The 71085-nt window shown below is 38.0% G+C and overlaps 7 protein-coding genes across 13 annotated transcripts in view; 3 read left to right on the forward strand and 4 right to left on the reverse strand.

The window, feature by feature from the left end:
• LOC131974362 (protein unc-13 homolog B-like) overlaps window positions 1–11380 on the reverse strand; it is a 297247-nt gene extending 285867 nt beyond the window's left edge. Inside the window, exon 1 of the mRNA XM_059336642.1 lies at window positions 11040–11380. Within this exon, the coding sequence (XP_059192625.1) occupies window positions 11040–11061 (22 nt within the window). The 5' untranslated portion in view covers window positions 11062–11380. The remainder of the gene's footprint in view (window positions 1–11039) is intronic.
• Window positions 11381–18737: 7357 nt separating this feature from the next.
• Window positions 18738–23515, reverse strand: LOC131975332 (UDP-glucuronosyltransferase 2B17-like). Its single transcript, XM_059337971.1, has 2 exons — window positions 23437–23515; window positions 18738–22834 (listed from the first exon to the last, which is right to left on the reverse strand). Exon 2 carries the CDS (start codon window positions 22819–22821, stop codon window positions 21250–21252), a length of 1572 nt encoding a protein of 523 aa, XP_059193954.1. The 5' UTR covers window positions 22822–22834; window positions 23437–23515; the 3' UTR covers window positions 18738–21249.
• A 1334-nt stretch (window positions 23516–24849) lies between these two features.
• Window positions 24850–26843, forward strand: LOC131974708 (nuclear factor 7, brain-like). The gene has a single exon (XM_059337136.1). It carries the CDS (start codon window positions 24859–24861, stop codon window positions 26293–26295), a length of 1437 nt encoding a protein of 478 aa, XP_059193119.1. The 5' UTR covers window positions 24850–24858; the 3' UTR covers window positions 26296–26843.
• A 6190-nt stretch (window positions 26844–33033) lies between these two features.
• On the forward strand, window positions 33034–55529 carry LOC131974713 (nuclear factor 7, brain-like). Of its 5 annotated transcripts, XM_059337143.1 has the most exons (7): window positions 33034–33158; window positions 33235–33391; window positions 35091–35159; window positions 41993–42149; window positions 43750–43818; window positions 50293–50615; window positions 51034–55529. In XM_059337143.1, the coding sequence occupies exon 7, from the start codon at window positions 53315–53317 to the stop codon at window positions 54737–54739; it is 1425 nt and encodes a 474-aa protein (XP_059193126.1). In that variant the 5' UTR covers window positions 33034–33158; window positions 33235–33391; window positions 35091–35159; window positions 41993–42149; window positions 43750–43818; window positions 50293–50615; window positions 51034–53314; the 3' UTR covers window positions 54740–55529. The 5 variants fall into 5 exon arrangements, with proteins under 5 accessions (XP_059193126.1, XP_059193125.1, XP_059193127.1 ...); XM_059337142.1 differs by having other exon boundaries at window positions 50293–55529; XM_059337144.1 differs by lacking the exons at window positions 33034–33158; window positions 33235–33391; window positions 35091–35159 and adding an exon at window positions 41795–41916 and having other exon boundaries at window positions 50293–55529.
• On the forward strand, window positions 37723–39362 carry LOC131974716 (zinc-binding protein A33-like). The gene has a single exon (XM_059337148.1). The coding sequence runs from the start codon at window positions 37723–37725 to the stop codon at window positions 39142–39144; it is 1422 nt and encodes a 473-aa protein (XP_059193131.1). The 3' UTR covers window positions 39145–39362.
• LOC131974704 (UDP-glucuronosyltransferase 2A1-like) lies at window positions 46474–51310 on the reverse strand. 3 transcript variants are annotated; one of them, XM_059337129.1, is made up of 2 exons: window positions 51178–51310; window positions 46474–48090 (listed from the first exon to the last, which is right to left on the reverse strand). In XM_059337129.1, exon 2 carries the CDS (start codon window positions 48075–48077, stop codon window positions 46500–46502), a length of 1578 nt encoding a protein of 525 aa, XP_059193112.1. In that variant the 5' UTR covers window positions 48078–48090; window positions 51178–51310; the 3' UTR covers window positions 46474–46499. The 3 variants fall into 3 exon arrangements, with proteins under 3 accessions (XP_059193112.1, XP_059193113.1, XP_059193115.1); XM_059337130.1 differs by lacking the exon at window positions 51178–51310 and adding an exon at window positions 48296–48434; XM_059337132.1 differs by lacking the exon at window positions 51178–51310 and adding an exon at window positions 48270–48387.
• Window positions 55530–65297: 9768 nt separating the features above from the next.
• On the reverse strand, window positions 65298–67729 carry LOC131974705 (UDP-glucuronosyltransferase 2A1-like). The gene is made up of 2 exons (XM_059337133.1): window positions 67655–67729; window positions 65298–67047 (listed from the first exon to the last, which is right to left on the reverse strand). Exon 2 carries the CDS (start codon window positions 67032–67034, stop codon window positions 65457–65459), a length of 1578 nt encoding a protein of 525 aa, XP_059193116.1. The 5' UTR covers window positions 67035–67047; window positions 67655–67729; the 3' UTR covers window positions 65298–65456.
• Window positions 67730–71085: the final 3356 nt, after the last annotated feature.

The following is a 71085-nucleotide window of genomic DNA, read 5'->3' on the forward strand; positions in this document are numbered from 1 at the left end:
ATTAATTGATTTAATAAATATGTTCAAAATTGAACTCTTATGAGCTATTTTTGTTCTTATCATTATATTTGTCCAAACAAATGTGTCTAGTTGTACCAACTATTAAAATTGAAGACAATAAATTGTAGAAAACAATGGTGGTCTAATAGATTTCTCCATGACTGTACATGCAACCGCTCATATTAAGTTCAATCTTCATTTCAGGACAAAAACGGGAGTAAATTCTGTTTTGTAATGTGAGATAAACTCCTGCTGTGGGTTCATAAAGGTAATGCATTTTGTAGGCCAGCACAGGTAAAGGCTGTAGGTGAGGACAGACGAGGTCAGTGAACACACCACCGCTCTGTGCTGGAATGACAACGAACACAAGTAAAGTTATAGAGCTATTTTTGTTGTTATCATTATATTTCTCCAAACAATTGTATGTTTTGTAGTACCAGGCATTAAACCTCTCAAGTCCAGGATATTTTGGTTCAAATTTGTCAACTTCTTATGCATTCATTTCTGTCTCTGTTCAGCATCTTTCAGTCTGTCCTTACATCACATGCATGGCTCCTTTTTCTCCACACAAACTTGGCTATCAGTCAGATTTTTCATTTTATTTTAATTAACAAAGTATAAAGCTGCCAGGACCCGAAAATACAAACAAAAAACACAGGTGTCTATGGGAATGTACCTATTTTTGTTTTTGTTTTACCATTTATACAAAAAAACCTGAAAAAATAATAAAACTACAAAACAGTCTATTTGCATGTAAATTAAAAATAGTAATAGTTTTTAATTGTAGAAAGAAAATTCACAATTTAAAAATGGTCTAGAAACATAAATGGCACACTGTGAAAGCTCCTATGATTGAACTTTAACTGGCTTTCTCAGCTTGTCTACATATCATATATAAATAAAGTTATTACCGTAAATAAAACATGTGTATTTTCAATAAATAGATGGACTCCAGAGGGTTAAAATGAACAAGAAATTGAAGAAAACAAGGATGGTCTAATATTTTTTTCCATGACTGTATATGTATGGAAACATGCTGTTCTCCTGCTCTCTTTATTCCCTGTTTTTTATATATATATATATAAATAATAATAAAAAATATATATATAATAAATATATATTTAATAATATATATATAAAATATATATATATATATATATATATATTTAATAATAAAATATATATATATATATATAAATAAAATAAAAAAATAAAAAATATATATTTTTTCCCAATCCTCTGTCTTATCTTGAAAATGTCAATAAAAACAAGTGACATAATAAAATAAAATAAATAAATAAATAATTGAATTGTGTCCCATTTCTCTTTAACGATCATGATTTGAACCCAGGAGAGGATTTCTGGTCAGGAAAGTGGCCAGCAGCTACAGATTAGGAGTAAGGAGCGGCAGTCTGATACCAGGAAGTAGCATTATCATGAAAAGGAGTGCAACGAGGAGGAGGAAGTGAAGTCTCTGTCCCACGTGAGTCCCGGCCCGACACACAGACACACAAGCGTAAACACACACAGCAGCAGATGGCCCGGGGATTACTCCCCCTCTATCCCCTCCTCCTCTCTCTCTCTCTCTCTCTCTCTCTCTCTGCTGAAGCTTTACTTGTGTTCGTTGTCATTCCAGCACAGAGCGGCGGTGTGTTCACTGACCTCGTCTGTCCTCACCTACAGCCTTTACCTGCGCTGGCCTACAAAATGCATTACCTTTATGAACCCACAGCAGGAGTTTATCTCGCATTACAAAACAGAATTTACTCCCGTTTTTGTCCTGAAATGAAGATTGAACTTAATATGAGTGGTTGCATGTACAGTCATGGAGAAATCTATTAGATCACCATTGTTTTCTACAATTAATTGTTCATTTTAATGCCTGGTACAACTAAAGGTACATTTGTTTGGACAAATATAAAGATTATAATAATAATAGCACATAAGAGTTTAATTTAAGAGCTGATTTCTAGACATTTAACATGGTTTTCTTGACAATGACTTTGATTACTTTTGATGACTGTAGATGTAAAAATGACTAAAAAGACACAAAATGACAAAAAAAAAATAGATGCAATAATGACTAAAAAGACACAAACTACAATTAATTGTTCATTTTAATGCCTGGTACAACTAAAGGTACATTTGTTTGGACAAATATAATGATAAAAACAAAAATATAGCACATAAGAATTTAATTAAACAGCTGATATCTAGACATTTTTGATAAAAACCAAAATCATTATCAATAAAATCATGGAAAATGTCTAGATATCAGCTCTTAAATTAAACTATTATCAGCTATTTTTGTTGTTATCATTATATTTGTTCAAACAAATGCACCTTTAGTTGTACCAGGCATTAAAATTAACAAGAACCTGAAGAAAACAAGGGTGGTTTAATACTTATTTTTGGTAATTTTGTGTCTTTTTAGTCATTTTTACATCTATTTTTGGTAATTTTGTGTCTTTTTTAGTCATTTTTGCATCTTTTTTCGGTCATTTAGTGTCTTTTTAGTCATTTTTGCATCTATTTTTATTAATTTTGTGTCTTTTCAGTAATTTTTTCATCTATTTTTGGTCATTTTGTGTCTTTTTAGTCATTTTACAACTATTTTTATTAATTTTGTGTCTTTTTTAGTCAAAACAAATGTACTGATATCTAGACATTTTACATGGTTTTCTTGTTAATAACCAAAATCGTTATCAATAAAACCATAGAAAATGTCTAGATATCATCTCTTAAATTAAACTCTTATCAACTATTTTTGTTGTTATCATTATATTTGTCCAAACAAATGTACCTTTACTTGTACCTGACATTAAAATGAACAAAACAATTGAAGAAAACAAGTGTGGTCTAAAAAGAATTCCAAGACTGTATTTTCCGCCGATTATTGCAGCATAATTTCTTCTAATGCTATGTCTTCGCGACAGCCTGACTCAACACGCTGCAAATTATTCAATAGCATTACTGTATGCATTTATTCCACTGCTAATTGCCGTCTAGAAATAGCCGAGTGTGGGACTGACTGAGCTGTCAGGAGACTGTGTCCTCCCATCCTCGTTCCTTTCACTCTGCTCAGAAGGACTGCCAGACACCATGAGGGCCCTCCACTCAACAAGGAAGGAGGAAGGAGGAAAATGGCCACGGAAAAAAAAAAAAAAAAAAGTATAGTGGCTCTCAAGAAACTAGGATGCCACTCTTCTGGTTTGACTGCATTTCCACTGAATGAGATGGTGAGTGTTGGTTCCTTTAATCAGGGACAGTAGTGGATCTGCCATGCCAGGTTAATAACAGAAACTCTCTGGTGAAAGAGATTCAGGAGGATGACGAGGATACAAATCTAAAATTTAAATAAACTTCATATCATATATATATATATATATATATATATATATATATACTGTCGCAAAGACATAGCATGAGAAGAAATTATGCTGCAATAATTGGAAGAAAATACAGTTTTAGACCACACTTGTTTTCTTCAATTTTTTGGTTCATTTTAATGCCTGGTACAACTAAAATATCATTTGTTTGGACAAATATAATGATAACAACAAAAATAGCTGATAAGAGTTTAATTTAAGAGCTGATATCTAGAAGTTTTTGATAAAAAACCTAAATCGTTATCAAGAAAATGATGTAAAATGTCTAGAGATCAGCTCTTAAATTAAACTCTTATGAACTGTTTTTGTTGTTATCATTACATTTGTCCAAATATATATATATATATATATATATATATATATATACACACACACACACTGCAAAGTATTTGTTTCTTACCAAGATTTTTAAACATTTCGATAATTTATGTTGTTTTAAGAGTTAATTTCTTATTTTATGTGTTCATTATGCTTATTTCTAGATTTAATAATCTTAATTCAAATTTATTATTCATAGAAATTATCTGTCCATGCAGAAAGATAATTTCCCTGGGATTTTGTGTTTTTATTACCCCCTTTTTTGCAGGGTATATATATATATAATGTGCAAAATATATCTTTAAATAAATAAGAAATTAACTCTTAAAACAGGATAAATTATCTAACACTTCTAAATCTTTAGTTTTTTTTTTTTTTATCTTGTTAAGAAACAAATAATCGTCAGGTCACTCTGCTTGGGCCAGTTCATAGCTGCTTGCAGCTTTAATTTATCTTGTTTTAAGAGTTAATTTCTTATTTATTTAAAGATATATTTTGGCCATTTTTGGGCTTTATGGATAGAGACAGGGTGAAGGGGGGAGACATGCGGGAAAGGGCTCTGAGTCGGATTCGAACCCGGGTATGCCACCGGGAACGCCCCGTTACTTTCTTATTTTAAGCGTTCAACATGCTTATTTCTAGATGCAACAATGTTGATTTAAGAAATCTTGTCAAGTGAAATTATCTGTCCATGCAGCAAGATCATTTCCCTCAGATTTAGTGTTTTTATCTTATTTTTAGACACACCTTTTTTGCAGTGTAATTGTCATTTCTGCAGGCGCCCAAAATGACTTTAGCTCACGTCAGATGGACGAAGCTCTCCAGCTGTTGTAGTAATTATTATTACGGGAGCAAAGGAGGAAACCAGGAGGCGTGATTATAGAATAAATAAACATCACTGTCAAACAGGAGACTGCTGTTCATTTCCTATTTCCCAACAATGTGATTTTTTTCAAGCTACACTATAAAAAATAAAATAAATAATATAATAATGTAAAAAAAATACAGTAAAACACTCTCAAATTGCATTAGAAATAGAAATAGAATATACAAAACAATCTGAGTGGGTTCATTCTGCATTAAGAGTACTTTTACTTTTGATACTTTAAGTAGATTTTGATGCGGATACTTTTACTTCAGTAAGTTTTGAACAACTTTTACTTGTAGTGGAGTAATTTCACAGTGTGGTATCAGTACTTTTACTTAAGTAAGAGAGCTGAATAGTATTTTAAAAGCAAGTGAAGGGTTAAGGGTATAGATCATGAAAGTTCAGGAACACTTCACACGGTTATAATGACTTCTCAGTTTGCCATTTAAGTTTGAACAGTCAAAGTTTGAGTTCACACAGTCAGGAAACGTAGCTATGAATCCAGCAATTACACCTCAAACTTTAACTGAAGTAGAAGAGAAACTTAGCAAATATTCTCAGTAATTGGTTGTGTGAAGTGTGACGACTAACACTGTTCTCCTCCACATTGCGAGATATTTAGGATTGAGGGTTTTAGCTCGAGTACACCTCAACATGCGGACAGAAAAAGAGCCGAGAATCAAATCAGCAACAATTACTGAGCTGCCACCTCGACACACTGAGCTACAGCTGCCCGGCCCTCTCTTGTTCCCAGTGTGACGATAAAATGCAGGAAACTCAGAATCATTCATCATTTCTGAAAAGGGAACAAGGCAGTCTGAGGCTGGTAACAGTGTTTTTTAGGACTTAAAGGTGTAATATGTTACTTTTTCTGTCTAAAAACAAAGAGTTGTACATTATCCCGAATGCTTCAAACCAAAGAAATCATTCATTTTGATTAATCACCGTTTCATTTGCTCGCCTGTTGGGGGTCATATCTTCTTTGTGCATGCGTCAGACATTTTTTATCCAGTTTAAAGCCACATTTTATATGGTGGCCGTTTTTACCTTATACTTTAAACCTGTCATTAAAAGTTTGGATCTACAGTTACCAGAGAAAGAAGCTGAGCAAATCATAGCAGCAACTTACAGCTCACAGCAGATCAGAGACGGCCTGTGTGCACCAAACATCATTAGAAAAACACTGATTTTAAATGTAAAACTGCTTTATTCAGGGTTTTTACCAGTTTTAATCCCCAAATCTGCTTGTTATGGAGAGAAAGAGACCTCTGCGGATAATTCTGCTCCCGATAAAAACCTGAACAATGAACACTGAAGGAATCCTAACTGGCAGAAACTGACTATAATAGCGTGAAGACAACAACTTCCATGATCCCACACTACCCTATAACATCACCAAACTCTGTCTTTTGCTATTGTTTAGATTGAAAGACCACTAGCTGCAGGAAAAAAACAAATGTGATGGCAAAGACAAAAAAAAAAAAAAAAAAAAAAAAAATGTATGTTTGCACATGAATGCAAAGTTCATTTTTAACTTGACTTGATGACGCATATGGCAAAGAGAACCTCACAAATTCTATCAGATCATGAGGCAACTTTCTGGTTTGCAGGTTGTTTTAAGCAGTTTGAGGCACATGGTGGATCTACAGTTATCAGAGAAACAAGCTGAGCAAAAAGTGGGAGAGGCTGGCTCTAATCTATTTTATACAGTATGCTCTAATCACAGAAATGCTGGTGAATACAACAACTTCCGACGATATCTCATGATGTCACAAAACCCCATATTTAGCTACTATTTTGATTGAGAGACCTCTACCTGCAGAACAACCACATGAATGGCAAGTATGTATCCAACTTCAGATGTTTACTCAACTTCCCAAATCAAAAACTGACCTGTTTGCAGGTTGTTTTAGGCGGTTTGAACCATATGGTGCACGTGCAGAAGACCCGAAAAACTGCTGCAAAGCTCGACTAGAAGTCAAAAACTTCACAGGAGATCTTTAAGCTACAACTGAAAGATCAAAACTACTGATTGGTCTGGAAAAAACATAAATCCTGGGGTAAAATCAGGTAAAATAGGGGAGGGTTTGAACATAGATGGACTGGTAAATTGGACTGCCTATCCATAGTTTTATAAGTTCAGTAAACACAGATAATACTGAAATCTTCCCTCCTGTTATGTTGCGGGTCAATTTGACCCATTTCAAAGTTTAAAAATCTGGGGGAAAAAATTGTTAAAAGTATTTTTTCATGAAAAGAAAAAAAATGTAATGTAAAATAAAATTTGAAAAAAATGATGTGATGTAAAACCATTGTAATTTATATGTAGGTCCTTCCAATGTACATTAAAAAAAAGTTTTAACATACATTTTTTATGAAAAAAATCTGATCTGAGAGAGGTAAAGAACACCACTACACAAAATATTGATTGAAATTGTCAGTTATGGAGTTATTAATGAGATATATACAATGTTTATTGGTATTTTTATGAATTTATGATACTTTTGGATAATTAAACATTACTGTTCCTGAAAAAACAGGAGCGTTAACAAGGAATATGGTGGAATCGTGACCAAAATGGGGATGTAAACTTATAAAAAAATCAGGGTTTTCCGTATTATTATAAGTGTTTTTTATATACATAAACTACGTTGATAGATCAAAACTACTGATTGGTCTGGAAAAACATCTTTCCTGGGGTAAAATCAGGTAAAATAAGTTTCTTTACAAATGAGCCATCAGGAGCCAGCAGTCATTCCATAAAGTATATTGTTCTCAAGACAAATGAGACAAATCATATTGTTAGAGATGCAGCTAGACTGAAGAACAGTCTGCTGTAAAACACAGATTCACTGATACAGGTGAGCCACACTATCCATCAATCTCTGTGCGAGCTATGAAACAAAATGATGGGTTTTTTTTTTATAATTCCACTTGGCTGAGCCCACTGTGGCCCAGCTGTGGCCCTCCCCCACTCTCCCTCTCCGTCCCTCCAGCCCTCCGACCTCACCCCCATCTCATCACTCTGTAACAGACGAGTTTGGTGGCGTTGGTGGTGGCGTTGGTGGCCCTGTAGGCTCAGGCAGCACTCACACCCGAGATGAGAAACGGTCAGAATTGATCGGTGAGAAACAATACGCCCGAGGCTGAGAGTCAGAGATAGCCGCACAACAGTTTGATGGTGTAAGAATCAATCAGCGCGTCTGTGAAAGAAGAGCAATTTGTAAACTGGAAAGGAGCCAGAATGTTAAACAAACTGGTGGCAGTGTTGTGTGTTAACCTTTCATTAACTGAACTTTATCTGACTGAATACACATGCTTCATTTTCAGGAACAACTTGTTTCTCTAATCCTTTTAGTTTCACACCTGCTCAGAAGAACACGACCATCAGCTGCAGATCAAGTGACCTCAGCAGGCAGCAACGTCTCATTCTCATTAAACTTCTCCTCTACGATAAAAGCAAATGCATGGGTTCCACTAATATGTTTTTGTTCAGGCTGTCATCATTAACGTAGGATTCAGTGGCGGTTCTACAAAGGGGCCTGTAGAACCTGATAATGTAATAAATTCCTGATAATGTAATAAAGTGCATTTCCCAATAATGTGATACACTTTTTACCAATAATGTAATAAAGTGAAGTGTCTTTTTTTTGGGGTAATTTTGTGTCTTTTTTTGGTAATTTTGTGTCTTCTTCTAATAATGTGTCTTTTTTAGTAATTTTGTCTTTTTTGGGTCATTGTGTCTTTTTATAGTAGTTTTGTGTCCTTTTTTTGGTAATTTTGTGTCTTTTTCTAATAATTTTGTGTCTTTTTTTGTAATTTTGTGTCTTTTTTTGGTAATTTTGTGTCTTTTTAAGTAATTTTGTTTTTTCTGTCATTTTGTGTCTTTTTTTTTTAGTAATTTTGTGTCTTTTTGGTCATTTTGATACTGCCTCCAGCGGCCCCCAGGTAATTTGAATTTGAGAACCCTGCTCTAGAGACTCTTTTTCAAAAAAGGGACTAGCGACAAATCTAGCAACTTTTTCTGGTGTTACTGGAGACTTTTGGAGACCCGTTACTCTTCTTAACGAGTACTAGGCGCCGTCCCAAAGCACTCACAGGCGGCCCAGTCCTCCTGCAGCAGTCTCTCCCAGCTGCAGTCAGCTCCAGTCTGCAAATGAACCCAAGGCAGGTACTTTCTGAGCCGCTACTAACTAGTCGACGCTGATTGGATACAGTTGAGGCGGCGACTTCGCACATGCGTGATTCATTTGCAGACTAGACACTGAGGAGTTAACATCCCCTGCTCTGACTGCAGCTGGGAGAGACTGCAGCTGGGAGAGACTGCTGCGGGAGGACGGGGAGTGCTTTAGGATGGCACTACTCGGTAAGAAGAGTAGGAATGAGTCTCCAAAAGTCTCCAATAACACCTGAAAAAGTTGCTTGATTTGTCGCTGGTCCCTTTTTTGAAGCTGGGAGAGACTGCTGCGGGAGGACTAGGCCGCCTGTGAGTGCTTTGGGACGGTGCCTGCTACTCGTTAAGAAGCGTAGGAACGAGTCTCCAAATGAAGGCTCAGAAAACAAGGCTCAGAAAGTACCTACCCGAGGCAGATACTTTCTGAGCCGCTAACCGGTGAAGTTGGGCGGATCCTCTCTCCCAAGCCACACCCATAGTGACTCACTGGAGGGAAAAGTACCTCATAGTTTCTTTGACCCATCTATCAACCCCGACCTCCACCTCCACCTCAACAAACTTTGATTGAAAAGGTAGCTTTGATCTGTCAAAAACAAGTGCAATCCAAAAGAAAATGTGTTTTCTACAGCAGTGTGTTGTGGTCATCTCGTTTGCATTGAAAAAAAAAGAATATACATCAAGGACTTTTCCAACCTTTTTCCAACTTTGATAATTAAAATGTCATTAATAAATGCCTCTGTGGAGCTTTAGAGATTACTGTGAAGCCACAAAATAAAAGTTTTCAATAGGATCCAGCACACATAAAGTCACTAAATGTCATGTATGTAATGTCATGGAACATTCCCAGACGTTTGATTCTGTCGCTTCAGATAAAAGGTCTTCAGCTGGCTGCTTGTAGAAACACTTATCATTTATATGTTAGGAAGAACTCAATAGTTATGATCAATATTCACGATCAATATCACTCTGGCCTTTTCTGTAACATTCAAACGGCTGTCCGATCACTACACAGCCTCTCATGTTTCACCCTGTATCTGTTTCACTGCTAAATGACTCTCTGATGTGATATGGATCCCATTTATTTACCACTTTTCAATGATGTTTTTCTATATGATGCTGCTGATGTAAAAGTCACAAAGACTGACTGACATGATGTGCATTGTTCAAGGAAATATTCTTACACATATACAAAGTGTATGATTCAACTTTTCCCCATGATTTAGTGTTTAAAAAAGTAAATTACAGAGAAAACTCCCACACTTGGACAATTCTAACAACTAAAATAGCTCATAAGGGTTTAATTCAAGAGCTGATATTAGACATTTTCCATGGTTTTCTTGATAATGACCAACATAAATTATCTTTACTAACAAGTAAATGCATTGTTCTAACCCTTTTAACTGCAATCAAATACTCCCTCCACATAGTGTCACTGCCCTATATATGAAAAAAAAAACACACAGATAAAGTATTTTTTTAGTCTTTGGCCCTACAATTTTGATCACAATCTCCTCTGTGCATGTTCTGACACAGTTTATAAAGTAGTTATTTGTTTTATTTCCCATCAGCCACTTGTTAAAATGTAAAAAATAAATAAAAAAGAGGATTTCCATCCTGGAAACTGAATGTAGCACAGCGTGCAGGTCAATAGGCTACAGTGTTAGTGCTAAAAAGGGGTTTAAATCACACATGTTGCTGAGTATCATAAGAAAAAACAGCTGAAAATCATCAAGTTTGTTCAAATGTATGCATCTCTACTAATGCCTTATATACAGGTGCATTTGAAATAAATTAGAATATCATAGAAAAGTTTATTTATGTCAGTAGTTTAATTCAAAAAGAAATGAAACATTCCATGTCTTAATTTATTTAATTTCTTCTAATTATAATGATTAAAGACATAAAATTAGGTGTCTCAAAAAAAAAAGTATGTCCATCTATATTACTCTATACTTGGTTGGGACTGTTTGACTTATACTGGATGCACCTGTATTTATTGTCGTCATCTAGGCTACATGTTAGTGGTGGAATGAGGCGGATATGTTTATCAATAGAGTGTCATTTTACATCACAGGTAAGATTTTATTTAAGTTTTATCCCTATATTTTTTTTAAAAGGGTGTCGAAAAACGCGATTTTGCAGTGAAATCTGTACAAAATCTGCACAGGATTAACTTCCCTTTTCCCATCAAATTATTAAACGCAACCAGCAGGAAAACAGATTCTTTAAATTTCACAAATCTTCTTTTTCAGTCTTATTTTTAAAAGGATGTAGGTGAGTGAGACCTTACCTCTGACACACAGCAGGGACATCGCAGCGGGATTTCGCGCAACAGTTCCTCCAAAGCCGATGAGCCTTGTTCAGTGAGTTTGCAGCCCAGTTGCCTGTTGCACGGCACTCCTTCACACTCATTCAGACCGCTGCTCCTAAATGCCGCTTTCTTTCCGCTTCATCGCACCGTGTCCCCAAAAACTGAACACATGTGATGACAAAGGTGGACAATCCACGGGGTCCTGAGGGTTTAAAGGGATGCCTGTCACTGGCAAACACCGACTAACTACCGGCTGAAATCCGGTAGAGCGGGGCGGCTCTTATGCTGCGTTCAAGGGCTGCAGTGAATGTAGGAATCTGGAAAACTCCGCAAAAGAAATACAAACCCGCGATGGTGTGGTAATAACCCCATTTCCGCCATTAAAAGAAATAGATAATAATCTGTAAGGCATGAGTAACTTCCTCTAAATGCTGATTCATATACATGAAACAGTATTAGAAAAAATAGATACTATTTCAAAAATAATGAGCTCTTAAAATAAGTTTTCAAACTTTCTTAAAAGTGATTTTGAAAATGCAAGTCATTATTTTGAGAGTAATTATTTTGTGATACTAAGTTATTATTTTGAGAAAATAAATTATTTTGAAAGTCCAAGCCTCTATTTTGAGTCCAAGTAATTATTTTAAGATACAAAGTCATTATTGTGAGGTACTAAGTCATTTTATTTAGTCCAAGTTTTTTAGAAAAAAAAAGAAGTCATTATTTTTGAGAGTATAATTCGTAATTCAGAAAGTCAAAGCCTTTATTTTGGAGTCTGAGTCATTATTTTAAGAAAGTTATTTTTGAGAAACTAGATAGTTTTGATAGTACAAGTCATTTTGAGAGTTTAAATTTGTAAGAATTACTTAAAGGGATTTTTTTCTCCATCATATTGGAAAAAAATGGGTGGTAATGTACATTTTATATTGCATGTTATGTAGAATGCATCTACAAACTAGTACCAATTTATTACTGCAGAACTATAAGTCTTTGTCTGTCCAAAATTGGAGCCTGCAACAAGACCAGAACATGAGTTGTGGCTCAATATTTGTAACCCAAATATATGCTTTCCATACCTGAATGTAGCACCATTATGTGTGAGGCCCAGCATGGCTGCAAAAAAAAAAGCAAATTAATTTAACCCCATGGACATTTCTTTTTATTACACAGAAACAAGAAAAAGTGTTAATATGGAGCTCAATCAAGTGCACTTCACTAACCACAACACTCATCCCGGGCCGGTAATATGTGGCATATTATTGTACAATATTAGAAATCATCCTGAGTTAGTTGTCAGAAGGTTGATACTTTATTCCCACCTGCTGTTATTGAGTAACACCTGCAGTAATGTGTATTAATACCAGACAATTTAGCCTTTAAAAAGCCATGACAATCAAATGCTACATTTTCTTAAAGTGGACCTACAGGTGCGTGTCAATAAATTAGAATATGATGGAAAAGTCCATTTCCAGTTGTTCAAGTCAAACAGCCTCAACCAAGTATTGAGTCATATTGATGGACATACTTTTCAGAGGCCAACATTCTTACTTTTTAAAATTGCTCTTTTGTAATATTCAAAAAAGTTTTAGACACTGGATTTTTAGGTCTTCATTAAATGTAGGCCATAATCATAAAATAAATTAAATAAATTAAGACATGACATGTTTCATTCTGTGTGTAATGGATCTATAGAATGTGTTATTTCCACTTTTTTAGATTCAATTACTGACAAATAAACTTTTCTATGATATTCTATTTTATTGAGATGCACCTGTATGTTTACATGTTGTCAGTGAGTCCAAGTAAGGTTTGAAAAGTACCCTACACAGATGCAGACATTTTTTTAAGGCATATAAAACTTGTAGATTCATATTTTGCATTTGATATTTGTCAGATACCATCAACATGCAAAAAAATTAGACCATTGTTTTCTTCAATTTCCAGTAGTTCAAGTCAAACAGCCTCAACCAAGTATTGAGTCATATTGATGGACATACTGTTCAGAGGCCAACATTCTTACTACTTTTAAAAATTGCTCTTTTGTAATATTCAAAAAAATTTGAGACACTGGATTTTTAGGTCTTCATTAAATGTAGGCCATAATCATAAAATTTCCACTTTTTTTAAAATTCAATTATTGACAAACTTTTTTTTTTTTTTGGTTTTCTTAATAACCAAAGTCTTTACCAAGAAAACCATGGAAAATGTCTAGATATCAGCATTTAAATTAAACTCTTATGAGCTATTTTTATTATTTGTCCAAACAAACGTAGCTTTAATTGTACCAGCCATTAAAAATGAAGAAATGGAAGAAAACAATGGTCTAATTTTTTCCATGACTGTATGTTGATGGTATCTGACAAATATCAAATGAAAAATATGAATCTACAAGTTTAATAGATATGCCTTTAAAAAAAAAAAACAATTTTCTGCATCTGTGTAGGGAACTTTTCAAACCTTATTTGGACTCGCTGACAACATGTAAACATACAGGTGCATCTCAATGAAATAGAATATCATAGAAAAGTTTGTCAATAATTGAATTTTTAAAAAAAGTGGAAATAACACAGTCTATAGATCCATTACACACAGAATGAAATATGTCATGTCTTAATTTATTTTATGATTATGGCCTACATTTAATGAAGACCTAAAAATCCAGTGTCTCAAATTTTTTTGAATATTACAAAAGAGCAATTTTTAAAAGTAATAAGAATGTTGGCCTCTGAACAGTATGTCCATCAATATGACTCAATACTTGGTTGAGGCTGTTTGACTTGAACTACTGGAAATTGACTTTTCCATCATATTCTGATTTATTGAGATGCACCTGTAGGTCCACTTTAAGAAAATGTAGCATTTGATTGTCATGGCTTTTTAAAAGCTAAATTGTCTGGTATCAAAATACACATTACGGCAGGTGTTACTCCGGCATTAAATGAACAAGGAAGCAAGGAGAAAACAAGGGTGGTCTAAATATTTTTCATGACTGTATTAACTAAATGTTTAACAAAGCAGATACAGCTGGGCCTGCTGTCTTACCACTCGGATTCCCAACGGGTTATTTAGTATGATGTCAAACTTGGTTTTTACGAGTGTCTGTGAAGGCAGCACTGATTCCATTGAGCAGCACGCATCAGGTGGTTGATCAAGTGTGCGCCGACTTCAGGTTAATGACGTCCCTGCAAGATGAAGAGGTCGGAGGCGGACAGAGTAATAACACAGTACAACTTGGGTCTCTAGTCAGGTGATGTGATGGCTGCTGGCTGCTCACAGGACAGTTTTACAGTAGCTAAAGAACAGTTTTTGACCACCTTTGCAAAGTTAAAGGAAATCCTGCAAAGTTTCCAGCCATGATGAGTCGCCAAGAGTCTGCTGCAAATAATAGCACCACCTGCGAATTAGAGGAAATATATGAAACAATTAGCTATGTTACCTTCTACTGCATGCACAAAACTGATCAGCAGCATGACTCAAGGTAAGAGAACCTCCTTGTGGGATTTAGTTTTAGAGTTGGTAAGGTCTTGGAGGGCTGTGGGTAGCACAAAACTCTGAGGATGGTCAATTTGTTACAAATAAAGTAGATTTCCATGACAAATTAGTACAAAATTACATGTATTTTTCTAAAGACAGTCCTAGGACAAGTTTTGACAAGTCAACGAGGCCCAGCAGTTTTCAAAGGCAACTGGAAAAGAAGAGGTCAGGAGTCATAACTGGCTTCAGTTAAAGTGTCGTAAGCAGGACAAAAAGGCTTAATATATATTATACATACTATTAGAAGGAATTAACTCAGTTGGAGCCAAGTCTTCCTTTTCTTCGACAGTTGTGGCCCCACTCAGTCTAAAGTGAGAATCACAACACCATGAAAGTTAACCAACTACAATATTAACTACAATACATTTTGTTGGAATGGAAACCTAACCTGATGAACCCCCTGTGCTGGGTGCAGCTTCAGTTTTGGCAGGAAGACAACAGCCCACATTTTTACTGGGCTGTTACCTGGGAACCTGGAGCTTAGACTTGGAAGGATAGCTAGGAACCTTGGGCACAGGCCGGTAGAGAGGATGCTGGGGTGGGGGCACAGGCCGGTAGAGAGGATGCTGGGGCGGGGGCACAGGCCGGTAGAGAGGATACTGGGGCGGGGGCACAGGCCGATAGTGGGGCTGCTGGGGCGGGGGCACAGGCCGATAGTGGGGCTGCTGGGGCGGGGGCACAGGCCGGTAGAGAGGCTGCTGGGGCGGGGGCACAGGTTGGTAAAGAGGCTGCTGGGGCGGGGGCACAGGCCGGTAGAGAGGATGCTGGGGCGGGGGCACAGGCCGGTAGAGAGGATGCTGGGGCGGGGGCACAGGCCGGTAGAGAGGATGCTGGGGCGGGGGCACAGGCCGATAGTGGGGCTGCTGGGGCGGGGGCACAGGCCGGTAGAGAGGCTGCTGGGGCGGGGGCACAGGCCGGTAGAGAGGCTGCTGGGGCGGGGGCACAGGCCGGTAGAGAGGATGCTGGGGCGGGGGCACAGGCTGGTAGTGAGGCTGCTGGGGCAGGGGCACAGGCCGGTAGAGAGGCTGCTGAGGCGGGGGCACAGGTTGGTAAAGAGGCTGCTGGGGCGGGGGCACAGGTTGGTAAAGAGGATGCTGGGGCGGGGGCACAGGCCGATAGTGGGGCTGCTGGGGCGGGGGCACAGGCTGGTAGTGAGGCTGCTGGGGCAGGGGCACAGGCCGGTAGAGAGGCTGCTGGGGCGGGGGCACAGGTTGGTAAAGAGGCTGCTGGGGCGGGGGTACCTGCCGGTAGTGAGGCTGCTGGGGCGGGGGCACAGGCCGGTAGAGGGGCACCTGCGGCGGATGCACCCACTGGAAGTGGGGCACCTGGGGCTTGTAGCGCATGTCCCAAATGCCAGGAGGAGAACCATATTTGGAAACTGTTGATAAAGTGCCACACAAGAAGGTCAACTTATAAATCCCTTCTTTTGAGAAACCACAAGGTCAGTGAATGCAACATGTTGCAAGAGTGTAGCTCTTGAAGTCATTCAACTCAATTAAACTTTTTAACTTGCATCTTGTGTAATTGTAACTTTCAGTCTTACGTTTAGTGTTTGCTCGAAGCTCTCCAATAAACAGCAGCCACAGCAGCACCACACTAAAGAAGAGAGTCCTGTTTCAACAAGAATCTCAGTCATTTTTAACAGTCGTAATGTATTTGTTGAGCAAAGAGAGAACTGCTTCAAATTTACCGTAGAACAAGTCCCATGGCTTCAGCCAGACTTCAGATCAAATGCAAACTAAAATTCCTCTAACTGACCCAACAGAACAAAAACTCTTCCTTCAAAAGTGCTGCAGTGGTTGCAAACCTGCATTTTAATTATTATGACTTGCCAACAGCCAATCACAGCTCTCTGTTCCTGAGAGGTTAATTGGAAACAGGTGGCAGTAACTGGGCTGGGTTCATCATACTGGAAGCATGCAGGCCCTCTAATCACATTAGCAAGATACGGAAAATTATATCTATGAAATGTAATGTGAAATAGACCTGACATTGATTGTAACATGCTCAAATTGATTGACTGACTGTTTGATAACTATAACTGCACTTAAACACAACCCCACTTCTGATAGCATTCATGAGCATTTAAAAAAAAGTTTCAACAAGAAGTGTCTTTTTGATAGTTTGTGTTGTTCTGATAATTGTATTAAAACAAAAACATTTAATCTAATATGAAAGGCGGGGAAACATAAGGAAGGAAACATGAACCTGTTACCTCAACCTAAATATATTTATTCTGCCTTTTAAGTATTTAACATGTAAATAAAATGTGCATTAAATGTTGTTTAAAACATAATTTAACTAATTTATCAAACAAGCGTACGACAGAAAGTGAGCGTAAAGTGGGTGCACGATCATTTCTACAAGGCTCGGCATTTATCAATTTGGACGTGAGCGGAAGATACGATCACATCTCACATCTGCTCTCAGCTCGTGTTTGCAAATTTAAGTCAGCTTGAAGTCCACACGTCTGAGTCTGAGAATTGATCTTAGACTATTGTATCGATGCCTGGAGCTGATAAAACTCGGACGTGTTTTTTTTAAATTGTGACAAACCAAAGAATGTAAAGGCTATATTATTTATCGCTAAAAACCTGATTATAAAATAAATACACCCTGGGACTGTGAAATTCTTTAAACAGAATACCAGCCGAGGAAATTAAATGATGTTGTCTTCTGCTATTTACTGATATCCTGCTGGACACCGGAGCGTCAGTGTCTCCTTTACCACCGGAGATAGAAACATTTCCAATCAGCGCTGCCACATGCTCCTCTGTCTGGGACAAAATTATTACTAAATGTAAAGAAGTGAATCATATCTCTCCATCATAATAATAATAATATTTGCATATTATATATGCTAGTAGGCTTTATATCACAATGTATAAATTAAATATGCTATTCCAACCTCACCAGGAGTTTAATGGTCCACTGCTACTCTGCTGACAGCACCACTGATTTCTTTCCTTTTCACTTTTTATGCTGCCAAACAAAACCAGTTTGTTGTGTTGCAGCTGTTGGACGTCAGCGTTTCACTTTCTGACTCTGAGAAATTCCTCTTCTTTTGGAATTAAAACTTACTTTAAAACATTGTTTACTTCCTTCAACCAAAAAGCTGTGAAAACGTTTAAGTCTGTGGTCCAAATGTAAAATATTCACCGAACTCGTTAGAGTTTATAACTATAAGTACTTTTATTTCATAAAACTTTGTTGCTGCGTATTTCTGTAAAATGTGAATTTCGCTCCTGTTGTTATTTGTAACGGTGCACTTTGCTAATAAAGCTGATTTTAGGGGGGGAAATCCTCTTTTTGGCCGTATTGCGCCCTTCGATGTCGTAACTCTCCAGGCGAGCCTTCTGAATCTGTTATATATTATATATATTAGGGCGTGACATTTATATGACGCTCGTTTCGAGCCTCCACATTTATCAACAGCCGATCATTTTTACGCTGTGATTGGCAAGATATGATCGTTTGATAAATCACATGTGAACCCGGTCGTAAGACGAAATATACGATCAGATCTGCGCTCCTTCCTACGGTCCTTTGATAAATGAGGGCCATTGTGCTTTCATTAACTTGCATCTCCTTTTGTTTTTTAAAAGTGGGTCCCCAGAAAAAAGAATGCTGTAAAAGAACTCTCCAAATCTGTATGATAATCCAAAGTAAACTAAGATATGTTTAAATTGATGTCACTGCCTTTTCCTTTGGACTGCTGCAGCAACAAGACAGCCTTGATTTTCATGTCAGGTGGCTCCATCTAGTGGTAGAAAAAAGTGTTTCATCTCCAGATATAACACACTGGTCGATCAACAGGTGACACAGGCAGAATCTGAGTCATAATACATAAAATAATCTCATATATTATTATAATAACTTCTAAAAAAAATATTATTTTAAAATGTTTTTATTTTCCTCAAATCTAAAACTTTTCTTTGACTTTTATTCTCATCCTGCTACAAGTGTTCTTGACCACCATAAAAATAAGAAAACATTGGTGAATTCCCAACAAATTGAGGCTAAAAAATAAATAAGAGGAAACATCTTTTTATGTTCTGTTTTTTATCTTCTGTTTATTGCTTCCTGCAGGCGGCCCAATGTGCTGTTCATATATACAATAATGGAAAATATAATTAGAACACCCTTGTTTTCTTCATTTTCTTGTTCATTTTAATGTCTGGTACAACTAAAGGTACATTTGTTTGGATAAATATAATGATAACAACAAAAACAGCTCATAAGAGTTTAATTCAATAGATGAAATCTAGCCATTTTACATGGTTTTCTTGATGAGAACCAAAATCATTATCATATAATTTCTTAAAATTAAGAAGATAATGAAGAAAACAACAGTGGTGTAATATTATTTTCCATGACTGTATCTTTCATCACAGACACAAGTTATCATACGATGACCTATAAAACTTTTTAAAAAATGTATTCAAGTTCTAATTGATCCTCGTCCAATCATACCCTAGCAACCGTTACTAAGAGAAGAAGTTCCGTCAACCTTTGAGCTCTGAGCATAAGGTGAAACGGTCTTACACCAGGTACCTTAAAAGTTTAGCAGGAGGAGTCCTTTTTTCCCCTTTTCCAAAACTCAAACAACAAGGTGAGCATTGCCTGCTGTGGATTAAACATTTTGGGAAACCCCTGTCCAACTTAATATCTTGAAGATCAAAAGACACACATATCTCTGGTCCAAGGTAAGCTGCTAGCTAGCAAACATGAGCTAGCATAACTGTATCCCATATCGGACACCGTTCGGCTAAGATTCTATCAAAATTTCACATTAACTACTAATATAAATGATCATGTTATGCTTCCAATTAATTAAATGGTGTGAAACTAAAGTCTAACTTCTTATCTTTCGAACCTTATATTGTTTTAACCATGTACGTTAGCCGCGGGTTTACCAGAGTCAGCTAAAGGATGCTAACACCAGTGAATTAGCCGTGCTCTAACTGTATCCCAAATCGGACACTTGGATATGCATGTGTGAGGAGTGTGCGCACTTTAGTGCATGTGTGTGTGTGTGTGTATCTGTAACTGTAATCACATCAAAGATCAAAGGCAATCAGATCAAAGCAATCAACAGAATTAACTGACACCTGTTAATGAAAGAGTGACAGTAGCCAGAGGTGGACTGGAATTTCTGGCCTCAAACAGAAAGCAATTTTGGCAAAACCATAATACCTATCATTGATCCGACTTTACTTTGAGCATCCTGAGTTCTTCCTGAACGTCTACATATGTTTTTTTTGAAGAAAAATGAAAAAATAGCCTTGTTAGAGCGATCTAAAAAAAATAAATTTATGAAATTTCTCTTCTTCAGAAATCTTCCTGCGTTTTTTAATATGGGAGCCAATGAGGCAGTTGGTGCGTGTTGGTGGCGCATCTCTGCGTCGTACGCCCAAACTATAACTCTGACAGCTTTACCAGAGGATTGTGAGTGAGAAGACAAATTTTCCTACGTTTCTATGTATAAATTATCTCTGTAGAGTGGAATTTGCGGCCTGGAGCGCAGTTTTCAAATGTATTTTTGGACAATTTATTCTCTCCCTCTACACTCTGGCGATGATGTCACACACTGTGACACGAACATTCCATGCAATACACACCCATTATAATCTCAGAATTTCTCCAAAAATGATCATGGTCATTGAACAGGGATTGATAAAAAACTATATGACCTATCGAAACGTGGATTAATACACCAATACACAAGACTTGTGTCTACTGTTTAAAGTTTAAATGGAGTCTCTAGGTGAAATTATGCCGGAGAAGTAGACGTTTAAAAATCTCCAATTATTGTTCTTTTTCGCTCATTTTTTGTTGGCCGTCCCATTCATTTCAATGCAAAATTTTGGGCAGTTTTTCACGACTTACGTCGCGAAAAGTTCATATTCTGTAGAGAAAAGTAATAGCACACCGATCCCGATCAAACCGCACGTTTTGATATATAATTTGTCCTGCAACTCTTCAAGTTGTAGGACTAGTAGCGGGACGAAATTGTGTCCGGAAGAGGAAGAAGAAGAAATCCACAGTATAACAGTAGTGCTCGGTGTGATTGCCCCAAGGCCCTAATTACCGTGAAAACATCGGAAGGTGATTGCATTGCAGATGTGTCCGATTTGGGATACAGTCTCTATAACTAACGATTGTGTAGCTATGTTAGATTAGATAACCCAAACCAGTTATGGCTCCTGTCAACGAGTAATCTTACCACTACTAGTGCATAACTAGTCCAACAAACTAATGCTAATGACAGCGTGTGTAAAATAAGCATGCTAAGCTAGCTCGCAATGTTGTTGGAGCTTAGTATAATACAGGACTGTACAATGCTAATAGCTAGCGTCACTGAATCCCACACTGGCCGGCTTTTGGCTAACATTTTATAAAAATTTTACTAACAGTACTGCTTGGGTTTTGTTAAACTATGATTCAAGAAATGCAATAGAAGGATATTACTCAGACTAAATGCTATCTTTATTTTAGTTCTCAGAGGCTGACATTTATTTTGTTCTGCTGTGCTGTCATCATCACAACTCAGTCATACGAAGTACAGATTATGATTCAATTTCAAAATGTTGTTTCATTCTTTCTAGTCAAAATACATCACAGAAGTACAGGCAGGGCATCATAAGTATCTGTTTTAGTGCAGTTTCTCTTTCTTCCCTCCAAACACTTTACAACACAAACATTTCACTGTTAAAACACAAACCAGTGACATCATCGTGACCGACACCAGCAACAGAGCGATCACATCAATGGAGTGGTACTGAATCCAGGACATCTTGTAGGAGTCGGTCTTTAAGTGGGCAGCTCCCCCGTGTCTCATGACAAACTCGATCCAGAAGGTGGCTCGGTCCAGAGGCTTCATGGGCTGGTCTCTGTGCAGCCTGGAGAGCTGCTGCACCTTCTCCCTGTAGGACGTCTCATAAAGCACCGCCTTCAGCGCCTCCAGGAAGTTGTCTTTGTTCAGTGTGTCAATGTCCAGCACTCTAGCAACGCCCCTCACTGTCATTCTGAACAGATTATCGTCCTGGTCGAACATCAGAGGAAGGCCGACGATGGGAACTCCGTGGTAGATGGCCTCTTGAAGTCCGTTGGTGCCTCCGTGGGCCACAAACACTCTGGTATTTGGGTGTCCTAAGAGGTCATTTTGGGGCAGCCAGTCCAGCAGCAAGGTGTTGTTGCCCAGGTTGGATGGTCTCTTCCCAGTATGCCTCCAGATGACCTTCTGAGGTAACTGGGCAAAAGCAGCAGCCACGTGTTCTGCTACCTCCTCAGGAAGACTCCCCACCAAGGTCCCCAAGCTCATAATTACGACTCCATGCTCCGCAGAGCTCTGCACAAAGTCCTCCAGATGTTGAGGAAGCGGCTTGGAGGGCTTGCACTGAAACCCACCCATGTAGACGACGTTGGGCATGGTGGGACGAGGGAAGTCAAAGGTGAAGTCGGTTCTCATCAACCAAATATCTGCCGCCTGAACCAGCTCTTCGTAGTGGACGTCAGGACCAAAGTGACGCTGGACAAATGGTGTGTAGAGAGCCTCTTGTAGTGTAACACGGTTATTAAGCGTCATTAAGGCAAAAAAAACATTTTTCACCCTTTGCCAAAAAGTCATCTTGTCAGTCAGTGCACTGCCTGATATGGGAACATATGAGGGAGGGGAGGGGGCAATTGTGTGATGTCCATCTGACAAGATCGTCCATCGTACATTGAAGACCAGCGGGAGCCCCAACCGATGAGCCAGGAGAACCCCTCCGCCGAAGCAGGGATCGGTCAGAACCACATCATACTTTGCCTCTTGGAAGAACTGCATCAGTTTTGCATCCTCAAACATCTCTGTCATTTCATCGATCAAAGCTTTGTGAGCGTTATACATCATCTCCATAAACTCCGCTTTGACAAACGCAAAAGTGTGGAAGTCTCGACCGATCTGCAGCATTTTTGAGGTGAAATCTTTCATGCTGCTCTCGTCAAATCCAGTGGAATCGCCGAGGGTGATCGACTGGTAGTGATGGGACTCTGCTTTGATGTACCAGCTGGTTTTGGGTCGGATCACTGTGACGTTGTGACCTCTGGAGTGGAGCTCCTGGATGAGGACCTTCATGTTGACCCAGTGGCTTCCATCCACTGGGAAAACAAGCACTTTCCCTCCATCAGCACTGGGAAGAGTGCAGAGCAGTGCAGCCAGTGTCACCAGTCTGAACTGGGTCATCTCTGAGGTGAAGCTGGAATCATAAAAACAAAGAAAAGGTACAATAATAACAAGGAGACTTTAACTGAACTACTGTGATCCGGAAGGTTTTAATATTTACTGTAGATTGTTCACTGTTTCTCATTATTATTTTTCTGTCTGTCCGTCTGCTAATCCTGCTACACATAAATCATCCATAGTGTTAGTGTGATGTAAGTTTCGTCTCTATAAATGACCCAGAATGACCAGCCGCTCCCAAGAAACCACGATGATGATGATGATGATGATGATCATGCTGGTTGTTTCAGGTTTCACACATTTGAACTAAACAGTCAGATTTCAGGCATTTTAAGGAATAAATTCAGTTTATACCAGTTCACAACTGTGAAACTATATTTTATAGATTAAAACATGTTACTCCCTGCTACCTGGTATGAAATAATCCACTCTTAGGCTACATGTAGCTCAACAAGTCTTGTTTCTCTGCTGCAGAGATAAAAAATCAGCGTGAGCTTCTGTGCATGTTGTGAAACCTGCAGTCTGAAGGGCAGAAGCTTTAACGCTCATCAACAAGCTTAATTTACACTTTGTGTTAATAAAGTTGATTGACAATGTCTCAATTCATGTTGTACTTACAGTGGAAAGGTGTCGTACAGCAGATTAACAGTCTCAGAGTCGACAGCAGATCTGCTCTTTAACTGCTGTGTGACTGACGAGCCTTACACTGATTGTTGTGCAACATGTGGGTCAGAGGCAAAGGTCAACACAGGTTTTTTAATCTGAACTGACTGAAGCTGCATTTCTGTGTTGTAGATCCTCATCGTGTGCTTGTGACTGCAAGATTTATGGGGCATTTTAATTATTCACCAACTATTGTGCAGAGCATGATGGCATGTTTTTGGGACATATAACATAATAAGTGATGTATGCATTTGGCCACTTTATCTTGTGATGAAAAGAACAATATAAGTTCATAACAACTTTGATTCTTAGTGCAAGTTACAGGAGTGCTTTAGAGCTGGTCCAACTGATGAAATAAACACACACTGACATGTTGGTAGACATTGCTCCCTGTCACATGTTCCTGCTGGCTGGAAAACAAAAATGTTGTTCAACTTCTTTAGTTTCAGTCGGACTATCAAAATGTTCACGCCTCACCGGAGGATTTAAACATTGTTGATCAGAGCTGAGATGACATTTTAAGGAGTGAAATCTCTGCTGTAACACACGTTTGGAGTTTATCAACTGAAGAAGTGAAGAGACACGTTGGTGAGTCCTGCTGACTGAAATATAACTTTTTTTTACATTTCATATTATTTTTTATTTCTTTTGACTTCATGTAATGATAATCATTTATCCAATGTATGACGGGATGGACTCAAGTCCTTTTTTTCTACTTGAACAGAAGATAAAGGGTAAAAAAAATACGAAAGATGAATGAGTAAACAAATGAAAATGTGTGAAGAATAACTTAGCAAACTGCACAGTATGAGAAAGGTCAAATGAGTTGGATTAAAACCTGTACCTGAAGTTTAACTGAGTGACAAACATTGAATTATCTGGATGAAATAAACTGCTGATATTTTGGCAGAAAATGTTTCCTGTTGAGTGAAAATATAATGTTGTTCATCTCTTTATAGTGTCAGTCAGCCTGTTGAAATGGGATACTACAATCTTCTGCTTCTTTGTGGCATTTTGAGGATGTTTCTATTCCTCTAAAGTGAAGCTGAACTTGAAGAGTCACATTTTCTTTTTGACACATTTGGTTTGTTCTGGCTGGAAACCAGCTGCATGTACAAGGAAACTGTTTTCTTCTTTTAATCAAGAGGAAAATATTTGAGTGACATTCTGGCAACAAAATCACACAACAACATTTCTTGATGTTAAGTCATTCTGTGGGAGGAGTAACAGAAAGTAGAATTTGACACTTTTGATCAGAGCTGAGACGTCACTTTATGGAGTGAGATCTCTGCTGAAACACGTTTGGAGTTTATCAACTGAAGAAGTGAAGAGACACGTTGGTGAGTCCTGTTGACTGAAATATAACTTCACTTTAAAATGTCTGAGAAAATTACTGTTGTTGAAAGTTTCCTGAGCTGCCATGTGTGTTCAGAGACTTTCAGAGATCCTGTGTCTCTGAGCTGCAACCACAGCTTCTGTTCAAGCTGCCTGCTGAAATTCTGGGAACAAACTGAAAACAAAAATTGTCCCATTTGTAAAAGAAAATCATCAAATATTCCTCCTCTGAACTTTGCTCTGAAGGAACTGGCTGACTCCTTTGCTGGGAGACAGAAATCTGGATCATCTGAGACAAAAAAAGAAGAGAAGAAGCTGGAGGTGGTGTGTAGTAAACATCCAGAAGAGCCTAGATTGTTCTGTAAGGATGAAGACAGAGCTGTGTGTCCTGTCTGTGAGTTTTCTCTCCACCAGAGTCACAAAGTGGTTCCTATAGGACAAGCAGTCAGTGACTTGAAGTACCTGTTGAAATCTGACTTACAGTCTCTGCAGGACAAGAGGGACAAATACAAACAAGTGGAGAAAACATACAATGAAGTGATTGAACACTTCAAGAAGCAGCTGCTGTCCACAGAGAGACAGATCAGAGCAGAGTTCAACAAGCTCCACCAGTTCCTGAGAGAGGAAGAGGAGTCCAGACTGGCAGCTCTGAGGGAGGAAGAGGAGCAGAAGGGGAAGACTATCAGCAGAGAGATGAAGAGGATTCAGGAGCAGATCTCCTCTCTGTCAGACAGTATCTCTGCTGTTGAAGAAGAGCTGCAGAAACACAACGTGCCATTCCTCAGCAGTTATAAAGCCACTCAGACCAGAGCCAGAGTCCAGTGCTCACTGTCAGATCCACAGCTGCTCTCAGGAGCGCTGATAGATGTGGCCAAACACCTGGGCAACCTGTCCTTCAGAGTCTGGGAGAAGATGAAGGAGAAGGTCCACTTCAGTCCTGTCATTCTGGACCCAAACACTGCAAACCCCTGGCTCTATCTGTCTGATGATCTGACCAGTGTGAGAAATGAAGACACAAAGCAGCAGCTTCCTGACAATCCAGAGAGAAACACTAACTATGTCAATGTTCTGGGCTCTGAGGGCTTCAGCTCAGGGAAACACAGCTGGGAGGTGGAGGTGGGAGATCATCCTCGCTGGTTTGTAGGTTTAGTTAAAGAGTCAGCTGACAGGAAGGGGAAGAGCTCTGCTACACCAGAATATGGAATCTGGTGTTTAAGGCATGGTGATGGAAAATACACTAATGTTGTTGGTCAGACTGTCAAAGTGAAGAAGAGACTCCAGAGGATCAGAGTCCAGCTGAACTATGACAAGCGGAAGGTCTCCTTCTACGACCCTGAAGACATGACTCACATCTACACTCACATCTGCACTCACAGACACACTTTCACTGAGAAACTCTTCCCATATTTCAGTATTGGAGAGGCTGGTGATGCTAAAACTGCTGATATCAAAATCTGTCCAACAGATTTTTCTCTGTAATGTTCAGGAATGTTAATGTTTGTTCAGACTTTATTCTGATTTCATCATCTATCTAGATCTCAGTGGGATCATTTAAAGAAAGAAGTTGTAAATATAAGGGTGTTTCTGCAACTACGGTCACTTTTGACTCTCCCAAATTAAAAAAATCAACCTCGATGAATTTCAATTTTATCAGAGTCTGTAATACATTAGCCTGGCTAACACCAGACCAAATCTCATTGGAGATTAGGTCTGGACACGTTCAATGCTTTTCTCCGTAGAGGAGGTGTGGTTTACGATCCTCCGGAGCCGTTTATTGGGCGCTTAGAATGTCTATCAAAGCGTCTGTAGGTAGCTCTTAGCCAATCAGATCAGTTATACCAGATGACGTAGTAGAGCAACACAAATGGATGTTTGTTGTGTGTGTGTCTGTGAGAGAGTGTTGCTGCTGCTTTGCTTCTCCAGTTCTCGCTTTCTGCAAGATTATTTATTTTCACGTTTTATTCCCCCTCATGTCATTCTGCCACACACATCCACTGATTTTATGGGCAACAAACAAGCTGCTGCGGGCCTCTGGGGGCTCCGCTGTCCCCCGATTCGGAGCGAGATCACCGGCGGTGACCGACGGCCCGCCGGCTCGGCACAACGAGCCGCAGAGACCGCCCGTGCGGCGCTAATTGCCCCGCTACCGGTGATCTCGCTACCAGCCGGGGGACAGCGGAGCCGCCGAGAGACCTTTCGCCTTTCAACTTTTACTCTAAACTATTTAAAACACCATCTACAGCTAAAGAGAGTTTCGCGTCTGCAGCAGCCATGTTGGATCCGGAAAGCTTCCAAGTGCCGAGTAGTACGCGTCATCGTCTTGCCGTCCCTCCCCGCTCTGTGATTGGATCCCTAAAACAGGGCTACGATCTCTCTCTAGTTTCCAGACTGCCTGGAGGTTCGAAATTAAATTTGAGCGCGCAAGGCAGTCTGGGTATACCCAGGCTAGTAATACATATTAACAGGTACACAAAATTGTATATAATCGTTAAGATTTTGATCTGGAAAATGTTTATTTTTTTATGGTTTTCATCACTTTTTCTTACAAAATGTCCTTACCGCAACATTAAAATAACGTTCATTTTATACATTTTCCTTTTTGAATTTCTACAAAATTTTAAAACATTTACATTTATTTTCATCAAGTTTTGTGCATCATTGTAAAAACTGATATAAAAAAATTATTAATAATTATAATAATTAGGGGATTGCTGCGGTAATGACATCTTGCGTCACAATGTGAATGGCAAATGTTAATAATGTAACATTAAGAATAAGCTACTGTAGAGACAAAACAAGATATTATCATGTCAAAGATAGTAGAGGTATTGCAGTTAAGACAGTCAAGCTGATTTTCATGTGTCTATTTTTGACACATGAAAATCAGTTTAACTGTCTTAACTGCAATAGCTAAAGTTGATGTGCCACAAACATTACAGTAATACTAATACACTAACACAACCCCATAACACTAACAGCATCTCACCACAACATTACATTTGTGTATCAAATTCAACTATTTGTCATTTCTGCCTGAGGAGTAAACTTATTGTAACTTTTAGGCTTTTGGTACAGTTACATGTAACTAATTAAACGAGAACAGAGTTCCTTCCACACTGAGTCAGTAAGCATCATGTGCCTTGACTGGTTTTGGTTCTGGCACCAGTCCAACCACACTCTCATGTGTGTACCAGATCACATCATCTTTCTTTGGCCAATAAATCCTTGATCTTATTGTAGATGAATCTGGTCTCATCTAGGATTGCAAAAATATATATAAAATATTTAAAAAAATTCTATGTTTATGTTTAGTTTACAATAGATTTAATATTTGCAATATGATTGGGTAACACTTAATACACTTAACACTATAATAACTAAATAACTATCTGTTATAAATTGTTAATATATCATTAGAAAACTGTTAATTAATGAGTTATTAATGACTTATTAAGTATTTGTTAACATTTGTTAAGGATTTATAACTATGCCTTATAAATAGTTAAAAGATCATTAATAAACTGTTAATGAGTTATAAATCCTTAAATACCTACCAAGTCATTAATAACTCATAATTAACAGTTTACTAATGATCTATTAACTAGTTATAACGAATAGTTATTATAAAGTGTTATCTATAATGGGATTTGTCTCTACCGCGACTAGGGATGGGTACCTTTCACATTTGAATCGATACGGTACCGATACCCGGTACCTGGGAATCGGTACCCAGTACCTGGGAATCGGTACCGGTACTCAACGGTACCAATTTTCGGTACTTTTGCGTAACATATTTATTTCTCAAAATATAAACTTTAAAAAATATATCAAAACAATATAAAATCCAGGATGAGCAGTGCTTTATTGTTGAGCGAACGTGCATTTTGTAACATGAAGGTTGCAGTGTTATCAAAGAATGCAGAGGAGGCTCTCAGGTGGCAAAGCACGGAGGAGGAAAAAAAAAGTTGCAAGTGCTCGTGTGATTTGTTGTGATGACGTCATAGCTGTGGGCGCAGCACCGGTCAGACAGTATTGTGGGCGTGGCATGGTTGGAATAAACAAAGTTGAGTCAGGCTGCTCTGTGCACATATCGAGGATGACGCAGGAGTCCGACAGATTTAATTTCAGCGAGGCAGTTTGGAGTAAAGTGGCAGGTAATATTCCTGAGTTGAAGAGCGGAGTATTAGCGGAGGACCAGAGATGCAGCAGCTAGCTTCTCGCTGCTAATGAAAAGTCTACGGATGATTGGAGAGAGCAAACGGAGTAAGGAAGGTCCAATCTGGAGGCAGACGAAGGCCAAGCCCGGGTAGAGACATTGGAGAGATAGTAGCTGGCGGCTAGAAGACCTAGAGCCGGGCTGTTGGTCTCTGTTCCGCGGTGGAAGAGGGCAGCAGCTAGTGGCCGCGGTGAGCAGACAGGACCAGACGAGGAGGTAAATAAATTAAAAAAAATAGTGCGATCGTCAGCACGCTTGTTAATCAAAGACGTTAAATGAAAACAGGTTGAAATCAATGATCAGTTTAAAGTTAACGCCATTTAGGTACCGAAACATGGTACCGTTTGATTTTACATGAATCGGTACTCGGTAGTACCGACGGAATTCGGTCGGTACCTATAAAAGTACCGAATTCGGTACCCATCCCTAACCGCGACAAAAGGTCTTTACCCCAACACGTAAAGCTGTTGCGGTAAAGACATGTTGCGGTAATGACATTTTTGCTAATATTGCAGAAAAATGGCAGCTAGCAAGGTCTGCTACGTTAACGTTGACTCTTAGCGTCAAATATACATGAATTCAACAGTAAAATCAATTTATTTTTAAAATGTAGTTCAAATTACACGATTACTAAGCTGAATGGTAAGGACACACAATAAATACTTCAGAGGAAAAGATGATCTTTACCTTGTTTTTCTTGATATTGAGGGTCACCTAGTGTGGGGGGCACAACTGGTCATGCATGAGCTCACATGCTAACTTCTGTTTCCATAGCAATTGGACTTTTTTTTGCTTTGAAAAAACTTTTACTATTTCATTTGTTCAGTGTTGCGGTAAGGACTCAGAAGTGTGGGACAGGCACATTTAGATGAAAAAAATCATAAATTATCAGTAAGCAAAAAAAAAAAAAATTAATATGGTGTAGAGTAATGTTTATATGAAACTATTTAATTTGAAAAAATGTCATATTTTAATTGAATTGGCTCATTTTATGTATCTCAACATTGAGACCACAGTTGTGGGACATGAACAAAAGTAGTGTTTGGACCCATAAAATGCTTCATAAATTGTTTTAAATCACATTTTTCAGTTTTTATTTTTCAATGTCAAGATGTGCAATAACACTGTGTATATATTTATCAGGCACCATAGGACAAATTTTAACATAAATCCAAAATTTCACTGCTGGGACTTAAAAATGTCCATGGTTGCAGAAACACTCATAAACTCAATACTCGAGCTGCATTACAGGTGATAAACGTTCATACAGGTTTAAATCAGTTCTAATTTTTGGATTTTAAGAAACAGGTTTAGTGTTTTAGTGACAAACGTTATAAATATTAATTATCCTGATTATCAGCATTTAATTTAAAATCAAATATTTTAGTCTTTCATCAGTTTGTTTTTTATTTGTAGGGTTTTTTTGATTAATTTTTCAGTTCATTGAGTTATTTCAGTTTTGTATCTGTTGTTTTATTAAATAATGCAATGTTTTATTTTCATTCCATCTAAAATTCTTACACTGCTTCTTCATACTGTAGATGATACTTTGTAGACAAAAGTTATAAATATTAATTAAATTTGTAAATATTAATTATCCTGATTACCAACATTTACTTTTAAATCAAATATTTTAGTCTTTCATCAGTTTTAGTATTTTATGTTTTTTTTTTTTTTTATTAACTTTCAGTTTATTCAGTTTTGGATCTGTTGTTTTATTAAATGTTGCAATGTTTTATTTTCATTCAGTCTTTAATTCTTACACTGCTTCTTCATACTGTAGATGATATTTTTGTAGTGTACACATGGTGAATAACATGAATGATAAATGTCACGTTGTGATGAACAAAAAGGAAATACCAGCAGAACAATTTAGTTTGTTTCCTCAATCAAATATATTAAAAATAATCAAATGTGCATCAGCAGCAGCAGTTTAATTTACAGGTTTTTGTTTATGTAGTTTCTTTTTATACACGAGTCAAATAGTCATGTCACTGTACAAAAATATACAAATAACTAGAAATATGCATCAACTTCAACATTTGAAATTATTCAGTGATATTTTCTTTTGTAGAATTCAGAAACATCCTCATACCACGGTGATGAAGGTAAATGTGAGAAAACATGAGAAATAAAGCATGGCATGTTTAAAAAGAGTTGTGCAACTTGTTTATTTTGAATGGAGTTTAAAAGATTTAAAAGATGGTTAAACTGTTCCCTCCTACAACTTCACCACATTATAAACTCTAAAACAGCAGTTCAAAGGTTAAAAACTAATAATTTACAACAGTCTCCTGAACATAAATATATATTTTTAACTTTTAGACGTCAGAAAAATGAACAGACGAGCAGAATCGTTGCAGCTGTTGATAAGTTTTGTGACTTGAAGTTGTAACAGTGTGTTGATACTAAAGTCTGTTCTAAACAGCCTCATTGAAGAGAGGGAGTACTGAGGGTTGTTACACAGAGATGTAGTGAGGCTGTCTACAATCATTTGCTCTGAAGGAGAACTAAGATTTCCACTAAAGATTAGTTAGAGTCAGTCAGCAGGACTGTATAATGCTGACTCAGTGTGTGAAGGCTGCACAGATGGAGAAGCATTTCCAACAAGACAGCACTGTTTAAGAAATGCTTCCACTGCTACATTTGAGTCATTTTGTCTCCTATTTAATGCAGTTTTCAGAGACAACATGCTCACATGTGCATCATGTCACCAACATTACTGAATGAACAGAATGTGTTCAGTATGTGGCTGCATGGACACATTTTACTTCCCGTAAACGCCACAAGATGGAGACAAAGTGCACATTTTGTTCACAGCCTGCTCATTTTGAACACTGAAGTTTTTGTTTCTGTCACTTATTTACATGCATATTATTGTTTGCTGCAGGTTGATCGATAGAAACACCTTTTAATAGTTTCTGTTAGTTTCTCTTTCAATACGAACCCTTCCCAAGAGACCAAACAGAGACAGAGTATCAAGACTGTTTCTTAATGGTTATATGGAAGGGAAGGCAGCAGCTCACCTCCACTAGGACCCAGGCAAGGGGGCGGAGTCTATGAAAAGGGGCGGGAAGCTTACCTGGGCCTTTCTTGCTGCACTGAAACACACCTGAGAGCAACTGAGGACAGTCTGTGTCTGGAGTGTGATTTGGTAGGCCCTTTCTTTAAGAACAAATGTGTCAAAAAGCATGATTTTAGTCATTTTTTTCATATTATTGTTTGCTGCACAGGTTATCAGCATTTGTATATTCTTATAAAAAATAATCAAATGTGCAACAGATGGATGCTGCTTCACCTGATGTGTCATTTAATCAGCAGCAGTTTAATTTACAGGTTTGTGTTTATGTATTTTCAGTTTCTTTCTATACACGAGTCAAATAGTCATGTCATTGTACAAAAATATATACAAATACAAAAAGCTCATTGAGGAGAAATAAAAACTAACTAACTAACTAACTAACTAAGCAAAGAGGGGCCGAGCTAAACTCTGAAGAGGTAAATACACACACTAATAATCCTGATGGTGCTTTTCTTTGCATTAGTAGCCAGCTAGGCTAGCGTGAAAACACTCAGGTTAGCCAGTCAGCTAAGACACAGAGGTGACTAGAAAATGATGAAGCACTTTGCATAAAATTTTCAGTAAACATTACATGTAGTTGTAGCCCAGTGGCTGAAATGTGAATTTAAAACTATTTATTAGCCAACATGCTATCGTGTAATTTATGTTTAATGTGTACAAAGTTTAATGAAATCAAATATGAAACTAAAATAAATGTGTTTTGCTAAACATTTGAATTTTAAATTTACTTTGGTCTTTGAATGCATCACCTTTCCAGGTTAGGTTGAATGGCGTTTGTTTACGTTCCGATTCAGAGCTATCTAACGTTGTTTCCAGTGTTTTTATTGGTTGGATGATTAGGGTTTTAAACAGCCAATCGGGTTTTGTTATTTGTTTAAGGGGCGGGATTTGTCCAAAATCTCCGCGTGTGGCATCATTATTTTTTCTTCGCCGACCAGACAGGAGGAAGAGCCGTTGTCCGTTAGAAGGGAGCTTAAGTGAACTTTACTTTTTAATTGGCGCAGACTTCTTCATAAAGTTATTTTTTATTTAATCTTCTAAAAGGTAAATACAAGCTAACCACAGTGAGTTTTGTGACTGTGCCGTTTATTCATATTAGTAAATGCTATCGTCATGTCAGCTTGTTTCCAGAAAGGAGGATGTGGCGCTTTTGAGGCCTTTTGTTCTTCTCTGTCTTCTTCAACCGCTGTTTCGTTCCTCTGCTGCCGTTGGTCCTGCTGAGTCATCCCTGCCGACGTTGGACGCCATATTGTTTCTAACGGTTTTAAGAAACCCAGGTAAACAGCAAGTATCAGGCCCGCAACGGTTATTTTGGGTGTTTTTTTTCCCGGCCTGCTCTTTTGTTTATACATGTATTCTTTCTGTGTTGCTACATGTAAATTAATTGATATTTATAAAAGGTATTGACAAATTTGGTTTGGGATTAAATTTATGGTTATTTTTGAGTGTATTTGCCGAAGCCAGTTTAAAGGGTATAAAGCATGGGTCACAAATTCGCGGGCCAATTGCGGCCCTCGTGTTGATATTTTGTGGCCCTCACCTTGATATGAAAGTTTAATGTGAGTTTTATATGAATGGCACTTTACTGTGTTGTGTGTGGAAGGTCCCTTTATTGCGCAAGCTGGAGCTTTGTTTCACTTGTTTCTATGACGACCTTAACAAAAAGAAAGGCAGCTGCTACAGGACGGTTTATTATCTGCCGTGTTGTTGTTACCAGAAGAAGTGGAAATATGCAATGGAATTTTGTCTTTTTTTTGTTTAATTTTGTGTCTTTTTAAAAATAATAATTTTGTGTCCTTTTTTTATAGTAATTTTGTGTCTTTTTCATAGTTTTGTGTCTTTTTTTTAGTATTTTTGTGTCTTTTATTGGTCATTTTGTGTCCTTTTTTAAGTAATTTTTTTTTTTTTCTGTAATTTTGTGTCTTTTTTTTGTAATTTTGTGTCTTTTTTTGGTAATTTTGATATTGCCTCCAGCGGCCCCCAGTTAATTTGAGTTTGAGACCCCTGGTATAAAGTATTGTGGTTTTAATTGAAAGGTAACTAAATTAATTTGGTAACCTAATTAAAATTTGGAAATTGAATGTATGATTTAAAGGTTATTAGACTGAACTGAAGGTATTTTTAAGGGAAATCTGTATCTGTGAAATCAAATTTATAAACTGTAACAAAAGAAAATATTATTTTATATATTTTTACATCATTATCAAACCATTTATTTGATAAATACAATCCTGATTGTAAAGCACTTTAAAACAACCACAGCAGTACAAGTGCTGTACATAAACAAACAGAACAAGAACAATCAAATAAATAAAACAGGAATAAACTCTAAAATAAATAGTTTCATTGATTTAAAAAAAAAAAACTGTTTAAAAAACAATAAATAAAAGCAAACCATAAAACACTAAAAACAAGAGCAGAGTCTCATGCGTGGTTGAAAGCCAAGGTATAAAAATAGGTTTTAAGATGAGTTTTAAAAATGGACAGTGAGGAGCCTTGTCTGATGTGCGAAGGCAGCTCATTCCACAACTTGATACAGGATAATTGGATTTAAAGTACAGTGGTTTGTGTTCTTGATTCATATACATGTTTTGAAAGTGTTGGAGGTAAAGATTGCAGTTTTAAAATAGAAATATTAATTTCTGAGAATCATATGAACTCAGGCCCCTACTATTGAAAGGCAGAAAGTAAAGGTAGGTGGAGAATCGGTTAGTTTTAATACATAGAATAGGGGTTACATACTGTATTCAGCAAACTGAAATGTGAAGTAACAATCATAAAAAGCTCTAATGTGATCATTTGAGGCTAACATAATGTTACTGTATACTGGACAGGAAGTAAAGTGAGGTACAGTTCATAAAACGGATCTACATCACACTACATTGTGCAAGTGTTCCACAGGGATTTGTTGTCTAATGTTGTTGCTGATTTGACTGCTTTTGAAACATGAGAGGATTGTTGTTTTTTGTCACACAGATCAGCCAACATCCACAGAAAGTGTGTCTGCAGCATCAGGCAGTGAACCACAGACCGATGTTGTTTCAGGTATGTGAATCTGCGTATCTGTTACACTAAATGTTAGCGTTAAGTTTGTGAGGTGACAAGCTGAATATGTGCTGTGTTTCTGATCACGTACATCGCATACTTCACCTGCAGTTTTGTACTACTGTTGTAATATATCACTTTATTACGGGTTTTTTAAGGGGAGTAAGTAACATCAGTTCATTTCAATAAAAATACATGTATTAATATGAATAAATAAGTCTAAATTAAAGGAACTGTTTGGAGTTAGTTTTGGTGACATTACAAACTGAACAACATAATTTACTGAATCTGTCAAATCTGTTTTTGTTTTTTTCGGATAATATGTTCGTGGAGCGATGAGTTCAGATGGGGCTTCCAGCAAATATACTGCTGTTTATTTGTGAAATGATAAGTGTATAAGCTCTAAATACTCTGATTACACTGATGCTGCTTTCTTGGCTTTCATGCATGATGTTGTTTCCTGTCAAGTTCAGCCAGACCTTACACTTCTTAAGGATCTGATAGTAAATCTAAATGGGGGGTATCTGGGAGACGATGTTAAGTGACTGTGAACCCTAAAGGTTGGCCGAATAACTATTGTTGAATTATCTCAGAATTCAGATACACTAATTGAATTATTCAGCACTGAATAGGCTTCCTGTTATGTTGTGTTATTGCAGAATCATTAGTTAAATTCAGAGGTTGTGGATCCAGATTGCTACTAAATAAAACAGTTTATATTCATTATAATGTTTCTTTCCCGTTCTTCCTTCTAAACTTTTCTCATTCTTTCCTTTTCTGATGTTGTGGAAGACAAACTCCACTCACCTGTTTAGTGAAATGTAGAAGTGCATACAGGTGGTGAGGGACACTGCATGCACAAACAGCGGTGTGCTGCAGTTCCTCTACATGTTGCTGTCCTCTGTTAGAAGGTGAATGTGACCCACTGAAGAAATGACCATCCACAGTGTTTTACAACAACACTGTCCAGGACTTCCTCACAGTTTGAGCAGGACATGACCATGTGGAATGGGATCTGGAAAGACAATTAATATATGTTATAAGGAATATTAATACAGTCAGGTTGTGTTTTTTCCCACATCAACATACTGTAGAATGGGTAGAGTTGTTAATAAATGTACTATCAGCTGGTAGAGCTACATGGTGGGTTCCTCCCACAGTCTGCCCGTAGGAGTGAATGAGAGCGTGAATGGTTGTCTGTCTCTATGTGTCAGTCCTGTGATAGTCTGGAGACCTGTCCAGGGTGGACCCGCCTCTCTCCTGATGTCAGCTGGGATCGGCTCCAGCCCCCCAAGATACTGAATGAATGAATGAATTCATGTTGAACTTACAGTAGAAAGGTGGTGGAAGAAGTACTCAGATCTTTAACAGTAAAAGTAGCAATACCACAGTGTAGAAGTACTCTTTTACAAGTACAAGAACAAAAGTATCAGCATCAAACTTTACTTAAAATACTATAAGAAGAATACATATTATCATTCTGAATGGCCAGTTTCAGCATAATTCATCTTATTGGATTATAATTAGTGATGTAATGATGTGACAGCTGGTTAAAATGAAGCTAATTTTATTTATTTTAAATACTGCTGAGCATGTGCAATTCCCCTGCATAGCAATAACGTTTTATCTGACCTATAATAATAATAATACATCACAATTTATTTGTTGATTATATTTAGTATCATTAATCTCAATGAACTGAAGCACTTGAGTCCAGTATTTGATTAAATGTCCTCAGTCTCTTTCCACCACTCTGTACAGTCCATTGAGTCGTTTCTGTCACAGTCTGCAGCAGATCTGCACTTTTCTTTGTTTTGTGACTGACCTTACACTGACTGTTGTGGGTCAAAGGTCTTCATTCACAAGTTTTTCTCTCTGAACACACTCATAAAACAGATCACCGTCACTGCAGCTCTGACAGTTCACTGCATCTATTGAACCAAGTGAACAAACAGAGACATGTCAGAGAGAGACTGAAAAACTTTTCCTCCTGGTTATAAGAGACGTGCTGCCATGTTGGAAGAGTTACAACAAAATCAAAGAACTCATCGACTCTCTTGTTGACAGCTCTTGATTCTCTGTTACAGATTTATAAAAAGAAAGAAAGTAGGATATCTGGTCAGGTTTCACTTTGAAAGCTGAAATTATAATATTCTTAAATTTCAAACATTGTGAAGATTCTCACAGAACATTGATGGATTATTTTCAACTAACAAATGTCACTTATTTGTTTTGCAGTTGTTAGTCTCATAATAAACATTCAAACGGTTCATTCCACAGATTTATGAGCAATTAATTTGCACTGAGTGAAGAGTTAAATTTAGACACATGAAAGCATTGTGATGCCATCTGCTGGTGATTTAATAACATGACAGCATTCCTGCTGTTACCTGAACCTGTGACAGGTGATAGAAAATGAAAGAAGATTTTGACATTGTTGACGGTGCTGAGACGCCATTACAGGGAGTGAGCTCTGGACTGGAAAACACACATTTGGAGTATTTAATGCAGTTAGGGGCAGTAACTTGGTGAGTCTTGCTTTTTAATTTAGATACCAACACAAATGGCTGAAAGAGCTCTTTTTGAAAGTTTCCTGAGCTGCCATGTGTGTTCAGAGACTTTCAGAGATCCTGTGTCTCTGAGCTGCAACCACAGCTTCTGTTCAAGCTGTCTGCAAACATTCTGGGAACAAACTAAAAACAAAAACTGTCCCATTTGTAAAAGAAAATCCTCAAAGGATACAATTGTGAACTTTGTACTGAAGGAACTGGCTGACTCCTTTGCTGGGAGACAGAAAGCTGGATCGTCTGAGACAGAAAAAGAAGAGAAGAAGCTGGAGGTGGTGTGTAGTAAACATCCAGAAGAGACTAAACTGTTCTGTAAGGATGAAGACAGAGCTGTGTGTCCTGTCTGTGAGTTTTCTCTCCACCAGAGTCACAAAGTGGTTCCTATAGAACAAGCAGTCAGTGACCTGAAGGACCAGCTGAAATCTGACTTACAGTCTCTGCAGGACAAGAGGGACAAATACAAACAAGTGGAGAAAACATACAATGAAGTGACTCAACACTCCAAGAAGCAGCTGTTGTCCACAGAGAGACAGATCAGAGCAGAGTTCAACAAGCTCCACCAGTTCCTGAAAGAGGAAGAGGAGTCCAGACTGGCAGCTCTGAGGGAGGAAGAGGAGCAGAAGGGGAAGACTATCAGCAGAGAGATGAAGAGGATTCAGGAGCAGATCTCCTCTCTGTCAGACAGTATCTCTGCTGTTGAAGAAGAGCTGCAGAAACACAAGGTGCCATTCCTCAGCAGTTATAAAGCCACTCAGACCAGAGCCAGAGTCCAGTGCTCACTGTCAGATCCACAGCTGCTCTCAGGAGCGCTGATAGATGTGGCCAAACACCTGGGCAACCTGTCCTTCAGAGTCTGGGAGAAGATGAAGGAGAAGGTCCACTTCAGTCCTGTCATTCTGGACCCAAACACTGCAAGCCCCTGGATCTATCTGTCTGATGATCTGACCAGTGTGAAATGTGAAGACACAAAGCAGCAGCTTCCTGACAATCCAGAGAGAATCACTTACTCTGCAGAGGTTCTGGGCTCTGAGGGCTTCAGCTCAGGGAAACACAGCTGGGAGGTGGAGGTGGGAGATCATCCTCGCTGGAATGTAGGTTTGGTTAAAGAGTCAGCTGACAGGAAGGGAGAGGCATTTCTTTCACCAAAATACGGAATCTGGTGTTTAAGGCATTTTGATGGAAAATACACTAATGGAGCTGGTAAGACTGTCAGAGTGAAGAAGAGTCTCCAGAGGATCAGAGTCCAGCTGGACTATGACAGGGGGGAGGTGTCCTTCTACGACCCTGAAGACATGACTCACATCTACACTCACAGAGACACTTTCACTGAGAAACTCTTCCCATATTTCTGTGTTGTAAAGGCTGGTGATGCTAAAACTGCTGATATCAAAATCTGTCCAACAGATTTTTCTCTGTAATGTTCAGGAATGTTAATGTTTGTTCAGACTTTATTCTGATTTCATCATCTATCTAGATCTCAGTGGAATCATTTAAAGAAACAAGTTGTAAATATAAACTCAATACTCGAGCTGCATTACAGGTGATAAACGTTCATACAGGTTTAAATCAGTTCTAATGTTTGGATTTTAAGAAACAGATTTAGTGTTTTAGTGACAACAGTTATAAATATTAATTATCCTGATTATCAACATTTACTTTTAAATCAGTCATTTTTGTATATTTAATCAGTTTTAGTTTATTATTTGTTGGGTTTTTCTGAAGTTTTTCAGCTTATTCAGTTATTTCAGTTTTGGATCTGTTGTTTTATTCAATAATGCAACATTTTATTTTCATTCAGTCTTTAATTCTTACACTGCTTCTTCATACTGTGGATTATATTTTTTGTAGTGTACACATGGTGAATAACATGAATGATAAATGTCAAGTTTGTGATGAACAGAAAGGAAATACCAGCAGAACAATTTAGTTTGTTTCCTCAATCAAATATATTAAAAATAATCAAATGTGCATCAGATGGATGCTGCTTCACATGATGTGTAATTAAATCAGCAGCAGTTTAATTTACAGGTTTGTGTTTATGTATTTCCAGTTTCTTTATATACACGAGTCAAATAGCCATGTCAGCTGTACAATGTTTTCTTTTGTAAAATCCAATCACAAATGAATAAATTGTACATAAAGAATCCAGAAACATCCTCATACCGCCGTGATGAAGGTAAATGTCAGAAAACATGAGAAATAAAGCATGGCATGTTTAAAAAGAGTTGTGCAACTTGTTTATTTTTAATGGAGTTTAAAAGATTTAAAAGATTGTTAAACTTTTCCCTCCTACAACTTCACCACATTATAAACTCTAAAACAGCAGTTCAAAGGTTAAAAACTAATAATTTACAACAGTCTCCTGAACATAAATATATATTTTTCACTTTTAGACGTCAGAAAAACAAACAGACGAGCAGAATCATTGCAGCTGTTGATAAGTTTTGTGATTTGAAGTTGTAACAGTGTGTTGATACTAAAGTCTGTTCTAAACAGCCTCATTGAAGAGAGGGAGTACTGAGGGTTGTTACACAGAGATGTAGTGAGGCTGTCTACAATCATTTGCTCTGAAGGAGAACTAAGATTTCCACTAAAGATTAGTTAGAGTCAGTCAGCAGGACTGTATAATGCTGACTCAGTGTGTGAAGGCTGCACAGATGGAGAAGCATTTCCAACAAGACAGCACTGTTTAAGAAATGCTTCCACTGCTACATTTTAGTCATTTTGTCTCCTATTTAATGCAGTTTTCAGAGACAACATGCTCACATGTGCATCATGTCACCAACATTACTGAATGAACAGAATGTGTTCAGTATGTGGCTGCATGGACACATTTTACTTCCCGTAAACGCCACAAGATGGAGACAAAGTGCACATTTTGTTTACAGCCTGCTCATTTTGAACACTGAAGTTTTTGTTTCTGTCACTTATTTACATGCATATTATTGTTTGCTGCAGGTTGATCGATAGAAACACCTTTTAATAGTTTCTGATAGTTTCTCTTTCAATACGAACCCTTCCCAAGAGACCAAACAGAGACAGAGAGTATCAAGACTGTTTCTTAATGGTTATGTGGAAGGGAAGGCAGCAGCTCACCTCCACTATGACCCAGGCAAGGAGGCGGAGTCTATAAAAAGGGGCGGGAAGCTTACCTGGGCCTTTCTTGCTGCACTGAAACACACCTGAGAGCAACTGAGGACAGTCTGTGTCTGGAGTGTGATTAAGTAGGCCCTTTGTTAAGAACAAATGTGTCAAAAAGCATGATTTTAGTCAATTTTATCACATTATTGTTTGCTGCACAGGTTATGAGCATTTATATATTCTTACAAAAAATAATCAAATGTGCAACACATGGATGCTGCTTCACCTGATGTGTCATTTAATCAGCAGCAGTTTAATTTACAGGTTTGTGTTTATGTATTTTCTGTTTCTTTCTATACATGAGTCAAATAGTCATGTCATTGTACAAAAATATATACAAATACAAAAAGCTCATTGAGGAGAAATAAAAACTAACTACTAACTAACTAAGCAAAGAGGGACCAAGCTAAGCTCTGAAGAGGTAAATACACACACTAATAATCCTAATGGTGCTTTTCTTTGCATTAGTAGCCAGCTAGGCTAGCGTGAAAACACTCAGGTTAGCCAGTCAGCTAAGACACAGAGGTGACTAGAAAATGATGAAACATGTTGCATAACATTTCAGTAAACATTACATGTAGTTGTAGCCCAGTGGCTGAAATGTGAATTTGAAACTATTTATTAGCCAACATGCTATTGTGTATTTTATGTTTAATGTGTACAAAGTTTAATGACATCAAATATGAAACTAAAATAAATGTGTTTTGCTAAACATTTGAATTTTAAATTTACTTTGGTCTTTGAATGCATCGCCTTTCCAGGTTAGGTTGAATGGTGTTTGCTTACGTTCCGATTCAGAGCTATCTAACCTTGTTTCCAGTGTTTTTATTGGTTGGATGATTAGGGTTTTAAACAGCCAATCAGGTTTTGTTATTTGTTTAAGGGGCGGGATTTGTCCAAAATCTCCGCGTGTGGCATTATTATTTTTTTCTTCGCCGACCAGACAGGAGGAAGAGCCGTTGTCCGTTAGAAGGGCGCTTAAGTGAACTTTACTTTTTAATTGGCGCAGACTTCTTCATAAAGTTATTTTTTATTTCATCTTCTAAAAGGTAAATATAAGCTAACCACAGTGAGTTTTGTGGCTGTGCCGTTTATTCATATTAGTAAATGCTATCGTCATGTCAGCTTGTTTCCAGAAAGGAGGATGTGGCGCTTTTGAGGCCTTTTGTTCTTCTCTGTCTTCTTCAACCGCTGTTTCGTTCCTCTGCTGCCGTTGGTCCTGCTGAGTCATCCCTGCCGACGTTGGACGCCATATTGTTTCTAACGGTTTTAAGAAACCCAGGTAAACAGCAAGTATCAGGCCCGCAACGGTTATTTTGGGTGTTTTTTTTTTTTTTTCCTGCTCTTTTGTTTAAACATGTATTCTTTCTGTGTTACTATAGGTAAATTAATTGATATTTATAAAAGGTATTGACAAATTTGGTTTGGGATTAAATTCAAGGTTATTTTTGAGTGTATTTGCCGAAGCCAGTTTAAAGGGTATAAAGCATGGGTCACAAATTCGCGGGCCAATTGCGGTCCTCGTGTTGCTATTTTGTGGCCCTCACCTTGATATGAAAGTTTAATGTGAGTTTTATATGAATGGCACTTTGCCGTGTTGTGTGTGGAAGGTCCCTTTATTGCGCAAGCTGGAGCTTTGTTTCACTTGTTTCTATGACGACCTTAACAAAAATGAAGGCAGCTGCTACTGCTACCGGACGGTTTATTATCTGCCGTGTTGTTGTTACCGGAAGAAGTGGAAATGTTATGTAATGGAATTTTGTCCTTTTTTTTATTGGTAATTTTGTGTCTTTTTGAAAATAATAATTTTGTGTCCTTTTTTTATTTAGTAATTTTGTGTCTTTCTTTGTAATTTTGTTTCTTTTTTTGGTCACTTTGATACTGCCTCCAGCGGCCCCCAGGTAATTTGAGTTTGAGACCCCTGGTATAAAGTATTGTGGTTTTAACTGAAAGCCAACTAAATTAATTTGGTTACTTAATTAAAATTTGGAGATTGAATGTATGATTTAAAGGTTATTAGACTGAACTGAAGGTATTTTAAGGGAAATCTGTATCTATTAAATCAAATTTATAAACTGTAACAAAAGAAAACATTTTATTTTTACATTATTATCAAACCATTTATTTTATAAATACAATCCTGATACTCTCAACTTGACTCAACTTTATTTGTAAAGCACTTTAAAACAACCACAGCCGCAAAAAAGTGCTGTACATAAACAAACAGAACAAGAACAATTAAAATAAATAAAACAGGAATAAACACTTCAATGATTAAAAAAAAATAAAAAAAGCAAACCATAAAACACTAAAAACAAGAGCAGAGTCTCATGCATGGTTGAAAGCAAAGGTATAAAATTAGGTTTTAAGATGAGTTTTAAAAATGGACAGTGAGGAGGCTTGTCTGATGCGCGAAGGCAGCTCATTCCACAACTTGATACAGGATAATTGGATTTAAAGTACAGTGGTTTGTGTTCTTGTTTCATATGAATGTTTTGAAAGTGTTGGGGGTAAAGATTGCAGTTATAAAATAGAAATATTAATTACTGAGAATCATATGAACTCAGGCCCCTACTATTGAAAGGCAGAAAGTAAGGTAGGTGGAGAATCGGTTAGTTTTAATACATAGAGTAGGGGTTACATACTGTATAAAGCAAACTGAAATGTGAAGTAAGGAACTGAATCATAAAAAGCCCTAATGTGATCATTTGAGGCTAACATAATGTTACTGTATACTGGACAGGAAGTAAAGTGAGGTACAGTTCATAAAACGTATCTACATCACACTACATTGTGCAAGTGTTCCACAGGGATTTGTTGTCTAATGTTGCTGATTTGACTGCTTTTGAAACGTGAGAGGACTGTTGTTTTTTGTCACACAGATCAGCCAACATCCACAGAAAGTGTGTCTGCAGCATCAGGCAGTGAACCACAGACCGATGTTGTTTCAGGTTTGTGAATCTGCGTATCTGTTACGCTAAACGTTAGCGTTAAGTTTGTGAGGTGACAAGACGAATATGTGCTGTGTTTCTAATCACGTACATCGCATACTTCACCTGCAGTTTTGTACTACTGTTGTAATATATCACTTTATTACGGGTTTTTTAAGGGGAGTAAGTAACATCAGTTCATTTCAATAAAAATACATGTATTAATATGAATAAATAAGTCTAAATTAAAGGAACTATTTGGAGTTAGTTTTGGTGACATTACAAACTGAACAACATAATTTACTGAATCTGTCAAATCTGTTTTTGTTTTTTTCGGATAATATGTTCGTGGAGCGATGACTTCAGATGGGGCTTCCAGCAAATATACTGCTGTTTATTTGTGAAATGATAAGTGTATAAGCTCTTGAAGTAGGGCTTGGCAGTATATTAATATTATATTGTATTGAAATATCAGACTAGACTAACGTCTCAGGTTTAGTTATCATTATATTATGATTTGGTATAAGTGTCTGTGAGTCTTCTCTTTACACAGAGATGTAGTGAGGCTGTCTACAATCATTTGCTCTGAAGGAGAACTAAGATTTCCACTAAAGATTAGTTAGAGTCAGTCAGCAGGACTGTATAATGCTGACTCAGTGTGTGAAGGCTGCACAGATGGAGAAGCATTTCCAACAAGACAGCACTGTTTAAGAAATGCTTCCACTGCTACATTTTAGTCATTTTGTCTCCTATTTAATGCAGTTTTCAGAGACAACATGCTCACATGTGCATCATGTCACCAACATTACTGAATGAACAGAATGTGTTCAGTATGTGGCTGCATGGACACATTTTACTTCCCGTAAACGCCACAAGATGGAGACAAAGTGCATATTTTGTTCAAAGCCTGCTCACTTTGAACACTGAAGTTTTTGTTTCTGTCACTTATTTACATGCATATTATTGTTTGCTGCACAGGTTGATCGGTAGAAGCACCTTTTAACAGTTTCTGATAGTTTTTCCTTTCATAAATATCCTTCACAGAAATCCCATTCTGTTAATCAGACATGCTGTATGCCAGGCATGTAAGAAAGTCAGCACTGCTGTGACTCTTCATGTTGTTGTTGCTTCATCAGTCACCAATTTAGTCAAATCATCTAAAAAATATTTCTCTACTGCATGAATTATTACCTTAAAATGCATGAAGAATTAAAATATTAGAAAAACTATTAAAAATGTATTTTAAAGAGGCAAATTGTTACCATTTGGCAACAACATGCAATCATGAAATTTAATTTCATTTAATGTACATTTACATTTACATTTACATTTAGTCATTTAGCAGATGCTTTTATCCAAAGCGACTTACAGGAAGAGTAAAAGCAAACAATCAAGGAATAGTGCAATAAGAGCTATTAGTGCATCAATAAGTGCTAGTGACAATTCTTTGAGGAGTAGAATTATTGTGTGGTGCTAGGAGAGAAGATGCTCTCTGAAGAGCTGGGTCTTCAGGAGTTTTTTAAAGGTAGAGAGGGACGCCCCTGCTCTGGTTGGAACTGGTAGTGTGTTCCACCAGCGGGGAACAAGAAATGCAAAGAGTCTGGATTGCCTTGGACCAACCGGGGGTAGAGCCAGACGCCGTTCATTGGAAGAGCGCAATGGTCGTGAGGTAGCATATGTCTGAATCAGGGCGTTCAGGTAGGTAGGAGCAGTACCGGAGACAACTTTGTAGGCCAGCATTAGAGATTTGAATTTGATGTGGGCTGCAACAGGTAGCCAGTGGAGCTCAATGAGCAGCGGTGTGACATGTGACCTTTTTGGCTTGTTGTAGACCAGGCGCGCCGCCGCGTTCTGGATCATCTGAAGCGGTTCTATTGTGCAGGCTGGCAGGCCTGTCAGGAGGGCATTACAGTAGTCAAGTTTTGAGATGACAACAGCTTGTGTCAAGAGTTGAGTGGCATGTTGAGTTAGGTAAGGTCTGATTTTTCTGATGTTGTAAAGTGCAAAGCGGCATGACCGGGTAACTGAGGCGACATGACTGGAAAAGGTGAGCTGGTCATCAATCATCACCCCTAAGTTTGGCACCACCTTGGTGGAGGCAAGACACAGGGAGTCAATTTTGATTTTGATGTTGTGGTGTATTGTAGGTTTAGCAGGGAGGACCAGCAGTTCAGTGTAATTTCATTCACTTCAATATTTGCTTATATTTTGCAGATGGCAACAATTAATCTTGTAATTTTACAAAATAAATTATCATGATAAAAATCAAATGTTTTCCTACCCCAGAGAGTAAGAACGTTTTCTTTTTGAGGGAGTTTTTTGTAAGTATCGAATCATTTTCCATCTTTAGGAGCTTTCTTATTGTGGCTTTCTCAGTGTATATATCTATAGAAAAAGAAAGTGCATACACAATTTTCTGATCATGTATTTAATCAATAATTTGTCACATTAAAGTAGAAACAACAGTAAAGCATGGGTTTTGTTTAACTACGATTCAGGAAATGCAATATAAGGATATTATTCAGACTAAATTGTATCTTTATTTTACTTCTCAGAGGCTGACATTTATTTTGTTCTGCTGTACTGTCATCATCACAACTCAGTCATACGGAGTACAGATTATAATTCAATTTCAACATGTTGTTTCATTCTTTGTCAAAATACATCACAGAAGTACAGGCAGGGCATCATAAGTATCTGTTTTAGTGCAGTTTCTCTTTCCTCCCTCCAAACACTTTACAACACAAACATTTCACTGTTAAAACACAAACCAGTGACATCATCGTGACCGACACCAGCAACAGAGCGATCACATCAATGGAGTGGTACTGAATCCAGGACATCTTGTAGGAGTCGGTCTTTAAGTGGGCAGCTCCCCCGTGTCTCATGACAAACTCGATCCAGAACGTGGCTCGGTCCAGAGGCTTCATGGGCTGGTCTCTGTGCAGCCTGGAGAGCTGCTGCACCTTCTCCCTGTAGGACGTCTCATAAAGCACCGCCTTCACCGCCTCCAGGAAGTTGTCTTTGTTCAGTGTGCCAAGGTCCAGCACTCTAGCAACGCCCCTCACTGTCATTCTGAACAGATTATCGTCCTGGTCGAACATCAGAGGAAGGCCGACGATGGGAACTCCGTGGTAGATGGCCTCTTGAAGTCCGTTGGTGCCTCCGTGGGCCACAAATGCTCTGGTCTTTGGGTGTCCTAAGAGGTCATTTTGGGGCAGCCAGTCCAGCAGCAAGGTGTTGTTGCCCAGGTTGGATGGTCTCTTCCCAGTATGCCTCCAGATGACCTTCTGAGGTAACTGGGCGAAAGCAGCAGCCACGTGTTCTGCTACCTCCTCAGGAAGACTCCCCACCAAGGTCCCCAAGCTCATAATTACGACTCCATGCTCCGCAGAGCTCTGCACAAAGTCCTCCAGATGTTGAGGAAGCGGCTTGGAGGGTTTGCACTGAAACCCGCCCATGTAGACGACGTTGGGCATGGTGGGACGAGGGAACTCAAAGGTGAAGTCGGTTCTCATCAACCAAATATCTGCCGCCTGAGCCAGCTCTTCGTAGTGGACGTCAGGACCAAAGTGACGCTGGACAAATGGTGTGTAGAGAGCCTCTTGTAATGTCACACGGTTATTAAGGATCATTAAGGCAAAAAACACATTTTTCACCCTTTGCCAAAAAGTCATCTTGTCAGTCAGTGCACTGCCTGGTATGGGAACATATGAGGGCGGCGAGGGGGCAACCATGCGGTGTCCATCTGACCAGATCGTCCATCGTACATTGAAGACCAGCGGGAGCCCCAACCGATGAGCCAGGAGAACCCCTCCGCCGAAGCAGGGATCGGTCAGAACAACATCGTACTTTGCCTCTTGGAAGAACTGCATCAGTTTTGCATCCTCAAACATCTTTGTCATTCCATCGACCAAAGCTTTGTGACCTTGATACAACATTTCCATTAACTCCGCTCTAGCTTTGACAAACGCTAAAGTGTGGAAGTCTCGACGGAGCTGCACCATTTTTGAGGTGAAATCTTTCATGCTGCTCTCATCAAATCCAGTTAAATGGTCGAGGGTGATCGACTGGTAGTGATGGGATTCTGCTTTGATGGACCAGCTGGTGTTGTGTCGGATCACTTTGATGTTGTGACCTCTGGAGTGGAGCTTCTGGATGAGGACCTTCATGTTGACCCAGTGGCTTCCAGCCACTGTGAAAACTAGGACTTTCCCTCCATCAGCACTGGGAAGAGCGCAGAGCAGTGCAGCCAGTGTCACCAGTCTGAACTGGGTCATCTCTGAGGCGAAGCTGGAATCATAAAAACAAAAAAGAGGTACAATAATAACAAGGAGACTTTAACTGAACTACTGTGATCCGGAAGGTTTTAATATTTACTGTAGATTGTCCACAAATGTTTTCTTTGCAATAGAGTTTATAATAGAAGTTGTTAGAGAAATGCATTGAGGAAACCTTTAAAATTAAATTACCTGACATCAACAGTAAATCCTCTCACCTATTTCTCTGCGCAGATCGTTTGATGAGGAATCATGAGCAGGAGACGTCCAGGTTCTCAGTTTAACACAATTTTATCACAATACGTCAAGAAATGTGCAGTAACAGAGCTCTGGGTTCACTCTACACGTCCCTGATACACAGAAGGCTGGTTCAGGTCATGAAGTCTGGACCAGTCTCATTTCTCTTAAAACCTTTTTTATATACTGACAGATTTTGCTAAAAAAGGAAGGTATCTCTTCCAGGAAGTGCCACCCTCTTGATCCGTTGATTCGTCAGTTTTAATCAATATAGGGACGTACGCCATGTCACCAGGCAGTAATCTCTGCCCAGAACACTATGTCCCTATCCTGACCTGTTATCAGAACTTGTTAAAACAAACCTCCGGCCTTGTTTTGACTTACAGAGATATATTTGGAGACACAGATTTTGCAATGTCCACATGAAATCTAAAACATGAAACATAAAATACACTACTGGTCAAAAGTTTTAGAACACACCAACTTTTCCAGAATTTAATTGAAAATTATGCAGTTTAATGTCTCAGTGTACTCTGAAATTAATGCACATTTGCAACATTTAAAATTCTTTATTGAGCATGATAGTGTTTTGAAAGTAAAAAAAAGATTCAAAATCACATTTTATGTTGGACTAACGGACTAAAAAAAGACACAAAATGACCAAAAAAAGACACAAAATGACAAAAAAAGACACAAAATGACCAAAAAAGACACAAAATGACCAAAAAAAGACACAAAATGACCAAAAAAAGACACAAAATGACCAAAAAAGACACAAAATGACCAAAAAAAGACACAAAATGACCAAAAAAGACACAGAATGACTTACAAAGACATGAAAAGAATTCAAAAATGGACAAAATAGCCCAAGACTCCATAGAGTTAAGTTGTTAACCCATTTCTTGTTCCCTGAAAAAGGCCTACTTGTATAATTCTGAAATGTACATTATTTTTCAGTTTTGCTTACCTTTTTTATTTACCTCTGGCAGTTCACCACTTACCTTTGTACCCTCCCTGGCTTTTCATTTGACTTGAACTGCTTGAATTTCAATAAAAAACTGGAAAAATTGGGGTGTTCTAAAACTTTTGACCGGTAGTGTTTATATTTTTTGTGATTATAGAATCTTAATCAGTTTAAGCAAATGGAATATATGTATTTAAAGTCAAACAGAAAAGTCTTCAGTCTTGATTGAAAAGAGTTGAGAGCTGCAGCAGAGCTTTTTTTGGGAGCTTGTTCTAGATATGTGGTGCATAAAAACTGAATGCTGCCTCTCCATGTTTAGTTCTGACTCTGGGAACATGGAGCAGACCTGTCCCAGATGATCTGAGAGTTCTGGATGGTTCGTAGCTAAGCAGAAGATCAGAAATGTATTTCGGCCCTAAACCATTCATTGCTTTTTAGACCAACAATAGTGTTTTAAAATCAGTTCTTTGACAGACAGGAAGCCAGTGTAAGGACCTCAGAACTGGAGAAATATGATCTACTTTTTTGGTCTTAGTAAGGACTCGAGCTGCAGCGTTTCTGAATGAGCTTTTTTGTTTAATTTGAGACAATTCCATTGTATCGTTGATTTGCTCAATGCATCTACATAGTTCTAGTATTGACTATAGTCCCCTGGTGATATTGTTATGGAAATTTGTGTGTTGTCCTCATAGCTATGGTAAAATATTTTGTTGCTTTTCATGATCTGAGCCAGTGGCAGCATGCAGATGTTAAACAGAAGCGGCCCCAGGATGGAACCTTGCGGAACTCCACATGTAATTTTTGCACATTCAGATGTTTAATTACCTACAGAGACAACGTAGTCCCTGTCCTTCAAGTAGGATTCAAACCATTTTAATGCTGTTTCAGAAAGTCCCACCCAGTTTTCCAGTCTGTCTAGTAATATGTTGTCATCGACTGTGTTGAATGCTGCACTGAGATCCAGTAACACTAAGATCCTGTAGAACTAAAACAGAAATTCTGTCTGTGTTTCAGTAAATGTCATTGAAGACCTTCACAAGAGCCGTCTCAGTGCTGTGGTGTGGTCTAAATCCTGACTGGAAGACATCAGAACAGCTGTTCATTAACATTAAGTTGTTCAGTTGCTTTAAAACAGCTTTTTCAATGATTTTACTGAGAAATGGGAGGTTTGATATTGGTCTATAATTTCTCATTAGTGAAGCGTCTCAATTGTTCTTTTTAAATAAAGGTTTGATAACAGCAGTTTTCAGGGACTGTGGGAAGACACCTGAAAGAAGAGGCGTGTTAACAATCTGTAGGAGGTCTGAGGCCATGCAGTTTGAGACATTTTTGAAAAGGTCTGTTATATATCCTCCAAGTTTTTAGCGTTAATCACGTAAAATTGTGTCATGGTATTTGAATTGATTTTAAGTGGACTCATTGATAACACATTTCCTGCACATGATGTTGAGGCACTGACCAATCTTTAAAAACCTCATCATGCAGAAATGAAGCAGCCAGCATGTTTTTCTATGATTGTTTTAAGGATGAAAAGAGAATTAGTCGACGATGAATGGTTTATGTTAAGCAGCTGAACACATTTGAACGAAACAGTTTTCAGGCAGGATAACAATTTAAGGAATTAATTCAGTTTATACCAGTTCAAAACAGTGTAACTATATCTTTGATAAAAACATGTTACTTCCTGCTACCTGGTATGAAATAATCCACTCTTAGGTTACATGTAGCTCAACAACTCTTGTTTCTCTTCTGCAGAGATACAAAATCAGCGTGAGCTTCTGTGCGTGTTGTGAAACCTGCAGTCTGAAGGGCAAAAGCTTTAACGCTCATCGACAAGCTTAGTTTACACTTTGTGTGAATATAGTTGATTGACAATGTCTCAATTCATGTTGTACTTACAGTGGAAAGGTGTCGTACAGCAGATTAACAGTCTCAGAGTCGACAGCAGATCTGCTCTTTAACTGCTGTGTGACTGACGAGCCTTACACTGACTGTTGTGCAACATGTGGGTCAGAGGCAAGGGTCAACACAGGTTGTTTGATGATTGAACTGACTGAAGCTGTGATGTTTCACTGCAATTGTAGTTTGAAATGATCAAACAGAGACATGTCAGGCTATGACAAATATTTCCTGATGTTTACAAGAGAAATGCTGCCAGGATGGAGAAGCTGCACAAACACAAAGAACTCAAACACTTTAATGTTTCCACCTCTTATTCCTCTGTTTGAGATCCTCATCATGTGCTTGTGAATGCAAGATTCATGGAACATTTAACGATTTAGCAATTGGCATGACTTTTTGTCCAATCATGTACCATTTAATCTCTATTTTTTGTGTTTTCTGTGCACTCCAGGAAGAGTAAGTCCCATCAGGATACGAAACAAACTCATGTTAAAGTATTTTTTCCTGAGCTTTTTGTCTCATTCTGGGTTTTACTTTAGAAGCTGAAACCACAATAAGGAATATTTTTATTTTTTGTTTTTCTTACAGTTTGAGGCTGAAGACATGCTACTTTCTAATATTTACACCTCCCTTATACCTCTCCTCTCACTGCTTTGATCATATTTATACATTTTAAACATTTCAAGATATCAACTGAATATCTTTGTGTTTTTTGTCATTTATTATATTTTGCATTTGTTCATCTTATAAAGAATGTATTCCAACAAATGCACGATTAAATGAACTCAAACCATATATAAAAATACGGTGAAGTGAGTTTGAATGAATGAGAGTGAAAAATGTGCCAGAAAGCAAAGCATTAATCAAATACAGTCAGGTTGAGAGAATTCATACAGATGCTAAATCCTGAATGTGAGACATTAATTGTACAAATAACAATATTGGAGAAAAAGTAATTTTAGTGAGTTTGCTGGGACATATAATAAGTGACAAATGCATTTGGCCACTTTATCTTGTGATGAAAAGGAGAATATAAGTTCATAACAACTTTGATTCTTAGTGCAAGTTACAGGAGTGCTTTAGAGCTGGTCCAACTGATGAAATAAACACACACTGACATGTTGGTAGACATTGCTCCCTGTCACATGTTCCTGCTGGCTGGAAAACAAAAATGTTGTTCAACCTGTTTAGGGTCAGTCGGACAATCAAAATGTTCACGCCTCACCGGAGGATTTAAACATTGTTGATCAGAGCTGAGATGACATTTTAAGGAGTGAGATCGCTGCTGAAACACACGTTGGAGTTTGTCAACTGATGAAGTGAAGAGACACGTTGGTGAGTTCTGCTGACTGAAATATAACTTTTTTTTACATTTGATATTATTTTTTATTTCTTTTGACTTCATGTAATGATAATCATTTATCCAATGTATGATGGGATGGACTCAAGTCCTTTTTTTCTCCTTGAACAGGAGATAAAGGGTAAAAAAAAATATGATAGATGAATGAGTAAACAAATGAAAATGTGTGAAGAATAACTTAGCAAACTGCGCAGTATGAGAAAGGTCAAATGAGTTGGATTAAAAACTCAACATGTACCTGAAGTTTAACTGAGTGACAAACATTGAATTATCTGGATGAAATAAACTGCTGATATTTTGGCAGAAAATGTTTCCTGTTGAGTGAAAATATAATGTTGTTCATCTCTTTATAGTGTCAGCAGGCCTGTTGAAATGAGATCCTTCAATCTTCTGCTTCTTTGAGGCATTTTGAGGATGTTTCTATTCCTCTAAAGTGAAGCTGAACATGAAGAGTCACATTTTCTTTTTGACACATTTGGTTTGTTCTGGCTGGAAACCAGCTGCATGTACAAGGAAACTGTTGTCTTTTTTTAATCAAGAGGAAAATATTTGACTGAGTGACATTCTGGCAACAAAATCACACAACATTTCTTGATGTTAAGTCATTCTGTGGGAGGAGTAACAGAAAGTAGAATTTGACACTTTTGATCAGAGCTGAGACGTCACTTTATGGAGTGAGATCTCTGCTGAAACACACGTTTGGAGTTTATCAACTGAAGAAGTGAAGAGACACGTTGGTGAGTCCTGTTGACTGAAATATAACTTCACTTTAAAATGTCTGAGAAAATTACTGTTGTTGAAAGTTTCCTGAGCTGCCATGTGTGTTCAGAGACTTTCAGAGATCCTGTGTCTCTGAGCTGCAACCACAGCTTCTGTTCAAGCTGCCTGCTGAAATTCTGGGAACAAACTGAAAACAAAAACTGTCCCATTTGTAAAAGAAAATCATCAAATATTCCTCCTCTGAACTTTGCTCTGAAGGAACTGGCTGACTCTTTTGCTGGGAGACAGAAATCTGGATCATCTGAGACAGAAAAAGAAGAGAAGAAGCTGGAGGTGGTGTGTAGTAAACATCCAGAAGAGACTAAACTGTTCTGTAAGGATGAAGACAGAGCTGTGTGTCCTGTCTGTGAGTTTTCTCTCCACCAGAGTCACAAAGTGGTTCCTATAGAACAAGCAGTCAGTGACCTGAAGGACCAGCTGAAATCTGACTTACAGTCTCTGCAGGACAAGAGGGACAAATACAAACAAGGGGAGAAAACATACAATGAAGTGATTGAACACTTCAAGAAGCAGCTGTTGTCCACAGAGAGACAGATCAGAGCAGAGTTCAACAAGCTCCACCAGTTCCTGAGAGAGGAAGAGGAGTCCAGACTGGCAGCTCTGAGGGAGGAAGAGGAGCAGAAGGGGAAGACTATCAGCAGAGAGATGAAGAGGATTCAGGAGCAGATCTCCTCTCTGTCAGACAGTATCTCTGCTGTTGAAGAAGAGCTGCAGAAACACAACGTGCCATTCCTCAGCAGTTATAAAGCCACTCAGACCAGAGCCAGAGTCCAGTGCTCACTGTCAGATCCACAGCTGCTCTCAGGAGCGCTGATAGATGTGGCCAAACACCTGGGCAACCTGTCCTTCAGAGTCTGGGAGAAGATGAAGGAGAAGGTCCACTTCAGTCCTGTCATTCTGGACCCAAACACTGCAAACCCCTGGCTCTATCTGTCTGATGATCTGACCAGTGTGAGAAATGAAGACACAAAGCAGCAGCTTCCTGACAATCCAGAGAGAAACACTAACTGTGTCAATGTTCTGGGCTCTGAGGGCTTCAGCTCAGGGAAACACAGCTGGGAGGTGGAGGTGGGAGATCATCCTCGCTGGTTTGTAGGTTTAGTTAAAGAGTCAGCTGACAGGAAGGGGAAGAGCTCTGCTACACCAGAATATGGAATCTGGTGTTTAAGGCATGGTGATGGAAAATACACTAATGTTGTTGGTCAGACTGTCAAAGTGAAGAAGAGTCCCCAGAGGATCAGAGTCCAGCTGAACTATGACAAGCGGAAGGTCTCCTTCTATGACCCTAAAGACATGACTCACATCTGCACTCACAGACAAACTTTCACTGAGAAACTCTTCCCATATTTCAGTATTGGAGAGGCTGGTGATGCTAAAACTGCTGATATCAAAATCTGTCCAACAGATTTTTCTCTGTAATGTTCAGGAATGTTAATGTTTGTTCAGACTTTATTCTGATTTCATCATCTATCTAGATCTCAGTGGAATCATTTAAAGACAAAAGTTGTAAATATAAACTCAATACTCGAGCTGCATTACAGGTGATAAACGTTCATACAGGTTTAAATCAGTTCTAATGTTTGGATTTTAAGAAACAGGTTTAGTGTTTTAGTGACAAAAGTTATAAATATTAATTATCCTGATTATCAGCATTTAATGTAAAATCAAATATTTTAGTCTTTCATCACTTTGTTTTTTATTTGTAGGGTTTTTTTAAATTAATTTTTCAGTTTATTGAGTTATTTCAGTTTTGCATCTGTTGTTTTATTAAATGTTGCAATGTTTTATTTTCATTCAGTCTTTAATTCTTAAACTGCTTCTTCATACTGTAGATGATATTTTGTAGACAAAAGTTATAAATATTAATTAAATTTGTAAATATTAATTATCCTGATTACCAACATTTACTTTTAAATCAAATATTTTAGTCTTTCATCAATTTTAGTATTTTATGTTTTTTTTTTTTTAATTAACTTTCAGTTTATTCAGTTTTGGATCTGTTGTTTTATTAAATGTTGCAATGTTTTATTTTCATTCAGTCTTTAATTCTTACACTGCTTCTTCATACTGTAGATGATATTTTTTGTAGTGTACACATGGTGAATAACATGAATGATAAATGTCACGTTTGTGATGAACAAAAAGGAAATACCAGCAGAACAATTTAGTTTGTTTCCTCAATTAAATATATTAAAAATAATCAAATGTGCATCAGCAGCAGCAGTTTAATTTACAGGTTTTTGTTTATGTATTTCCAGTTTCTTTTTATACACGAGTCAAATACACTGTACAAAAATATACAAATAACTAGAAATATGCATCAACTTCAACATTTTAAATTATTCAGTGATATTTTCTTTTGTAGAATCCAGAAACATCCTCATACCGCCTTGATGAAGGTAAATGTGAGAAAACATGAGAAATTAAGCATGGCATGTTTAAAAAGAGTTGTGCAACTTGTTTATTTTTACTGGAGTTTAAAAGATTTAAAAGATGGTTAAACTTTTCCCTCCTACAACTTCACCACATTATAAACTCTGAAACAGCAGTTCAAAGGTTAAAAACTAATAATTTACAACAGTCTCCTGAACATAAATATATATATGAAGTTGTAACAGTGTGTTGATACTAAAGTCTGTTCTAAACAGCCTCATTGAAGAGAGGGAGTACTGAGGGTTGTTACACAGAGATGTAGTGAGGCTGTCTACAATCATTTGCTCTGAAGGAGAACTAAGATTTCCGCTAAAGATTAGTTAGAGTCAGTCAGCAGGACTGTATAATGCTGACTCAGTGTGTGAAGGCTGCACAGATGGAGAAGCATTTCCAACAAGACAGCACTGTTTAAGAAATACTTCCACTGCTACATTTGAGTCATTTTGTCTCCTATTTAATGCAGCTTTCAGAGACAACATGCTCACATGTGCATTATGTCACCAATATTGTATGTGGCTGCATGGACACATTTTACTTCCCGTTAACGCCACAAGATGGAGACAAAGTGCACATTTTGTTCACAGCCTGCTCATTTTGAACACTGAACATTTTGTTTCTGTCACTTATTTACATGCATATTATTGTTTGCTGCAGGTTGATCGATAGAAACACCTTTTAATAGTTTCTGATAGTTTCTCTTTCAATACGAACCCTTCCCAAGAGACCAAACAGATACAGAGAGTATCAAGACTGTTTCTTAATGGTTATGTGGAAGGGAAGGCAGCAGCTCATCTACACTAGGACCCAGGCAAGGGGGCGGAGTCTATAAAAAGGGGCGGGAAGCTTACCTGGGCCTTTCTTGCTGCACTGAAACACACCTGAGAGCAACTGAGGACAGTCTGTGTCTGGAGTGTGATTTGGTAGGCCCTTTGTTTAAGAAGAAATGTGTCATAAAGCATAGTTTTAGTCAATATTGAGTCTGTAGAATCAAGAAACATGAATTTTACTAGGGCATTAAAATAAAGATTTATTAAATGGTGAAATACTTTATTTGTTAGATTCTCCATGTGTAGTGAGGGACTAACAGTTGGAGTGATTGCTTCAGCACATCAGCCAAGAACCAAGATACTCCTGTAGAATGGAGATGTTTCTGAATCAGGTTTTTGTATCTTTCATGTAATATTAACACTGTTCTTTATAAATGTAGATTCCAGTCACCTGCATTACTCTGACTAGAGGGAGAACACTGCTCTAGCCTTACAAGGTTAAATTTTATATTGTTTTATTGCAGAAGTTTTTGAAGTTTTCTTTTGTATATTTCATATTAATGTGCTTTTGTGTTTTTAGTTTAACACGGTTTTTCCAACTTTTTTAGCTTCTTTTTATTGTGCCTTTAAAGCATCCTTTTAATGAGCCTTTTTATTTATGAAGTGTGTTTTTTTGCTGTATTACAGGGGGACTGATTGATAGAGCAGACATCTAGCATGTGTCTTCTTGTGTGGTTTGTCACCTCAGTGTGAAGTGAGTCGGCAGTTTGAGTGTTTGAATCAGTTCCTGTTGTGGTTGGTTTAGTCATGAATTTTCTTCATATGTTGTGTGTTTTACATTCCTTTTACATCAAATTTTAGGTTTTAAAGTAATAAAAAATAAAAAGTTGTCTCAATTTAACTTTCAGAAATGTAATGTGTATTTTTTAATTTACAGACAATCCACTGTAGTTTAACATTCAAGATAATTAAGCAATTCAATAATTTTAATGTCCATTTTATGGGTTTTTAAAATATAAATAATAATAATTTATTTTTTATGGCATTTGCACTTAATGTAGCACAAAGAAGAAAACTCCGATAAAATAATACAGTACATTTTTCCCCAATTTTTTTTTTTTACCAGTGTGGAGCTTATTTTAACAACATTGTAAGGGCTGTGCAACCCAGTTAAACAGTTTAATCTGTAAAAATGCATATTTTATAACCGATCATATGTCTGGTGTGTACATTTGTAGTAAAGGGTACAATATATTCCTCTGTAACGCTGAGACAGAAGTAATAAATGGCATAAAACTCAGATACTCAAATACACGTACCTCAAATTAGTATGATGAGTAAATGTACACAACAATTGCACACAACAATGTATTTTACACATTTATATTCATACAGTGAAGAATAATTTATTTTTCTTTATCTCCACAAGGCTTTTCCTGCAGGCTGTCCAGTGTGTTCAACACAAGTCAGTTCAGTGTTTGTGGCTAAAACTTGAAAGTTAAAGTATCATTTATAACAATTTATTGAAATCCTGTGCAAGCACAAAAGGAGCTGAGAAGTAAATCAGCTTTAATGTTGTTGGTTGCTTCTGAATGCATCATTATCACCTGATTATCTCTGAAAAATACTGACAATGTGTTGTTTATAATATAAGTCTAATCAAGTCTGGTAAATCATATAAACCATGAGCAGATTCAGTATTTAGTTTTCAGTATTTTCAGTAGTTGTGAGGGTGTTTTGCAATAAAAATATAGAAGAAAAAAAAAACCTGCTGCTTGGAGTAACAAGTACGTACACATAGCAATAAAACTTTGATCTCAAAGGTCCTGCTATATAAAAAAACACAGTCAAACAAAGTCCAAAGATAGTGATAGCTGTAATCAATCAGTCTCCTGAACATAAATATATATTTTTCACTTTTAGACGTCAGAAAAACAAACAGACGAGCAGAATCGTTGCAGCTGTTGATAAGTTTTGTGATTTGAAGTTGTAACAGTGTGTTGATACTAAAGTCTGTTCTAAACAGCCTCATTGAAGAGAGGGAGTACTGAGGGTTGTTACACAGAGATGTAGTGAGGCTGTCTACAATCATTTGCTCCTCAAGCATGTCCAACAAGACAGCACTGTTTAAGAAATGCTTCTACTGCTACATTTTAGTCATTTTGTCTCCTATTTAATGCAGTTTTCAGAGACAACATGCTCACATGTGCATCATGTCACCAACATTACTGAATGAACAGAATGTGTTCAGTATGTGGCTGCATGGACACATTTTACTTCCTGTAAACGCCACAAGATGGAGACAAAGTGCACATTTTGTTCACAGCCTGCTCATTTTGAACACTGAACATTTTGTTTCTGTCACTTATTTACATGCATATTATTGTTTGCTGCAGGTTGATCGATAGAAACACCTTTTAATAGTTTCTGATAGTTTCTCTTTCAATACGAACCCTTCCCAAGAGACCAAACAGAGACAGAGAGTATCAAGACTGTTTCTTAATGGTTATGTGGAAGGGAAGGCAGCAGCTCACCTCCACTATGACCCAGGCAAGGAGGCGGAGTCTATAAAAAGGGGCGGGAAGCTTACCTGGGCCTTTCTTGCTGCACTGAAACACACCTGAGAGCAACTGAGGACAGTCTGTGTCTGGAGTGTGATTTGGTAGGCCCTTTGTTTAAGAACAAATGTGTCAAAAAGCATGATTTTAGTCATTTTTTTCATATTATTGTTTGCTGCACAGGTTATCAGCATTTATATATTCTTACAAAAAATAATCAAATGTGCAACAGATGGATGCTGCTTCACCTAATGTGTCATTTAATCAGCAGCAGTTTAATTTACAGGTTTGTGTTTATGTATTTTCAGTTTCTTTCTATACACGAGTCAAATAGTCATGTCATTGTACAAAAATATATACAAATACAAAAAGCTCATTGAGGAGAAATAAAAACTAACTAACTAACCAACTAACTAAGCAAAGAGGGGCCGAGCTAAACTCTGAAGAGGTAAATACACACACTAATAATCCTGATGGTGCTTTTCTTTGCATTAGTAGCCAGCTAGGCTAGCGTTGAAATACTGAGGTTAGCCAGTCAGCTAAGACACAGAGGTGACGAGAAAATGATGAAGCACTTTGCATAAAATTTTCAGTAAACATTATATGTAGTTGTAGCCCAGTGGCTGAAATGTGAATTTAAAACTATTTATTAGCCAACATGCTATCGTGTAATTTATGTTTAATGTGTACAAAGTTTAATGAAATCAAATATGAAACTAAAATAAATGTGTTTTGCTAAACATTTGAATTTTAAATTTACTTTGGTCTTTGAATGCATCGCCTTTCCAGGTTAGGTTGAATGGCGTTTGTTTACGTTCCGATTCAGAGCTATCTAACCTTGTTTCCAGTGTTTTTATTGGTTGGATGATTAGGGTTTTAAACAGCCAATCGGGTTTTGTTATTTGTTTAAGGGGCGGGATTTGTCCAAAATCTCCGCGTGTGGCATTATTATTTTTTTCTTCGCCGACCAGACAGGAGGAAGAGCCGTTGTCCGTTAGAAGGGAGCTTAAGTGAACTTTACTTTTTAATTGGCGCAGACTTCTTCATAAAATTTTTTTTTATTTAATCTTCTAAAAGGTAAATATTAGCTAACCACAGTGAGTTTTGTGGCTGTGCCGTTTATTCATATTAGTAAATGCTATCGTCATGTCAGCTTGTTTCCAGAAAGGAGGATGTGGCGCTTTTGAGGCCTTTTGTTCTTCTCTGTCTTCTTCAACCGCTGTTTCGTTCCTCTGCTGCCGTTGGTCCTGCTGAGTCATCCCTGCCGACGTTCGACGCCATATTGTTTCTAACGGTTTTAAGAAACCCAGGTAAACAGCGAGTATCAGGCCTGCAACGGTTATTTTGGGTGTTTTTTTTTTCCTGCTCTTTTGTTTAAACATGTATTCTTTCTGTGTTGCTACATGTAAATTAATTGATATTTATAAAAGGTATTGACAAATTTGGTTTGGGATTAAATTCAAGGTTATTTTTGAGTGTATTTGCCGAAGCCAGTTTAAAGGGTTTAAAGCATGGGTCGCAAATTCGCGGGCCAATTGCGGCCCTCGTAACGGTATTTTGTGGCCCTCACCTTGATATGAAAGTTTAATGTGAGTTTTATATGAATGGCACTTTACTGTGTTGTGTGTGGAAGGTCCCTTTATTGCGCAAGCTGGAGCTTTGTTTCACGACGTTAACAAAAAGAAAGGCAGCTGCTACCGGACCGTTTATTATCTGGAAGTGGAAGTGGAAATGTTATGCAATGGAATTTTGTCTATTTTTTGGTAATTTTTTGTTTTTTTAAAAATAATAATTTTGTGTCCTTTTTAAAAAAAAAAGTAATTTTGTTTTTTGTGTTTGGAAATTGAATTTATGATTTAAAGGTTATTAGACTGAACTGAAGGTATTTTAAGGGAAATCTGTATCTATTAAATCAAATTTATAAACTGTAACAAAAGAAAATATTATTTTATTTATTTTTACATTATTATCAAACCATTCATTTTATAAATACAATCCTGATAATCTCAACTCAATTTTGTTAGAAAAATTGCATGAGTAAACCTTCAAAATTGAATTATTTGACACCAACAGGAAAATACCTCACCAATTATTTCTGCGCAGTCTTTGATGGGGAAATGATGAGCTGGAGTCGTCCGAGTTCTCAGTTTAACATAGTTTTATTATAGTACGTCAAGAAATGTGAATTACAGAGCTCTGGGATTCACTTTAGGAATCAGTTTAACTGTCCCTGATACACACAGACAGGTTTCAGGTCATGAAGTCTGAAAACCTCGTCTCTACTCCTGCCAAAAAACCCCAGTTTTCCACTAACATAGTTTAATTATATCAATGAAGGTAGATTTCTTCCAGGAAGTCCAGCCTTCCCCCTCCGCTGATTCGCCAGTCTTCTTTCACACCGTCACACATCAGGCCACCTGGGCAAAACAATCACTGCTACCCAGGACAGGACAAGGCCTTGTGGCCTGCTAACAAACTTGTTATGACAAACAAACTGCCTTATTATGTTCTACAGAAATATAACAACTATTCTTCAGAGTTCTACATGTTCTTTTAAAGGTTAAAAAATATAAGACAGACAATACTATTTTTTGTGATTCTAGAATCTTAATTAGTTTAAGCAAATGGAATATATGTAATTAAAGTAATCATAGTTTTCTACATCAATATTAACACACAAACACAATCAATGTATCAAAATCATATTACCTGATTAATATAAATGCATAGAGATAGACATTATCAAGGTTTCAGTGAATTACGCATGCATAGTGACCTTGTAATGACTGTTGGGAGAAAAATGTCAAAGAGGAAATGGGAGGAAGACAGTAACATTTCATTTTCAACAAGTATAATATTCAAATTATTCTAACACTTGACTCAACTTTTTTTGTAAAGCACTTTAAAACAACCACAGCCGCAACAAAGTGCTGTACATAAACAAACAGAACAAGAACAATAAAATAAATAAAACAGGAATACACACTAAAATAAATAGTTTCATTGATTTAAAAAAAAAAAACTATTTAAAAACCAATAAATAAAAGCAAACCATAAAACACTAAAACCAAGAGCAGAGTCTCATGCGTGGTTGAAAGCCAAGGTATAAAAATAGGTTTTAAGATGAGTTTTAAAAATGGACAGTGAGGAGGCTTGTCTGATGTGCGAAGGCAGCTCATTCCACAACTTGATACAGGATAATTGGATTTAAAGTACAGTGGTTTGTGTTCTTGATTCATATACATGTTTTGAAAGTGTTGGGGGTAAAGATTGCAGTTATAAAATAGAAATATTAATTACTGAGAATCATATGAACTCAGGCCCCTACTATTGAAAGGCAGAAAGTAAGGTAGGTGGAGAATCGGTTAGTTTTAATACATATAATTGGGGTTACATACTGTATGAAGCAAACTGAAATGTGAAGTAACAATCATAAAAAGCTCTAATGTGATCATTTGAGGCTAACATAATGTTACTGTATACTGGACAGGAAGTAAAGTGAGGTAGAGTTCATAAAACGTATCTACATCACACTACATTGTGCAAGTGTTCCACAGGGATTTGTTGTCTAATGTTGTTGCTGATTTGACTGCTTTTGAAACGTGAGAGGATTGTTGTTTTTTGTCACACAGATCAGCCAACATCCACAGAAAGTGTGTCTGCAGCATCAGGCAGTGAACCACAGACCGATGTTGTTTCAGGTATGTGAATCTGCGTATCTGTTACACTAAATGTTAGCGTTAAGTTTGTGAGGTGACAAGCTGAATATGTGCTGTGTTTCTAATCACGTACATCGCATACTTCACCTGCAGTTTTGTACTACTGTTTGTAATATATCACTTTATTACGGGTTTTTTAAGGGGAGTAAGTAACATCAGTTCATTTCAATAAAAATACATGTATTAATATGAATAAATAAGTCTTAATTAAAGGAACTATTTGGAGTTAGTTTTGGTGACATTACAAACTGAACAACATAATTTACTGAATCTGTCAAATCTCTTTTTTTTTTCCGGATAATATGTTCGTGGAGCAATGATTTCAGATGGGGCTTCCAGCAAATATACTGCTGTTTATTTGTGAAATGATAAGTGTATAAGCTCTTGAAGTAGGGCTTAGCAGTATATTAATATTATATTGTATTGAAATATCAGACTAGACTAACGTCTCAGGTTTAGTTATCATTATATTATGATTTGGTATAAGTGTCTGTGAGTCTTCTCTTTACAAAGAGATGTAGTGAGGCTGTCTACAATCATTTGCTCTGAAGGAGAATTAAGATTTCCACTAAAGATTAGTTAGAGTCAGTCAGCAGGACTGTATAATGCTGACTCAGTGTGTGAAGGCTGCACAGATGGAGAAGCATTTCCAACAAGACAGCACTGTTTAAGAAATGCTTCCACTGCTACATTTTAGTCATTTTGTCTCCTATTTAATGCAGTTTTCAGAGACAACATGCTCACATGTGCATCATGTCACCAACATTACTGAATGGACAGAATGTGTACAGTTTGTGGCTGCATGGACACATTTTACTTCCCGTAAACGCCACAAGATGGAGACAAAGTGCATATTTTGTTCAAAGCCTGCTCATTTTGAACACTGAAGTTTTTGTTTCTGTCACTTATTTACATGCATATTATTGTTTGCTGCACAGGTTGATCGGTAGAAGCACCTTTTAACAGTTTCCGATAGTTTTTCCTTTCATAAATATCCTTCACAGAAATCCCATTCTGTTAATCAGACATGCTGTATGTCAGGCATGTAAGAAAGTCAGCACTGCTGTGACTCTTCATGTTGTTGTTGCTTCATCAGTCACCAATTTAGTCAAATCATCTAAAAAATATTTCTCTACTGCATGAATTATTACCTTAAAATGCATGAAGAATTAAAATATTAGAAAAACTATTAAAAATGTATTTTAAAGAGGCAAATTGTTACCATTTGGCAACAACATGCAATCATGAAATTTAATTTTATTTAATGTACATTTACATATACATTTAGTCATTTAGCAGACGCTTTTATCCAAAGCAACTTACAGGAAGAGTAAAAGCAAACAATCAAGGTATAGTGCAATAAGGGCTATTAGTGCATCAATAAGTGCTAGTGACAATTCTTTGAGGAGTAGAATTATTGTGTGGTGCTAGGAGAGAAGATGCTCTCTGAAGAGCTGGGTCTTCAGGAGTTTTTTAAAGGTAGAGAGGGACGCCCCTGCTCTGGTTGGAACTGGTAGTGTGTTCCACCAGCGGGGAACAAGAAATGCAAAGAGTCTGGATTGCCTTGGACCAACGGGGGGTAGAGCCAGACGCCGTTCATTGGAAGAGCGCAATGGTCGTGAGGTAGCATATGTCTGAATCAGAGCGTTCAGGTAGGTAGGAGCAGTACCGGAGACAACTTTGTAGGCCAGCATTAGAGATTTGAATTTGATGTGGGCTGCAACAGGTAGCCAGTGGAGCTCAATGAGCAGCGGTGTGACATGTGACCTTTTTGGCTTGTTGTAGACCAGGCGCGCCGCCGCGTTCTGGATCATCTGAAGCGGTTCTATTGTGCAGGCTGGCAGGCCTGTCAGGAGGGCATTACAGTAGTCAAGTTTTGAGATGACAACAGCCTGTGTCAGGAGTTGAGTGGCATGTTGAGTTAGGTAAGGTCTGATTTTTCTGATGTTGTAAAGTGCAAAGCAGCATGACCGGGTAACTGAGGCGACATGACTGGAAAAGGTGAGTTGGTCATCAATCATCACCCCTAAGTTTCGCACCACCTTGGTGGAGGCAAGACATAGAGAGTCAATTTTGATTTTGATGTTGTGGTGTATTGTAGGTTTAGCATCGAGGACCAGCAGTTCAGTGTAATTTCATTCACTTCAATATTTGCTTATATTTTGCAGATGGCAAAAATTAATCTTGTAATTTTACAAAATAAATTATCATGATAAAAATCAAATGTTTTCCTACCCCAGAGAGGAAGAACTTTTTCTTTTTGAGGGAGTATTTTGTAAGTATCGAATCATTTTCCATCTTTAGGAGCTTTCTTATTGTGGCTTTCTCAGTGTATATATCTATAGAAAAAGGAAGTGCATACACGATTTTCTGATCATGTATTTAATCAATAATTTGTCACATTAAAGTAGAAACAACAGTAAAGCATGGGTTTTGTTTAACTACGATTCAGGAAATGCAATATAAGGATATTATTCAGACTAAATTCTATCTTTATTTTACTTCTCAGAGGCTGACATTTATTTTGTTCTGCTGTACTGTCATCATCACAACTCAGTCATACGAAGTACAGATTTTGATTCAATTTCAACATGTTGTTTCATTCTTTCTTGTCAAAATACATCACAGAAGTACAGGCAGGGCATCATAAGTATCTGTTTTAGTGCAGTTTCTCTTTCCTCCCTCCAAACACTTTACAACACAAACATTTCACTGTTAAAACACAAACCAGTGACATCATCGTGACCGACACCAGCAACAGAGCGATCACATCAATGGAGTGGTACTGAATCCAGGACATCTTGTAGGAGTCGGTCTTTAAGTGGGCAGCTCCCCCATGTCTCATGACAAACTCGATCCAGAATGTGGCTCGGTCCAGAGGCTTCATGGGCTGGTCTCTGTGCAGCCTGGAGAGCTGCTGCACCTTCTCCCTGTAGGACGGCTCATAAAGCACCGCCTTCAGCGCCTCCAGGAAGTTGTCTTTGTTCAGTGTGTCAATGTCCAGCACTCTAGCAACGCCCCTCACTGTCATTCTGAACAGATTATCGTCCTGGTCGAACATCAGAGGAAGGCCGACGATGGGAACTCCGTGGTAGATGGCCTCTTGAAGTCCGTTGGTGCCTCCGTGGGCCACAAATGCTCTGGTCTTTGGGTGTCCTAAGAGGTCGTTTTGGGGCAGCCAGTCCAGCAGCAAGGTGTTGTTGCCCAGGTTGGATGGTCTCTTCCCAGTATGCCTCCAGATGACCTTCTGAGGTAACTGGGCGAAAGCAGCGGCCACGTGTTCTGCTACCTCCTCAGGAAGACTCCCCACCAAGGTCCCCAAGCTCATAATTACGACTCCATGCTCCGCAGAGCTCTGCACAAAGTCCTCCAGATGTTGAGGAAGCTGCTTGGAGGGCTTGCACTGAAACCCACCCATGTAGACGACGTTGGGCATGGTGGGACGAGGGAACTCAAAGGTGAAGTCGGTTCTCATCAACCAAATATCTGCCGCCTGAACCAGCTCTTCGTAGTGGACGTCAGGACCAAAGTGACGCTGGACAAATGGTGTGTAGAGAGCCTCTTGTAGTGTAACACGGTTATTAAGCGTCATTAAGGCAAAAAAAACATTTTTCACCCTTTGCCAAAAAGTCATCTTGTCAGTCAGTGCACTGCCTGGTATGGGAACATATGAGGGAGGCGAGGGGGCAATTGTGTGATGTCCATCTGACAAGATCGTCCATCGTACATTGAAGACCAGCGGGAGCCCCAACCGATGAGCCAGGAGAACCCCTCCGCCGAAGCAGGGATCGGTCAGAACAACATCGTACTTTGCCTCTTGGAAGAACTGCATCAGTTTTGCATCCTCAAACATTTTTGTCATTCCATCGATCAAAGCTTTGTGAGCGTTATACATCATCTCCATAAACTCCGCTCCAGCTTTGACAAACGCTAAAGTGTGGAAGTCTCGACGGAGCTGCAGCATTTTTGGGGTGAAATCTTTCATGCTGCTCTCGTCAAATCCAGTGGAATCGCCCAGGGTGATCGACTGGTAGTGATGGGACTCTGCTTTGATGTACCAGCTGGTTTTGGGTCTGATCACTGTGACGTTGTGACCTCTGGAGTGGAGCTCCTGGATGAGGACCTTCATGTTGACCCAGTGGCTTCCATCCACTGGGAAAACAAGCACTTTCCCTCCATCAGCACTGGGAAGAGAGCAGAGCAGTGCAGCCAGTGTCACCAGTCTGAACTGGGTCATCTCTGAGGTGAAGCTGGAATCATAAAAACAAAGAAGAGGTACAATAATAACAAGGAGACTTTAACTGAACTACTGTGATCCGGAAGGTTTTAATATTTACTGTAGATTGTTCACTCTTTCTCATTATTATTTTTCTATGTCTGTCCGTCTGCTAATCCTGCTACACATAAATCATCCATAGTGTTAGTGTGATGTAACTTTCGTCTCTATAAATGACCCAGAATGACCAGCCGCTCCCAAGAAACCACGATGATGATGATGATGATGATGATGATCATGCTGGTTGTTTCAGGTTTCACACATTTGAACTAAACAGTCAGATTTCAGGCATTTTAAGGAATAAATTCAGTTTATACCAGTTCACAACTGTGAAACTATATTTTATAGATTAAAACATGTTACTCCCTGCTACCTGGTATGAAATAATCCACTCTTAGGCTACATGTAGCTCAACAAGTCTTGTTTCTCTGCTGCAGAGATAAAAAATCAGCGTGAGCTTCTGTGCATGTTGTGAAACCTGCAGTCTGAAGGGCAGAAGCTTTAATGCTCATCGACAAGCTTAATTTACACTTTGTGTTAATAAAGTTGATTGACAATGTCTCAATTCATGTTGTACTTACAGTGGAAAGGTGTCGTACAGCAGATTAACAGTCTCAGAGTCGACAGCAGATCTGCTCTTTAACTGCTGTGTGACTGACGAGCCTTACACTGATTGTTGTGCAACATGTGGGTCAGAGGCAAAGGTCAACACAGGTAGTTTAATCTGAACTGACTGAAGCTGCATTTCTGTGTTCCTCCTCATGGGCTTGTGCCTACAAGATTTATGGGACATTTTAATTATTCACCAACTACTGTGCAGAGCATGATGACATGTTTTTGGGACATATAACATAATAAGTGATGTATGCATTTGGCCACTTTGTCTTGTGATGAAAAGGAGAATATAAGTTCATAACAACTTTGATTCTTAGTGCAAGTTACAGGAGTGCTTTAGAGCTGGTCCAACTGATGAAATAAACACACACTGACATGTTGGTAGACATTACTCCCTGTCACATGTTCCTGCTGGCTGGAAAACAAAAATGTTGTTCAACCTGTTTAGGGTCAGTCGGACTATCAAAATGTTCACGCCTCACCGGAGGATTTTTTCATTGTTTATCAATTGAAGAAGTGAAGAGACGACACATTGGTGAGTCCTGCTGACTGAAATATAACTTCAGTTTAAAATGGCTGACAAAATTGCTCTTGTCGAAAGTTTCCTGAGCTGCCATGTGTGTTCAGAGACTTTCAGAGATCCTGTGTCTCTGAGCTGCAACCACAGCTTCTGTTCAAGCTGTCTGCAGAAATTCTGGAAACAAAGTAAAAACAAAAACTGTCCCATTTGTAAAAGAAAATCATCAAGGGATCCTGTAGTGAAGTTTGCACTGAAGGAACTGGCTGACTCCTTTGCTGGGAGACAGAAATCTGGATCATCTGAGACAGAAAAAGAAGAGAAGAAGCTGGAGGTGGTGTGTAGTAAACATCCAGAAGAGACTAAACTGTTCTGTGAGGATGAAGACAGAGCTGTGTGTCCTGTCTGTGAGTTTTCTCTCCACCAGAGTCACAAAGTGGTTCCTTTTTTTTTATTTCAGTGTTTTACACTTTACACTCAGTCTCAGTGGTTCAGTTCATCCAAACACATTGTGGCTCTGATTGATTATTTGTTCTTTCGTTCTTCAGCAGAATTGATTTGTTCTCAAGAACTTTCTCTAATGTCTGAAATTAATTCTCAGCCATTTTAAACTGAAGTTATGCAGTCCGAAGACATGCAGCTCAGGTTTAAGTAGAAGCTCTAAACTGCCCGTAGGAGTGAATGAGAGCGTGAATGGTTGTCTGTCTCTATGTGTCAGTCCTGTGATAGTCTGGAGACCTGTCCAGGGTGGACCCGCCTCTCTCCTGATGTCAGCTGGGATCGGCTCCAGCCTCCCAAGATACTGAATGAATGAATGAATTCATGTTGAACTTACAGTAGAAAGGTGGTGGAAGAAGTACCCAGATCTTTAACAGTAAAAGTAGCAATACCACAGTGTAGAAATACTCTTTTACAAGTACAAGAACTAAAGTATCAGCATCAAACTTTACTTAAAATACAAAAGAATAATAAATATTATCATTCTGAATGACCAGTTTCAGTATAATAAATCTTATTGGATTATAATTAGAGATGTAATAATGACAGCTGGTTAAAATGAAGCTAATTTTAATTATTTTAAATACTGCTGAGTATGTGGATTTCCCCTGCAAAGCAATAACATTTTATCTAACCTATAATAATAATAATGATAATACATCACCATTTATTTATTGATTATATTTAGTATTATTAATGTCAATAAACTGAAGCACTTGAGTCCAGTATTTGATTAAATGTCCTCAGTCTCTTTCCACCACTCTGTACAGTCCATTGAGTCGTTTCTGTCACAGTCTGCAGCAGATCTGCACTTTTCTTTGTTTTGTGACTGACCTTACACTGACTGTTGTGGGTCAAAGGTCTTCATTCACAAGTTTTTCTCTCTGAACACACTCATAAAACAGATCACCGTCACTGCAGCTCTGACAGTTCACTGCATCTATTGAACCAAGTGAACAAACAGAGACATGTCAGAGAGAGACTGAAAAACTTTTCCTCCTGGTTATAAGAGACGTGCTGCCATGTTGGAAGAGTTACAACAAAATCAAAGAACTCATCGACTCTCATGTTGACAGCTCTTGATTCTCTGTTACAAATTTATAAGAAGAAAGAAAGTAGAATAACTGGTCCTGTTTCACTTTGAAATCTGAAATAATAATATTTTATTAGTCCGTCTGTGGCCTAGAGGTTAGGAATCGTACCGGTTTGAATCCCGGTACTGACAGGTCTAGGACTGAAGTGCTCTTGAGCAAGGCAACTAACCCCCCTGCACAGCTCTCCGGGTGTAGTAATCAGTGATGCCGGTAACGCGTTAATTAGTAACGCGTTACTCTAATATGACCACTTTTTTCAGTAACGAGTAATCTAACGCGTTACTATTTCCAAACCAGTAATCAGATTAAAGTTACTTATCCAAGTCACTGTGTGCGTTACTATTTTTTGTCATTTTCCTTAGTAAAACGATATATTTGCTTTCTTCTTGCGACTCGGGGAGCGACGTCGATCGGTGGTTTTGCAATCTATTTTGCGGGTAAAAATGGGTTTGGGTGGGTGGATAAAATTGGGCTGTTTTCGGATCAGTTCTGCGGGTTTTTGAAGCCGAAACACGGGCACTTCAGATCCTTTTTCTGCGACCCTCTGTTCAGCAGGCAGCAGTCTCACTCACTCATTCACTCACACACACACTACAGCTCTGGCTGACGTGCCCCCTAAACTCACAACAGACACTCCCACTACCTTCAGGCTACGTTAAGTCAATCAGTAAGGATGACTATATGGCGCTTTATATCCAACACAATCATGATCTAGTCTGTCCTTAGCCTACAAAATAAAGTTTGAGAAATGTCTGCATGGAGCACAGCTGCTTACAGGTGTGCAGCTGACAGGTGTGCAGCTTACAGTGACAGTTTCCTCATCGCTACCTGAGCCACCATCCGATCCTCCTCCTTCAGTTTTTGCCCGTACGCGCCCGGTATCTCATCTCTTTCTCTCTTGCGATTCACACAGCACAGCTGGACAAAGTGGTCTATAACTGCCGTTTATATGCAGCAGTCAATATGATCGCTATTGGCAGTCCGGGGTATAAATGCTCAGAGTTTGTTTCATTTTAATATATTATTATATATAAGTTGTAAGCTTCAGAAACCATCAAACACATATATTTAGGAAAAGTCGCCGACTGAGAGACATGTAGTTTTAATGTAAACGGTTATTTTTAAAAAAAAAGAGAGTATTTATTTTTAAGTAAAGTCAAGAAAGACTGTCTTTATTTTATTTTTTATTTAAAAAAGAGTATTTGTTTTTAAGTGAAGTCAAGAAAGACTGTCTTTATTTTATTTTTTATAAAAACATGTATTTTTTTTCAGGAAATTGTTTTTAAGT

This window comes from Centropristis striata, chromosome 7, assembly GCF_030273125.1.
Source record: "Centropristis striata isolate RG_2023a ecotype Rhode Island chromosome 7, C.striata_1.0, whole genome shotgun sequence".
Classification (NCBI taxonomy): domain Eukaryota; kingdom Metazoa; phylum Chordata; class Actinopteri; order Perciformes; family Serranidae; genus Centropristis; species Centropristis striata.

Coding starts and splice junctions, on each gene's coding strand:
- LOC131974716 (XM_059337148.1), top strand. CDS start 37,723: ATGGCTGAAAGAGCTCTTTTTGAAAGTTTCCTGAGCTGCCATGTGTGT.
- LOC131975332 (XM_059337971.1), bottom strand. CDS start 22,821: ATGACCCAGTTCAGACTGGTGACACTGGCTGCACTGCTCTGCACTCTT.
- LOC131974713 (XM_059337142.1), top strand. CDS start 53,315: ATGTCTGAGAAAATTACTGTTGTTGAAAGTTTCCTGAGCTGCCATGTG.
- LOC131974704 (XM_059337129.1), bottom strand. CDS start 48,077: ATGACCCAGTTCAGACTGGTGACACTGGCTGCACTGCTCTGCGCTCTT.
- LOC131974705 (XM_059337133.1), bottom strand. CDS start 67,034: ATGACCCAGTTCAGACTGGTGACACTGGCTGCACTGCTCTGCTCTCTT.
- LOC131974708 (XM_059337136.1), top strand. CDS start 24,859: ATGTCTGAGAAAATTACTGTTGTTGAAAGTTTCCTGAGCTGCCATGTG.